At 37.2% G+C, this 71592-nt stretch overlaps 6 protein-coding genes across 7 annotated transcripts; 4 read left to right on the top strand and 2 right to left on the bottom strand.

Annotated features, from left to right (window-relative positions):
• The first annotated feature begins 12350 nt into the window (after positions 1–12350).
• LOC141643873 (uncharacterized) lies at positions 12351–13709 on the top strand. Its single transcript, XM_074453211.1, has one exon. It carries the CDS (start codon positions 12351–12353, stop codon positions 13707–13709), a length of 1359 nt encoding a protein of 452 aa, XP_074309312.1.
• A 747-nt stretch (positions 13710–14456) lies between these two features.
• Positions 14457–14825, top strand: LOC141643880 (protein RALF-like 33). Its single transcript, XM_074453224.1, has one exon. The coding sequence runs from the start codon at positions 14457–14459 to the stop codon at positions 14823–14825; it is 369 nt and encodes a 122-aa protein (XP_074309325.1).
• An 896-nt stretch (positions 14826–15721) lies between these two features.
• LOC141603031 (heat shock factor-binding protein-like) lies at positions 15722–20099 on the bottom strand. The gene is made up of 5 exons (XM_074422872.1): positions 19950–20099; positions 17450–17503; positions 16595–16618; positions 16447–16489; positions 15722–16177 (listed from the first exon to the last, which is right to left on the bottom strand). Exons 1-5 carry the CDS (start codon positions 20082–20084, stop codon positions 16026–16028), a joined length of 408 nt encoding a protein of 135 aa, XP_074278973.1. The 5' UTR covers positions 20085–20099; the 3' UTR covers positions 15722–16025.
• Positions 20100–20368: 269 nt separating this feature from the next.
• LOC141603015 (uncharacterized protein P8A3.02c) lies at positions 20369–23123 on the bottom strand. The gene is made up of 4 exons (XM_074422871.1): positions 22608–23123; positions 22432–22463; positions 21687–21884; positions 20369–21117 (listed from the first exon to the last, which is right to left on the bottom strand). Exons 1-4 carry the CDS (start codon positions 22828–22830, stop codon positions 20806–20808), a joined length of 765 nt encoding a protein of 254 aa, XP_074278972.1. The 5' UTR covers positions 22831–23123; the 3' UTR covers positions 20369–20805.
• A 2711-nt stretch (positions 23124–25834) lies between these two features.
• On the top strand, positions 25835–41243 carry LOC141603047 (uncharacterized). 2 transcript variants are annotated; one of them, XM_074422873.1, is made up of 28 exons: positions 25835–26190; positions 26288–26459; positions 26671–26798; positions 28787–28903; positions 29020–29163; positions 29513–30162; positions 30840–30961; positions 31096–31187; positions 31348–31561; positions 32215–32284; positions 34040–34096; positions 34193–34347; positions 34477–34547; positions 34626–34799; positions 34903–34971; positions 36163–36267; positions 36352–36441; positions 36897–36972; positions 37053–37149; positions 37266–37335; positions 37460–37639; positions 37725–37847; positions 37937–38020; positions 38136–38320; positions 39014–39152; positions 39235–39294; positions 40454–40555; positions 40807–41243. In XM_074422873.1, the coding sequence occupies exons 1-28, from the start codon at positions 26113–26115 to the stop codon at positions 40918–40920; spliced, it is 3738 nt and encodes a 1245-aa protein (XP_074278974.1). In that variant the 5' UTR covers positions 25835–26112; the 3' UTR covers positions 40921–41243. The 2 variants fall into 2 exon arrangements, with proteins under 2 accessions (XP_074278974.1, XP_074278975.1); XM_074422874.1 differs by having other exon boundaries at positions 26674–26798.
• Positions 41244–47543: 6300 nt separating this feature from the next.
• On the top strand, positions 47544–57317 carry LOC141603074 (DNA mismatch repair protein PMS1). The gene is made up of 11 exons (XM_074422875.1): positions 47544–47983; positions 48881–49204; positions 49643–50779; positions 51334–51587; positions 51679–51805; positions 52924–52992; positions 53149–53222; positions 54132–54197; positions 54824–54927; positions 55898–56079; positions 57029–57317. Exons 1-11 carry the CDS (start codon positions 47756–47758, stop codon positions 57152–57154), a joined length of 2691 nt encoding a protein of 896 aa, XP_074278976.1. The 5' UTR covers positions 47544–47755; the 3' UTR covers positions 57155–57317.
• Positions 57318–71592: the final 14275 nt, after the last annotated feature.

Below are 71592 nucleotides of genomic sequence, written 5' to 3' on the forward strand. Positions count from 1 at the left end.
CACCTTCTTGCTAAGAAGGAAGCTAAGCCATGGTTGTTGAGATGGATACTCCTCCTTCAGGAGTTTGATTTGCAGATAAAAGATAAGAAAGGTGCTGAGAACGTAGTAGCTGATCATCTGTCAAGACTGTCACAGCAAGAGGGGGAAGATTCTTTACCTATTGATGATTCTTTTCTTGATGATTCTTTGTTTGCTGTTTTGTCTTCTATTATTAACCAAGATCCTTGGTGTGCCGATTTAGCTAATTACGTTGTCAGTGGCACGCTGCCGCCTGACCTTTCTTATCAGCAGAGGAAGCGTTTTCTTTATAACACTAAGCAGTACTTCTGAGATGATCCTAATCTATTTAAGGAATGTGGAGACGGTCTCTATAGACGGTGTATTCCGCAGTGGGAGACCAAAGTGATCTTGGAAGGCTGTCACTCATCCTCTTATGGTGGTCACCACGGTCCATCGCGTACCGTGGCTAAGGTACTTCAATCTGGTTTCTACTGGCCTACTTTGTTTGCTAATGCTAAGGCTTTTGTTTCAGCTTGTGATGCTTGCCAACGCTCCGGGAATATTTCAAAGAGACATGAGAAGCCACAAAATGGTATCTTTGAGGTCGAGGTTTTCGATGTCTGGGGCATTGATTTCCAAGGACCCTTCCCATCTAGCAGAGGTAACAGGTATATCTTAGTAGTTGTAGATTATGTGTCTAAGTGGGTGGAGGCAATTGCTTCACCTAATTGTGATGCCAAGACCGTGATTAAGATGTTTAAAAAGATCATATTTCCCCGATTTGGTGTCCCTAGGGTCGTCATTAGTGATGGGGGAATGCATTTTAAGGAAAAGAAACTAACTTCTATTTTGTCTAAGGTTGGTGTTCAACACCGGCGTGGTTTGGCGTATCATCCCCAAACTAGTGGGTAAGTTGAGGTCTCTAATTGCGAGATTATAGAGATTTTAGCTAAGGTAGTTTCTAAATCACGGAAGGACTGGAGTCTTAAACTAGAAGACACATTATGGGCTTATAGGACTGCTTTTAAAACACCGATTGGTGCATCACCATATCGGCTGGTTTATGGGAAGTCCTGCCACTTACCTGTTGAGTTGGAATGTAAGGCTTGGTGGGCAATTCGTGAACTTAACTTTGATCCTAAGTTGTGTGGTCAGAATCGTTTACTGCAGCTAGATGAACTGGAGGAGTTTAGGCTCAATGCCTATGATAGCTCACGCATCTACAAGGAGAAGACGAAGAGATGGCACGACAAACGGATCTTACCTCGAGAATTTCATGTCGGGCAGAAGGTGTTGCTGTTTAATGCCCGACTACGATTATTTCCTGGCAAGCTGAAGTCCGGGTGGAGTGGCCCTTATACAGTGACAGTTGTCACTAAGTTTGGGTCTGTTGAGCTAGAAGGTTCTGAGGGAAATAGGTTCAAGGTAAATGAGCAATACGTGAAGCATTATCATGAGGCAAATGATGCAGACAACCGTGTTGAAGTCCTATACTTTGACAATCTTGATGAGCCAGCCAATTGAAGCCAGAAAGGTCGTGCGGGACCTCTTAAACCTGCGCTATCCGGGAGGCAACCCGGCTTGTTTTACTGTACTTTTGTTTGAACTTATTTTTCTTTTCATGTTGTGTGCTTGAAACTCTTTTTACGCTGAACTATCACGCATGTCGTAGCCTTGTATGTCCTTTTTATACGGTTTGCAGGTGTTTTAGGTCGATCGAGTGGTTTTTCCTACTCGATCGAACCTTTTTGCTGGAATTTTACTCGATCGAGCATTTGTTGCTCTCGATCGAAATGCTGCCAACCCACTTCTCTCGATCGAGTATCCCATCTTCTCGATCAAGCTCTTTTGGTACCAATTCCACTCGATCGACCCATCCTGATAAGTTCGATCGAGTCATTTCGCAAGCCAGCTCTTATCTTTCGCTCCAAGTGATGCTGCCTGGCTACCCATGACCTCCCATGTTCATGGTCGGTTTGGGGAGGTCCCTCCCTACGTTGTCTTGTAAGTTTTCAGACTCCCAATCTCCTTTTCTCTTTAGTTTGCGTTCTTTTCCTTATTCTTGGTACAATGAGGGCATTGTACGGTTTGGTTTGGGGAGGTATGCATCCATATCTGTGTCTGCATGTTTGCATTGCATTTATTTATTTCAAAAAAATCATAAAAATTTCACGTTTATTTTGAGTCGGAACGATTGAACTTTGACGCTACTTTGAGTCTTTACCCTTGCCTTGCATATTCTTGACATTTTGTTGGCATGGTAATGTGCATAATCTACGAGTTTTTTGTTTTTTTCTTTTCTGAACGAATAGACTTGACTCATTTATTGGCAAACTACATTACATTCTGAGGTTAGAGCTTAATAAACTGGTGACATTCATGACCAGTTTCATATAGGATGTGAGTAGTACTCTCTATAAGACATGTAACCTCAATTTGCATAAGCATGAATTTGGTCTTCTTGATACCTGTATGCATTCGGTCTGTAGATGGTGACACATGTTAGGAGAGGTAGTTCCCTTTATTTCATTTTACCCATGAGCCTCACATAGCCAAAATTGCCTAATTTGTCCTGTTTAGCTATAATCTATATTTATGCCTACCCTAGCCGAGCTAGTAATCAGTAGCTGTTTGGAATGTTTCATTGCGGTTTGGTTATATATCCGATTTGCGAAATTGGAGGAAATGTTGAAGGGAATGGAAAGAGGAAAAATACGAAAAGAAAAAATATGTGTGGAATTAGAAAAAGAATTGAAAAAGAAAGAAAAAGAGAAAGAGAAAATTATGAAAAAACCATGAGCTGAAGTTTAATATGTTGTGATTTACCTCCCATGTTCTATTTGTATCTATGGGGAGTTAAAAATTTTATGGTGGTTAGAGAGTTGTGTGTTGTAATGTAGCACCGATTTGTATTAATTTATTGAGTATGAAGTTGGGATGTGTTTCTAGTTTGGATCCATTGTTGCTAGCTTGGTTGCTAACTCCACATTTCCAGATTCATTATAGCCCCTTCTTACCCATTACCTCACTTACCCAAATGTAAGTCCTCGGCATGTGTCTTGGTCATTAGTTGGTTGGAATGCGTATGTACGGTTGTAGAGATTTTATTCATGTTAAACTGCATGCATGTTCTTGTAGGTCGAGTTAGGTGAGTGTCTTTACTTCTTTCTATCTTCTACATATATACTCGCCCTGTGTATAAATTGAGTGATGAGCGACCCGTGAGAGTCCGATATTTATGAGTCTTGCAAGGTCGACGGTTCAGTAGTTTGAAACATTGATTTAATTCGTTTAGACCTACCACTTGCCACTTTGTTAGTTGTTGCATTAAATTGGTTTGGGTGGGTGATTTGTAGATGATGAGTTGGTCCCGTTCTGCTAGTTGTCTTTAGTTGCATTCATAGTTTGCTTGGGGACAAGCAAAGGTTTGGTTTGGGGAGATTTGATGCATGTATTTTATATAAGGTTTTTACCTCATTTTTACACGCATTTCTATACTATTTATGTAGCATCTAGCTACAAATACCCCTGAATGGTCTACTTTAGTTTGTCTTGTGTAAATTGCAGATACGGACCAGAAAGGAGAAAAACCGAGCCTAAACTTGTCTCATTTGCATGCATTTGTGGAGAATAAGGAATCGGAGCTTGGAAACCATCACTTGAAGACGCTTGAGCTGACTTCAGAAGGCGCCAAGGAGTCTTATGTGCTAATATAGCTCGATCGACTAACTATTTAGTCGATCGAATGCTTTATCCATCGAAGATTCACTCGATCGAGCTGTTCTGATGCTCGATCGATAGGGCTGATACAAGAAGTTCTCGATCGAACCCCATTTCTGTTCGATCGAGAGGAATTGCTGGATATGTCCTCGATCAAGTGGTTTCATTCTACTCGATCGAGAGGTTTTACCTTGTATGCGTGTTTTTTACCTTATTTCGAGTTGGGCTTTATAATTAGGATTTAATTTAGGTTAAGTAGTACGTGATATGGCTTCTTCTTTATCTCGGGAGACCTCGACATTTCTCTCTCTCTCTCTCTCTCTCTCTCTCTCTCTCTCTCTCTCTCTCTCTCTCTCTCTCTCTCTCTCTACTCTCTCATACTTTTGCTCTAGAACTTTTGCTTGGATCTAAAACTTGTAATCGGTATCATCACTCTTTCTTTATTCTTAATTATTCATTGCTTTATATTTCTTTCACTCTTTACCTTCAATTGTTATTATCACTCTTTCATTGCTCTGTTATTATGTTGAATTCCTCTTGCTTATGTGTGGTTATTGCTATTTCAATGATTATGCATAGCTAATCTCCCTTGCTAAGACATAGGGGAGTCATGATTCTAAGCAAATGGTAAATTGAATTATTAGGTTTAGTGCTAGTTTAATCTATGTTGTTAATCGCTGCCATTAATTGTTCTTATCTAATTGAGTCGACGCAATTAGTTAATAAATCACAGTAAGCCTTGACCTAGATCGGAAGATTGGAAAGGGTGAGACTCGTAGCGAACATTAGGGCACATTAGTGAGGGCGGAAGTTAAGCTGATTGTGTTCTAGGGCGAATTGAGACAGGAAGGAGATATTCACTGCTCCATAGACTATACCTGCATTGATCTGAGACTTAGATTGCTTGATTAGAGAATCATGGTGAACCGACTGTCTTAGATATTTTTTCTCCAATTGTTTAATTTCTACTCCTTCACTTTCTTTCTCTTTCTCGATCTCATTAGATTAGAACAAACTATTCAAACCCCCAGAACTGGTTACCTAGACGGACTTAATTCAGGCTGACATTTTCCCATCTCCCTATGGAGATCGACCCTACTTACTACTAGCTTCTGTTAGTGTATCTAGGTTTTATTTTTGGTACATAACGACCGTATCAATGATTATCAACTACCTCCACTTCATCCTGTGTCACGGCCTTCCTGGCATCCTCTTCCTCTTCAACTGCCTGATATCGATCCTCGGCTCCCACTTCAGTCTCCTTTCCCATTTCCTCCCCTTGTCATGTCATCCTTGGCTTCCTTCTGTACATTAACACTTGTCCATATAACACGTACTGATTTTCCAAATCATATAACACACTTTATATAAGACATAAATATTATTACCTCTTTTTCCTCCTCCTCCTCCTCTTCCTCCTCTGCTTCCTTTATGACTTGTTGAACCATATCCAACTCCTTTTCTGATGGCTTTTCCCTAGTTTCCAACATTCTCACCATCAACCTGACTATTTTCTGTAGCTGTGTAGTAGAAATTAATGTCAGCATATATAATTGTAAATTAATTACGTTGGTTCAAATACAGTATTTATAGATTACCTTCTTGGAATCATCACCACGTCGAGTAGTTTTCCCAAAATACGTAGTGATACCAACATGCGTTCCTACCCCTCTCACACGACCTGAATGCTCTGCTTTGCCGATTGCCCTAACAAGAATTTCATCACGTCCTTCAGGGTTCCATTTTCCTTCATGTACCTCCTTCTCACAGATCCTCTACATACACATAAAACCATTAAGCAACTCACAATTATATAACTCCGACTACTAGTGGTAGGAGTGACATATTTATTCAAACTTACAATTTTCTCTTTGATGTCCTTATCATATTCAGTTTCCGTCTTTCCATTCTTAGGAGTGTGACCTTCCACCCAAGCGTCGTGACGACTGAATTTTCCAAGCTTTGCCTACAATTCATTCATCACATTGATATCCTCTCAAAATATGTATGATTACTATGAACATATATAACATTCATCACCTAATAGTCTAATACTATAAGAATTATGTACTTACAAGTTTCTTCTTAATCAATCTATAACCACCTCGGGAGCCGTAAAAGACGGTCTTTTTATTTGAAATGTTCGCCTTGTTCCTCTCACTCATAGCCTTCATCAAATAAATTGTATCAAGAAACGTAAGCATGACCAAACACTAAACTAAGTATACTTCTTATTATTATTAAGTTACCTTAAACTTGTCAGACTGCCTATAAGCTATATAGCTATCCCAATGGTCCTGACTGACATACGGATACTTCTTTGTTGGTGGGTTCTTGTTCATCTCCCCGGTTTCCTTGTTGAACAAGTGGTTCTCAGCAATCTTTAACTTCCAAGATCTGAGAGCTTCCCCTGTCTTTTTTTTAGGTACTTATCATACATTTCGGGGACAACGTAAGCTAACTGCATATATGATGAGCATAGTTGGTACAAGTGTTTCGGCTAATACACATATCAAGTAGTAACTTAATTTCAGCTAAAACATTTATTATTGTATATACATACCTTTATTCTGTTTATTAGCATGGTGTTCCGTATTTTACTCAATTCACTGATACGCGGCGTACCGAGAGGCACATACTGTCTTACACAACAACCAATTCAACTCGCAAAATACCCGGCATACTCACCATATGGCAGCCCTGTATCTTTATCCCATTGTAAAGGATTAGGTATCTTTGAATTTATTACTTCTAGGGAAACCATGTGGCGCATTCGACCCGCAGTGTGTTGCAAATTATTCTCATCGCCTGAGTCATCGCCTGACGCATTTCCATCGTTTCTTTTGCGCTTTTCGATCATATCTTAAGCAGAAATTAATAAACAAATAATAACAATGCATACTTATAATCCGGATTGATCTGGCAGCGGCAATGACGATGATGACGATGACTGTGACGGCGATGGGGTAGGCTGGTGGTTGAGGGGATGCTCAATGTTTGAGGGTATTATCTGGGGGCGGGAGGGAAGCTCAGAGTATATATGTGTGAATAATAAAACACTTGCAAAACCTTGTTTATTGGAAAGTAATAAACACGGTATAAGAAAAACCGTTATATTTTGTTTTCAAACAGACAACGGTTTTGTTTGAAATCGTAATTGATTAGTACTATCTACAACGGGTTAGAAATAACCGTTGTCTGTAATATTTTCATTTTGTTTGATTTTCCCGCTAAGAAATAAAGCAACATTTTTATATACATAACAACGGCCTGAACCGTTATAACTGTACACGTCTAGAACAACGGTTTAGGTATAACCGTTTTACTTTATATTTCATTTTGTTTGATTTTACCGCCAAGAAATAAAGCATCATTTTCATATAGATAACAACGGCCTGAACAGTTATAACTGTACACGTCCTGAACAACGGTTTAGGTATAACCGTTTTATTTAATAATTCATTTTATTTGATACCATTTTTCCCTAACCCGCCCGCTGCAACAGCAAAAAAAGTTTATAATAGCAGTTTGATATATAACAGCAAGACAATAATTACACATGACGTAAGATATCTTGATTGGATTGCTGATATTTTCACGGCTGCCGGGAACGTTTTTTGGATTTGCTAGTCTCTTCATTAACCCAAATACCTTCATCATGATCATCCCGTGTATATATGTTTGGAATGTTAACATTTTAAACATCATTACCAAATTGCGATATAGCACTGTGATCAAATCCTTCAAATTCGACGTCTTCATCATCTGGAATTCGGCGATAGCAAGATAGAACAACTGACCACTTCTTATCCATAGGATCGGTAACAAAAAAAACTTGTTTTGCTTGTGACGCTAATATAAAAGGATCGTCCTTGTTTCCAACCTTGTCAAAATTTACTAATGTGAATCCTAAATCATCCTTTCTAACACCATTGTTGTTGTCAACCTACTTGCACCGAAATAGAGGTATCTCAAAATCCATGTAGTCTAAACCCAATATCTCTTGAATAACTCCATAATATTGCATTGTACCCAAAATAGGATTTTTATCCTTTGAACTAGCAAAGTATATTGCCTCAGAATCTACGCAAACTCCACTTTTTTGCATTGTGCTCGCCTCATCTTGAATGCGGGTGTAGAAAGTGTACCCATTGATCGCATACCCGCTATAAAAAGTTGCACGAGCATCAGGACCGAAAGCGAGATATCGTAGGCTGGTTGAGCAATCATCAATTGGGTTGTCATCATCGTAAATAGTATCCTTAAACCAGTCACTAAATTGATTGTAATGCTCATTTGCATACCACCTTTCGTTCTTATGAGGGTGTTTTCCCTTAAGGTAACTCTAGTGTTCCATACTGTAAGGCTCGACATAATCATCGTTAAAAAGAACGTATGTATGAGCTCTATGTCGCATGTCAGATGACATATCCTTGGAAACACGACCCCTTACACCTTTTCCATTCATCCAGTCACTATGACGATTCGTAATAGCTCCAATTAACTCATCCAAGGAGAGGTATGCGTAACAATACGAAAGAGCTTCATCGATAATTGTTTGCTCAACAATACACCCCTCTGGACGATACCTATTAGATGTGTAATCCTTGTAAACTTTCATCAATCGTTCGAATGGGTACTGATATCTCAAATACACTGGCCCGAGATACAAAACCTCCCGGACTAGGTGGACAGTCAAATGAACCATGATAGTGAAAAATGAGGGAGGAAAATACATTTCAAACTGACAAAGACTGGTGACGAGGATCTCCTGCAAAGTTTCCGCTTCATCGGGATCAATGACTTTACTGTTGATTGATTTGAAGAATAGCAAAATCTAATTATAGCATGTCGAAGCTTTGGGGGTAGAATGGAACGAACGACCACAGCTAGTAGTTGTTGCGTCAATGTATGACAGTCATGTGACTTTAAACCAGTAAGTTTTAGGTCCTGCAACGAAACAAGGCTTCTAATATTAGATGAATAGCCCTCTGCCACCTTAATACCATGCAAGCATTCGCAAAAATCGTTTTTCTCCTTTTTTTGAAAGAGTATGAGTTGCAGGCGGCAAAAAAGTCCGATTTCCTTTTGTTTTAGCTGCCAGCTCGGGCCTAATACCCATCTCAACCATATCATCCCTAGCTGCCTTGTTGTCTTTTGTCCTACCCGGAACATTCAGCAGAGTATTGATTATATTATCACAAACGTTCTTTTCAATGTGCATAAAATCTAGGCAATGTTTAACCAGGAGGTCACGCCAGTACGGAAGTTTGGTAAAAAATATGGTTTTTTTTTTATAACCACGAGTAGACAACTTAGGTCCCTTCTTCCCATACGTTATCTCAATATCTTTTACTTTCTCATACACTTCATGACCATTCAAAATCAGAGGACTCCTACATTGATCAGGACACCCATTAAACGCCTTGTGAAGCTTACGATAATGATGATCAGGGCATAACCATCGACGATTTCCCCTGTACACATGCTTGCGAGAATGATTCAAATATTCTGATTTAACATCCCCCCCCCCCCCCCCCACACACACACACAATGGGCAAGCCTCTTTCCCATGTACAGTATGTCCAGAAAGATCGTCGTACGCCGAAAAGTCAGCTATTGTACACAATAACATAGCTCTCAGATTGAAACTTTCCTTCTTATAACCATCAAACACTGGTATCCCTCTTTCCCACAGAATCTTCAGATCATCTAGAAGTGGTTCCAAATACACATCTATGTCATTTCCAGGTTGTCGAGGGCCAGATATCAACAAAGACAACATCAGATACTTCCGTTTCATGCAAACCCATGGGGGTAAATTATAGATGGCCAACACAACTGGCCAAATACTGTGTTGGGTACTCATGTTTCCATGAGGGTTCATTCCATCTGTGGAGAGCGCTAGACGCAAGTTCCTTGCTTCTTTGGCGAAGTCAGGATATTTAGCGTCAAACTCTTTCCACTGTTGACCATCCGCTGGGTGTCTTAACTTTCCATCTTCAATCCTTCCACTATTATGCCAAGTCAACATTCTTGCATCTTCTTCATTCAAATAAATCCTTATGAATCTTGGTATTATTGGAAAATACCACAACACCTTAGATGGGATGCCTTCCTTAGTCTTATAACGCCATACAGATCAGCGCGGCCAATATGATAATTTCTCATAATCTTTACGGTACAATATGCAGTCATTGGGACAAGCATGTATTTTCTCATATTCCATGCCCAATTCTCTAATCATTTTTTAGCCTTATATGTCCGACTCGGAAGAACATTACCGTCAGGAAGCATGTCACATAGCAAAGCTAGAAGATCCGTAAAACTCTTATCACTCCACCCATTTGCCCCCTTCAAGTTATATAACTTTACCACCGCGGACAGTTTGGTATACTTCTTACAATCAGTAAATAAAGGCATTTCAGATTGACTCAACTTCTCAATTAAATCATCAGCATTTATTTCCCCATCACCGGTAGCTTCAAAATCATCGAATCCATCATCTTCAGCAAACTTCTCACCTAAAACAACTTCAGGTGTAGGTGAACGATTGTTTACACACACATCATATGCCCCATCCCCTATATCTAAACCAGCAGCTTAAGGTGTATGATTATTTACCTCTACATCAGATTCACCATCCTCATCCTCTAATTCTCCATGAAAAATCCAACGCCTATAATCTCTACTGAAACTATTCTTTTCTAAGTGTATTTTGACATCTGGGATAGGCAAAACCCTAATATTACCATATCTATTACAAGGGCGGGGGATTGATGAGTGGAGATGAAAATTTTCACTAACGAAATTGTAAAATTCAGCAATTTCATCATTATAAATTGGATCACCAATTTCACCATCAATCATCCAAGTATGACCCATATATAAGCCAGTAGCTATGAAAATGAGATTACCTTTTTTAAGCTATAAAGATTAATGACGGCGACGACGGCAAAGATGACTTGTTCACCATCAGTCATTCTATTATTAATACCTTTGAAATTTCATTTATTTTTAGAGTTGCATAATCTAAGACGGTTCTTATAAGTACCGTTGTAATTGTGCAAGCATGCATGAGGTGAATAATGGTCAAACAACCAATAAATAGGGCATGCATTGGTAAACTAAAGTCACAAACTTTTCAGTTTTCAAAGTAGATCTGTTTTTACAACGGTTTTAAGAAACACCGTTGTTAATTGGTGTAATATGACAACGGCTTTAAAATAACCGTTGTTGATATATGTAATATGATAACGGCTTAACAAAGAACCGTTCTCATTTTGTCTTATTATTATTATAACGGTTCCAATTCTTATTATCTTATTATGCCGTTTCCATTCTTTTTTATTATTATAAGTAGAAAGTTAGTCATTATAGTATTTTATTTGGTGGATTGCCTTTGAGTGTAAGGACTTAATTAAAACGTAGTAACAAATAACATAAACAATTAAACTTTAACTCAAATAACCACCATAATCAAAATACAACCCATAATGTCAGATAATGATTAAAGACTTAATTAGAATCTGATGAAGAATTAGGATAGTCTTCATGCCCAATTTCGGCATAGATCAAGTCGTAGATCGACTCTTCATCATCAGCGGGCAGCGCGGGTGGAATGGCCTCTTTCTCCCATGACATAGGCACGGTGGCAGGAATGTGATGCCTCATGTAATGTGTCAGCAGACGATGATCAACATGGGTCGCAACCCATAGATAAGGGCCCTTTTGTTTAGCATCCGAATAGAAGTCCTCTTTCCTCGCATCTTTCCCCGCAAATCTAGCCCCTAATGTTCTTGCCTGACGAAAACTATCATGGCAGTTGGCTTCGTCAAACTCGATAAAAGCGAAGCCTACAAAACCTTGCTTGTTTGTAGACACGGGGTACACTTTTTTAACCGTAGTGAAACCGGAGTCATGAAGCATTTGCGTCAACCACCCAAATTAGGGTTTAAACCCTTTCCATTCCCATTATAACGAACTGGGAGATTATGGAGAATGCAAGTAAAAGGTTGTGCGTAGCGATAACGTGATTGTAGCTCCGATACACCAGACATATTTTTTTTTAGAGAGAAATTAAAGAGTAGATGTTTGATAATTTAGATTTTGACCTAAAACATTATGAAGACATATTTATAGAATTATTTTGGTCAAATTGAATATTTATTAAAGTTCTGATAAAGTTTTGCATGCAGTGGTCAAACTGAGAAATCGGTCAAACTGAGAAATCTAATCAAATAGTGACAACGCTTGAATTGAAAAACCGTTCTTTCATAATTAAAAATGTTAACGGTTACAGGAAACCCGTATCTATAACATAACAACGGGTACCACAAACCGTTGATGGTGCTAATTTAGCAACGGTTTTCGAAATGTCGTTTTCTTAAACTGGTAACGGTTGTCTAACAACCGTTGATAAAAGCGATTTTATAACGAGCTTTTGGAAACCGTTAAAACGTTTTTTATAACGGTTTGTTAAGTAGCCGTTGTCACATTATAATAACAACGGTTTTCGTGGGAAACCGTTATTCTCATTATCGCGGTCTAGGTTTCCGCCAATATTTGAAAAACGGTAATCTAAGTGTCGTTATTAAATGCATTAAACCGTTGTGATACGCTCCTTATTGATGGCCAGATTTGGCGTAGTGTGTGGTCAGTTGAAGCTTTCCCATTTAATGTTTGCTGATGACTTATTGTTATTTAGTAAAGGAGATGTGGCCTCAATTATGGTCTTGATGAGATCCTTTGCTACTTTCTCTTATGCCTCTGGACTTCAGATGAACACTTCTAAGACTAATGCATACTTTAATGGAGTGTCAAGTGGGGTAAAATCTGACATCTTACAAATTTCTGGTTGCATTGAAGGAAAGCTCCCTTTTAGGTACCTGGGAATCCCAGTTACTTGTGGGAGGTTGACTAAAGCTGATTGTCAGATTCTTGTTGAAAATATGGTTAGCATAATTAGAAGTTTTGGCACCAAAAAATTGTCTTATGCTGGAAGATTAGTGTTAGTGAATTCTATTCTCACTGCACTTTATAGTTACTGGATTAACATTTTTCTCATTCCAAAAGGAGTTCTGAACAAGATTAATGTTATTTGTCGAAATTACCTTTGGGATGGGACTGTTGACTTTATCAGGGTGCCTAATGTGAGCTGGGAGAAAGTTTGTTCTCCAAAAACAGAAGGAGGATTGGGGATCAGGGATAGCCTGGCCTGGAATATTGCAGCAATTGGGAAGCTTGTATGGTGGATCTATACTTGTCCAGATCGTTTATGGGTTAAATGGGTCCATCAAGTCTATTTAAGAGGCACTGTATGGACTGATTACGACCCTAGTGGAGATGTAAGCTGGGGTTGGAAAGTCATTTGTAGGGTTAAAAATAAACTTGCTCACGGTTACAATAATGATCAGTGGACCTTGGATGCTAAAGGCTATTCTGTCAGCAGTGGCTACGCATTGATCAGGTTGAAATACCAGGAAGTGCAGTGGCATAAGCAACTCTGGAGCAGCTGGTGTCTTCCCAAACATCAGTTCATAGGATGGTTGATAGCTATAGAAGCCTTGAAACTGAAAGATAAATTGTATGCATTAGGCATAACTGATGATGCTACTTGTTTACTTTGTGGAATGGATGATGAAAGTCACTCTCATCTATTTCTGAGTTGTGTTTATAGTAAGAGGATTCTGAATGAGATTGCAGGGATATGTCAGGTGGTTCTGCCAGGATCAAATCTTATTTCATGGATTGGATCTTGGCAGGTTTCCTCTTTGCAACAGGAGGTTTTTATGAGTATGGTTTTGGCAGCTTTCTACCATATCTGGATGCAACGCAACAAAGTTCGAGTTGATACATGTTTGTTGAGGCCTGAAATCATTTGTGCTCAGATAAGGAAGGAGGTGAAGAACAGGATGTCTACTAAATGCACCCAGGGACTAAAGATTAGTGATCGCAACTGGTTGAATTTAGTTAGAATGTGTTTGTAAATCCACTCATGGATTAGTTAAGAAAATGTTTTGTACTTAAAATGGTATAGCTTGTAATAGCTCGTTTGCGCTTTAATGAAATTTTTACATTTCACCAAAAAAAAAAAAAAAAAACAAGTTGCATGGTGGGGCCCAAAAAATGTCACCTATTTAAGCATATGTGACCCGTCTTTCACTTTAGACGGATATATCCGTCTATAGTGAGACTAATTGTTGTTTTTTACCCAATTTTAAGAATAATAAAAAAATTAAAAACTGCATGTAACTTGATTCTTACAATCCGATATTTCTAATCGTCTCCCTTCCCGGATTATATTGCAAATATTAATCAGAACAACACAACTCCTTCAGATCTCTTTGCACCACTGGAATTTAAAATTTATATACTCGGGAAGACGGCAGGCTTGTCAGTCAGGCACACCGTACTGGCTCCGCCATTTGGCTAGTGATTTAAGGAAGCTTATGGTCTCGTTATTTTGCTACAAGGAGCACATGAGCTCACAATAAAACATGTAAAATTAGTAAATATTTCAGGACTCTGCACAGTTATCTATTCAAGTAAGATGCATTCCTATTTATTATTGTAAATCTCTATGCAAAATCCAGTATCGAGAAGAGAACTAAAAATCAAGTAGCCAAACTTAAGCATAAACTATACTCCAAGTCCTTACAACAGTTGTGTACAAAATCATTGTTATAAAGGGAATCCCACTGAAGTGTAAGGGAAGAAATAACCAAAGCACAAACATGGCAAAAACCCCATTTTCCTTGATTCCTATTCTACTTCTCGTCATCTCATTTCTTCCGTCAATGTTTATCTCACAGTCTATTGCTGTCAATGATGAAAACCCGATTAATCGGAACATCATAATGTCGAGCACTGATCAGTGCAGTGGGTCCATGATTGAATGCATGGAATCTGATGAGTTTGAGATGAGTTCAGAAATGAATCGACGAATACTGATTACAACTCAGTACATAAGCTATGGAGCCATGCAGGCTAACAGAGTACCCTGTTCGAAAAAAGGCAACTCCTACTATAATTGCATTCCTGGTGGTTCTGCCAACCCTTATGATCGTGGCTGTACCTCTATCGCTCGCTGTGGCCGATATTAATCATCGTTTTTCATTATCGGTCTCCAGTTAGCCGTCTTTTTATCAGTGTTCTATGTTTTTAGTATAGTGCTTGGCTATATGATTTTAGGTTTCTTTTTATTTTGCATCAATCGATTTAGTTTGAATTTGACGTTGGTATGACCACAAGGCTGGTATAATCCTCAAGTCTAGTTTGAACACACACTTGAATTTTTGGAATACATACTAAGCTTCTCTCTCCCTTAGCCAAGGCTGATAGATCAACCCTACCAGTCAATCTAAGTGCACAATGTGTATACATACTAAGCTTCTCTCTCCCTTAGCCAAGACCGTCTTATTAGAAGAATAGGAAGTATTTCACGACTCATAGTAAACTCTAAGGGTGTGTTTGGATTGAGCGATTTGGAGGGAAAGGAAAAAGGGAGAGTAGGAGACTTAAGGGTAAGATTTATTGGTAGTCTTGAGACAAGACTCACTCAAGACTACCAATAGTTTGTACACCGGTAAAGTGATGACAGAAGCTATCGTGCTCACAAAATGATTGGGCTATAACGGGACAACTCAGAAGTCAGGACCATTCTTAATACAGATACATCAATTGGGATTCTCTCCATTTATGCCTCTCTCCATTTCCTTCCATTTCTTATCAACGTTCAAGATTTCGTTTTGAAACGATCCAACTGTTGATTGTTTGATGAGTTGGAGGATGAATAATGATTTAATATTGTTGTATTAGAGGAAATGGAAGGAAATGGAGAGAAAAGGAAATGGAGAGGATCCATACACTACATCAATTGCTACCTAGACATGAAGCAAAACTCATCTAGACCACAAGAGTTTAAACTCTCGATAAGAAATTAGCACAAGTCCATAAACCAGACAGATAATCGCCAGAAAAGATGACAAAAATCAGGCAATCAGCAAGAAAGATCTAACGACTTATAAGAAAGTTAACTGAATCATTTATCATCACTTCGTTCAAAAATAAACCAAGCCAAACATATAACATCTAAAACAGTCAACTCATGGACGTATATCAATTACAAGCAAGAAACACAGTTCCCTCAAACCCCTTCACTCAATTGTCATTCATAATATAAAGACGACTAGACATAACTCAAACCTGGCTCTTCGTCTAAACAAAGCAAGACATTTTCAGCTCAGAATCCCAAACATAACTACGGGAATCCATTAGCTAATATGCACCTTGAGAAAATTCAATCATATATCTTCCGAGCCTTCTCCCGATTTGCTTTCAGCTGGTTTAGATTTTGATGGAGCCACTGGGGATGGCGAGGCATCAGCTCCCATCTCTGACTTTAGTTCATTGATGCTCTGCTCAAGCTCATCAATACGGTTACCCATCTCATCAAGTGCATAGAGGTTAAGGATGAACAGATAATTAGTGAGCGTTCAGTTCTGTTCTAAAAACTTTGAAGTCAGAAGTTACTGAGTTAACACATCCTCTCAAGCCATAATTTACTAACCAAAGCTAAGTTCAACGAGATATCAAATGATTATGATGTTAAGGTGTGGTTTAGCAGTTAAAGTCAAACGCATCTGTCATGTCCTAGTTATCGCAGAAAAAATAAAACAAAGATTGGCACATTTCTCTCCAGCAGATGAGAAATGAAAAGGATATTCTTAGTAACAATCGTCTCAGACATGGCTTGAAACCTGGATTGCTGCAAGAAAAAAAAATAGTATTTAGCAATACAAGTAGTATACAGTATAATTTATTATACGACATATCAAATACAAAGTACATGGGTATAAGAAGTAGTGCTTACCATCTGCTGAAGAAGGTTTTGCACCTAAAGAAGAAAGAATAAACGAATCAATAAACACAAAAGGGTGTAACCTACTTCTATATAACTGGTTATTAGTCAGAAATGGAATTATAAGTGATATGACATGTTATTGGCAGAGCCAAAAAAAAACATCTACATCAGAGAGATAAATACACTGACTCAGGTATTATGACTTTCAGATACGAAAATGTGTGCTTTGCCACGAAAAATGAAGCAAGCACGGTTATTTATTGCAAAGTGATTGGAATATTAGCATAGAAAACATGAATACTTGGGAACTTTTTTTTTGTAACAAGTAACAGTATAAGCCAAATGAAGATTTAAGTTTGGAAAAAAGAGAGAATTGATTTTGTCATAACATGAAAGAAAGGGCAAGAGTCATCAATCACATAAAATAATTTATGAAGTTGATTCTTGTGAGTAGAAGATATTGTTGATCTATTTTTTATATACTCATACAAGTACCACTTACAGAGTTACAACGTACTTATAATTTGTACAGAGTAACAGATTTCATTTTGCTTTTTCTAATCTTTTCTTCGTGTTTCTGTTATCAGAAATCACATACAGGACTAACAATCTTTCAAAACATGAGATTATCGTCATAAAATTATCTCACCGAATCAACTCCGTATTACTTTTAGTATATTGAATGATATAACCTAGTGTGAAACACATATACACGGAAAATCATGAAGTAACTCTAAATTAAGTCAATGGTCGTGATGGCTGTGACAACCATCAGGTACAACTCCACATCGCTACGACCAATACTGTGATTTTAAGACAAGCATACAAGAGTCATAAGAGGGGAATAAAGTTCAAGAGACTCACAAAAGCCGTCATATCACCAGAATTTTGCTTATGATCATCCGAATCATGACCATCCTAAAACAAAATAATCAAAAGATTAAATGGAGTCCAACTTAGGAATAATAAATGAAACAAGCATATATGATATCTTAGTAAATATAAACACCCACAATTTGAACTATCATGTCTGCAACAATTAAATGCTAAAAAACTGTCCTTGTATAAGAGAACTAGGAATAATACGTATTTTTTTTAACTGAGATCTACTTTTTATAATTTAGGCTAAGTTTCATTTTCTTTTTCTGGCCACCAATGGTGGCAATATCTAGCACCCTACCTTAAAAGCAAATAGAAGATGTGCCCACAAGGCCACAAAGGTCTGAGCCTTCATCCCAGTGGTAGAACTTACGAAAATAAGTTCACGGCCTTCACGCTATTTAAAAGGCACTCAGATTTCAAGGTGGTGAGACTTTCTAGTCATATTCATATATGGCCAGAGCAGAATAACAAATCACCGGTGCTCTACTACATGTTGTCTACACCATATGGAGAGAGTTATTTAATTTGTGACATTCGTGAAAGCTAGAGTAATGCCAAGATGACCTTTAGAGTTTTAGCATTGCGAACTAATAATCCTTACAAATGCGATGGACCGATGATCTCAAAACTCACTTAAAGAAAAGGTCCAACCATTTCCTCATCTCCTATGCACAGAGATTAAGGCCCAATGCCCATCAACTTCACGCTAAAAATAAAAATTACTCAGATAGTGAAAACGGGGTTTGTTTGTACGTGGGAAAGACACTACATTTTCAGATGTGCTAATAGAGGCAAAAACCTAACAGGAACAACGTTATCACTATGCTTTGAAGACTCTTGTCTATAGCTTAGTAAGGAGGGTCAGATCCAAGCACCCTTGACCCAGCGAAATGAAGTATAAAATTCCAAATATCCTGCTTTAAAAGTACCTCTATATCTTCCTATACAAATCACTTAAAAATTAAAGATAAGTTTATTGTAGCTTTCAAAACTATCTATGCACAACCATCAACCACATAAGAACGAATAGAGCAGGAACAAGGAAAAAAAATCCAGTGGAACAACAATACAGCATTCGACGGTACCTCCAACACTTCCGTGTGGGTTTGGATGTACGCGCTTTCACTGTGAAAACCAACAAAAAAGGACTATTTCGGATGAATTATTTTTCAAGTTAAGCTGAGAATTACTTGTAAAAAATGATATGTCACAGTATAATAAGCAGAAATAGTTATTTTACTATATTTCATATGATTCCAAAGCTAATAGGTGAGTCTTTGATAGAAGTTTTTAAAGACATTCAAGGAAAATTGTAACAGTGAAAATCAAGAGCAAATATAGTATCTTAGTAGTGAGTTAGAACCATAAGGTGACACTTCTTCCCCATAAATCAGATAAGGGGCTGTTTGGTTTGGTCAGAAAGGGAAAGGGTTCACCCTTTGTCAATGTTTGTTTGCCCTCTTTTTCCATTCCCTTTTCCGACGATGCTGAAGGAGTGGATGGGGTTGCTGGGTTGAAGGTGAGCTCACTGGAGGGAGAGTGCCGGCATGTGGGCCATGGTAGACATTGACAATGGTGGTGGTTCTAAAGTGATGGTGGTGGTTTAGGGTGGTTGTTGGGTATGGGTGAATTTATTTGCCTTCCCTTACCTATCCACATCCAAACACGAGTGATGAAAGGTAAACTCATTTCTTTCCCCTTGTAACCCTTTCTTGATTACATTTCCTTTCCCCCTTATCGACCATCCAAAGAATGCGTTCATGGAAAAATAAGAAAATTATAAATATAATTAGTTTTACCTGTGCGTGCCCCAACTCAACTTGAAATGTGCAATTCATCAAATGGATATTCTTGAAACAGAAAGATTACTCTATGAAGATGAATTGAATCTAAAGAAAATTAAACCCTCAAACTTAGTTTAAACTCTCTTGTCACACTCACAGGCTTAAAACTAGAATGAGTTGTAATCAAAAACTCTAAATTATGAATCTAAATAACGTACGATCATACAACAGGTGACTGCAGCCATCCAAAGCTTGAGGGCATGTGTAGTGCATACACAACACAAACAATGCAGTATGATTCGCTCAATTACAAGGAAATTCATCCATCACGCGACTATCTCCATCTAAAACTCATACTGAACCAGGTATACAAGACATATGAGCTCATACAAAGAGTCAACATTCGAAAAGCGAGCTGTAATATGTCACTATGAACCTTGAAAATAAGTAAAACTACGATTCGATTCGATTCGATTCGGTTATTGACAAATCACCGGTACTGACATAGCTCCACACGAAATCAACAATACAAAATTGAAAATTGAAAATTGAACAAAGCCTAATTGGTAAAGCAATAAAGCGAAAAGGGAAAACAATGTGCAATTATGATGATGAGTTTTATTAAATTGAATCGCAATGTGCAAAACCCTAAAAATAAAAGAGAAAGAGAGAAAAGGAAGGAAGGAAGGAAAAGTTACCATAGCTGTGAATCGTGTAAGTTTGAAATGTGATGATCGGCAAGAATATGTTGGTGTAGGAGGAGGGGCGTGGACAACAAATTCTATATCTACAATTCTACATCTACATACCCACGGAGTATTATATACTCCCATTTCCGGCTCCACTTTTGCTTTTTTTTTTTTTTTCTTTCAATAAATAATTAAAATCCGTTTTTTTAACGTGAGTCTAAGGTCCGGTCTTTTGGGATGAATGAAGCTGAATTAAACTCAATTGAGCTAAACTGAATTGAAGTTCACTGGGATAAATAGAGCTGAAATTAAGCCAAACTGACTCGTGTTAGATTTTCGCTAAGTGGTTGACTTACTTATCCATTGAGTAGTTCGAATGTTAGATGACATTGCATTAAAAAAAGCATATAATCCGATAAATATTCCCGTTTAACAAAAACATTAGATGCAATTATGCAAATATGCAATCCACATAAAAGATACTTGATCTTCAAGGGATTATTTGAAACCAAAAATATGCAGAAATGGAGGAAATATTCATCAATTACAAATAGATATATTGAACCTTGATTCGACCTGTAAACCGGGTCCATTTTTTCTAGGGTTAAGACTCGTAAATGTTAACCTGTGACACAATTTACCCATTTTTTTAGGGTCGAAACCTGACTTGGCCCAATGGATCAAAGATAATATTTTTAGGCGCTTCAAGTCATTTTCAAGTAAGTGGTGAAGTGGTGTCGAACAGGTCCATTTTGAGTAGTGACTGCAGATGTTTTTGATTCCAATTACTCAAATCATTTCAGCTTTGGGTCAATTTGGACTCTGTTCTTCGGGTTTCGATCTACATCGACTTGCTCTTCACATGTCAAGTCAGTTCTACCGGCTCCTCACAGAGCTTCCTGAGAGTTACAGACGTCCTCTTCCTCTGTTCTATTTCCAGCCCTTGCCAAACCTGAAACCCTGGTTTTCGATTTATCTCATGCTTCCATTTGTAGCGAGCATCTCCCCACATGATGACAAGAGATCCTGGAGTCAGGTGAACAGGAACTTTCATTGCCAATGAAACTTCCTTCTCATCACATTCCACTGGTGTAAAGTGCATGACACACGCAGACTCCAAAGAGACTATTGCAATCCCGTCCTCAAATCGCATCAAATCAACATGTGCACAAATACCCTGCATAAAATATCCACCGATTTCTCAATTTTTCCAATGACACCAAAAGGAAGCATCCTAAATCAACAAGAGGGGAAAAACTTCACATCAATATCCCATGGTAAAATGATTTTGCACCAATCGGTCATATTGAACACACTACAAGTCTACCACCATACTCATAAGGAAAATTATATTAATACATGCGAGTGTCATATTATATTTACCCTTACATAGTTACATGTGTGGCGAATATGCTGACACTTAAGATGACCAAGTGACACCCTATCAATTTTCTCTTGCATGCACTTTGAGCAAATTCTTGACCCTATAGGCTGTTCTAAAGGATGCCGGATGCATTATATATGAAACTCAACCTATTATCCTTTCTCACCGAGAAAGAAAACTACACAAGGATTCCAAAAAGTGCTAGATCAATGTAACTTGACAAAAAGTTCGTGGTCGGCTATGGTACAAAGATGAGGCAATCTCAAAACTTGGACTTTAAAAACACTGCATGAAAGACTCAACCTAAAGGGAAAAAAAAAAAAACTTTTCATTAAATTCAAAATGAAAAAGCAAACTCGCACCTCACCTGGCTGGTATACATTTATGATAAGTTGATCGAATAATGGATTTCTCTGCAGCAAGCGTAACGGCAGTATACAAACATCATTATCAGAACTTAATTCTCGCATATCCATTTCCTTGCTACCGAAACAGACAGCCTTATATATGTGATCAGAAAGCTTCACCGCCCAAGATGGAAGATCTCCAAACCTCATAGCCTGCTCCCAGAAGGCACATATATCATAAAACTTGATAAAGTATACAAGGAAGAGAAAAAATAGGGTTTTTCTCATGAGTACCACTCCGTTATTGCATTTTCTTGCATGTACTTTTTTCAAAAATCCTACTAATATCCTTGTATTCCGTTAATTGGTCACAAACTCGCAACCATGATCATTAAAATTTAAAACGTCAATTACTTCCATTAATTGCTGAGGTGGCTCATTTAATCGAATTCTTAAGCTGATGACTGTACATGTATCAATTAAAACCGTTCTCCCCATATAACAATCAAATCCCCTCCTCTCCCTGCCCTCTCCACTTCCTCTGGTTTTCTCCATTCCTCTGTTATTCGCCCTTTTCATCACCATCATCAACGTCATCATCAACTACTATATGCTCTTTCAGTGTAAGTTCTTACTAATGAAACATAACTAGAAACAACACCATAATTGACACTAGAAAAGTCCGTCACCAGATATATTTATAATAACTAGAAACACCAATCAAGGGAGGAAATTCGGTAACTAAAGCAAAACAACAAACCTGATTATGTGACTCTTCTGTGAACCATCCTTCTGCAACAACAACAACAACAACAACAATATTACCCAAGTGTCTCAAGCAAATTGCGGGGTAAAGGGGGTCGGATGTAAACGCAAAATGGTGTAACAAAGAATCAGATATTGCATTAATAAGGAGGGTTTGAGAGAGGTATGTACCAGCGTAAATGGCGGAAAGTAGAGAAGCTTGGTCGGTAGAAGAGAGAAAATCAGTGCACAACAATAAGCCATTGATTGATTCAATGCGTACCCAGTTAGGGTTAGGGTTCAATGATGAAGATGAAGATGAAACCGAATTAAATTCTGGGTATGTATCGGAATCCGACGAAGAAGATTCACCAAACACATCTTGAAGCAGCTTCTTTTGATTTTCCGTCTCCATTCTACTCGATGAACCCTAATCGATGGTTAATCAATCAAATGGTTTTTGGTTTCAGTATCAATTTCAAGCTACATACAAATCGCAACACAGATACAACAAATACAGGCTTCACGACGCAAAGAAATTAGCTACAGCTTTGCCTGACATGTGTTTACCGGTCTAAATGTCCAAATCAATCACCCCGAAAAATAATCCCATTTATACCCGACTCAATATTCAATTTCATGATTAGTAACTTGAATTGACCCGGCACAATTCAAGAGGATGATCAGCCACATTGGAACTGAGCACTCATTTTTTTTATTTGCTTTTCATTCATGGTTGTGACCTTATCTTTGGTAAAATTAACTGAAAATGTATCTGAAACACGAAAAGCTAACTGAAACCTGAAAATGTAGCTGATAATATTGTTGAAAATTATGAACTGATAAGGCAACTGATTATATTAAAAAAAATTTTGCCAAACTAACTGAAAATATACTGATTTTGGTGAAATGACATAAAAAGATATGATAATTATTTAATATTCCCTCCATTCAACTTTTATCACCCCACTTTAATATAATACTCCTTACATATATTAAAGAAATAGGGTGATAAAAGTTGAATAGAGGGAGTAGTATAGTTTTTAGAGGTAAAAAGGAAAATCACATCAAATCAGGTACCTGAAATATCAAATATTACCCTATGTAGCATTTCATTTCAGGTAACTTATTGGGTTAAATAACCTACTTGCCAAACGCTTAAAAACATTAAGGTACCTGAAATTTTGGCCAAATAAGCTACTTTGATCAAATAAGGTACTTGAAATGCATTACCAAACACAGCCTATAAGTTGAGACGGTCTAAATGTTTATTGTTACATATTAACCATTATCATAACATAACTCAATTATAATTATAATAGGTCCAAAAAGTATTTGAACCCAACATGAACCAACATCTGACCAAATTTGACCTAAATTATTGCAAACTTAAAACGACTCCAACTAATCCAACCTGCACCTTGTCTGATTGACCCACTTGCCAATCTACTCTAGTCCTCACAAGCGTGTCGATTACTTTAAATTTAGGTTATTTGAGTTATAAGAGTTGGAGATGGATTGGGACATTAGATGATGTGTTTTGAACTAAATAAGAATGAGCATTTGGAATTACTCCTCACTACAAAATTCCTATGAGCTATAAAAATTGAGTTATTTGGTTTACAATTCAAACTATAAAATATATGGGGAAAGTGACAATCCTCGTTAAATACACTTCATACTAGGGTTGTCAAACACCAGGGTCGACCTAGCCAACTCGGACTCGCTCCCTTATTCCGAGCTGATTTCGGGTAAAAAAAGTTAAAACCCGGCACATCCTCAACCCTAACCCGCCCAAGGCCCCCAATACCCGCCCATTTACCCTACATGGGTCGGCTTCGGTTCCAACTCCATCAGGGCCGATCCGACCCGCCATATAACCAACACCCCCCCCCCCCCTCGGGTGAAGGGTTGACCAGATATGCCTCATGCCAAGATCCCCTTCACATTTCGTGGGTCGAGGTTGCTAAATTTTCACATTGTCTGCCTACAAACTTCGGTAAATTTCCATTACATGGACAAGAGAATTTATATCTATGAATTAATAAAAAAAAATACAATATTGGGTACGTGAAAGAACATATTGTGTTTCCTTGATGTCAAGAATGTATAATAATAATAATAATAATAATAATAATAATAATAATAATAATAATAATAATAATAAATAGAATAAACAAAAATAATTGGCTAAATTCAAAATGAACTCAAAAAATTATTATCCTTAGTGTCGAGAATTTAATCAGGTAAATTAAAAATCAAGTTGAGATCCATAACATAAAATCATTATCTTTAATATTGAGAATATATCAATACTATATATTAAATCCAGAAACCAAGGCACTTTAATGTAATTAAAGAAAGTTATACAAATTAATTATACTATATAGTTTTAAATCAATAGCACCGTGTGATGGTCCCAATTGAGGGATCTCAATGCAAATATTATATAATTTGGGTTAAAATTAAATTATATATAAGCTTTATAATTTTCCTAAACATGGAAATTTCCTTAAAATAAAATAATTAATTAAGATGGTCAATTTTCTTAAAATAGATTTAATTTAATACATATATGTAATACATTTATATAAATATATAATCCACTTAAAATTGCATGCCTAAGTAGTAAAAGTAATTTCGTAAGTAAAGAAAAGAATTGTAGTAACATTGGATATAATTATATGATAGTAATCACTCATTTGAATAGTAAAAGTAACAATATTATCAGTGAGATTAGTGAAAGTGGTAAAAACAACAACGGGAGTAGTGAAATAATCAATATTAATGCGGCAATAGTGAAAGTAACAATAATTACGGCGGGAGTAGTGAAATTATCAATATTAATGCGGCGTGATGAGTTACGATGAACGATAATTACTACGGGAGTAGGGAAAGAAAAATGATTACGGGCAAGTAGTGAAATGTTATTACTATTGTTTTATTAATAAGAGTAAAATATTAATAGCGAGAGTAGTGAATTTGTCTCAAAATTTATTTCATCGTAATTTTAGGATATGTCATAGAAAAATATATTAATGATAAATTTATGGGTTATGCAACTTTAAATAATTTTATTTAATAAAAAAAAAAAATAATAAAGTAGAATTTGCAATGTGAAAACCTAAGACTAATACTAGTGTGATTATAATAACAAATACAAAGTAAATACTTAGATTTCTTCATCATCTTATTTGGTAAAGAAATCTAAGTAAATTCAAATAAATAAAAACATTATTTTAATACCACACAAAATATAATATATAATAATAAACAAAAATAGAATAAACAAAAATAATCGGCTACATTCAAAATGAACCCAAAATCCATAACGGTGAAATCATTATCCTTTCATTTTCCTACTTTTTGCCCCATGCATAATGCATTATATATTGCGTATATATTCTCACCATTTTTTCATAATAATTGTAAAAAAGTTACCTAACCTTTATTATACGTACAATTAAAACCATGATCAAAAACATACTCTGAAGCTTTTAAAAAAAACAAGTATAGAAGCAGCAGCTGTTTCTTTGTCTTGTCTTCTCTTCTCTTTCTTCAACTCATCTTCCGGAACGAACCACTTCTTCTTTTCTCTCTTCAACAATCAATTCAATTTCCCAATTCAGATTTCAAATCAAATTGAATCAAATCATACAAATTAAGATTTGATTTAACAATAAAAAAAAATATAATTATGGTGGAAACTCGTAGAAGTTCTTCATCATCTAAACGTTCTCTTGAATCACCTCTTCCTCCTTCTAAACGTTCCAAGGTTGAATCTTTTTACCGTTAATGATTCTGAATTATGGATATTTGAATTGGGTTCTTGTGTTTTTTGATGATTGTTTTGTTTTCTTGATTGAATTTAGGAAATTGAATCGTCTTCGTCGAATGATGACAAGGTTAAGAAACCAGTTGATCCGTCTCCGCCGCCTCCGCCTGATACTCCAGCCGTCAAGATTGAGGTTGAGGTTGGATCACCGGATCCAACCTCAATTGCTCCGACTAAACCCTCAGATTTGGACAAAACGCCTGTTCATGGTATAACTCGTTAACTATTCTAAGGCGGTTTTACACTAATATTGCGAATAACCAATCTTTTTTGTAAGAGAATTGGAACCCATCAGTTTAAAAAGAAAATTTATTTATGCCAACTTTTGTGCAAGGTGGCATTATTCAAGAATTTGCGATTTTCATCTGCATGTCATCTTTTCTTGTCAATTTTAATTTGAATTATTTGTTGTGATGGTAGTAGAGGATTTGACAGTGGTGGTGGCAAGGGAGAAGGAAGGGAAGGTGGCAGGGAAGCAACCGCGAGCTAAACGGAGCATTAGAGCTCTACCTGCTGCTTGGGGGAGGCTCATTTCAGAGAGTGCTGAGGTGGGTTTGTTTAATTTTTTTTTTTCTTTTTTTTGTTGGGTTAGTTTTTGTATCTTGTGGTGTCTTGGTTAGTCTTGTAAAGTTTTGATTTTTGAGGGTTTCTTGTATGCTAGAAGTAATCTTTTATGTTAGTGAAAGTGTGAATTATTAGAAAGACATTGTAGTTTTGTGATTATGCTTTGTTCTTGCGACGGATGTGATGTATGATAAAGTTATAGCTATTTTGATCTCTTGCAAAATGTAGCAAAGGCTGGAACTGGTTGAGTTCAATATGTGTAGTACTAAGGTTGGTGTTTTAAAGATTTTAGGTTAGGGGCAGTTAGATTTTGGCAATGTGTTATGTCTAAAGCGTTTGATGGTCCCGACAAAAGGGAGGATTATTGGAACTATTTTATACATATGCCTTTATGAATTATGAAATCCTGGTGATTCTGAATTGTAGTTGGTTCTGTTACCATTGAACATTATCAAAAGCTGATAATTGCTTTGGTGTTGATCCTTAAATTAAATAATTTGTCTTTGAGGGGTGTCATGGGTGAAGAGGCAGCCGTGTAGTATTATGTGAGACTTTGGACTTTGATTTATGTTAGATGGAATTATTGATGACCCTTGCATAAGTGATTGGCTATTGATGTAGCTAGTTGTAAGTGATTGACTCAGATATTTCTGCCTTAGCCAAGGTATGGTTGAAGTACGTATAAAACAGGGGAAATGCTGGAACCTACCTTTCTAATTGGCTATTGATGTTTATTAGTATTATGCCCGTGGGAAGCTCGTGTGTTTACCTCTTTGTCCATAGCTTTTTATTCTGTTTACATGTTAGCCCTCTTTAATATGACAAAGGTATTGTCTTGCACAATTATTATTTTGAAAAAATAAATTTGTTGACAAAAGGAATGCGCCTTGTGTTTAAGGTGCCGTCCTTTGCCTCATGCCTTGTCACCATGACCTTCATACCTGCACCACGCAGTATGCCTCGTGCCTTCCAAAACCAAGTTTTGAGTATATTGGATAGGCTCGTCGTCAACAACATTTGATCATTGAACTAACACTAGGGTACCTGGGCTCAATCATGTCATTATGTCCAGTCAATCAGCAGATTTAACATCTATTATACCGCGGGGTTGTCTAAAAAACTTCTCGTGAATGTTTGCAGTTGTCAACTGTAAACTTGCTATGCTTGCCAGTTTCTTGTAAGGTGTCTCTTGGGTTTCTCGATGTTTGTTTGATCAATTCAATAATCTTGGACGGACGCTTATGTGCTACTACTTGTTTTTGAGTTACCAAGAAAGGGTACCCTTTTGTAAAAAGGAGATCCTTTTTCATTGATGCTGTTCTGGTTATAAAATGAACATGGTCACAAGGTTGCAGGGGTCAAAACCTAATAAAGTTTCAAAGAAGACTGAACATTTGTCTGATATCTTGAATGGATTTCCAAGATCTTAAGTCTTCGCTAAGATTTATGTTTTGTTGCAATATTCTGAACAATGCATATTTATATGGTTCTTTGGCTATAAGCTTAGCTGCCTTGCATTCTTGCCTTTGTTTTTTTTGCCCCTTGAGTATATATGTAATCTTTATTCTCGATTTTAATTCTAAGTTTTTATAAAAGAAATCCAGACTTCGATTTTAAAACCTATAAGTTTACCTTGACTTTTGTATTATGTTTCACTACCCTTTTGTTTTTCACTTTTCCTTTTCTATATTTTCGCATTTTGAGGTGTGCGATCACCCATGGACGGTTCTAAAGGATGATTCATGTCAGCCGACCCCAAATCATTTTGGGATTAAGGCTCTGTTGTTGTTGTTGTTGTTGTTGTGAGTTTATATGTAACTACAATTCTATGTATTACTCCTAGTGTGAATTATATTGGTCTGGGCCATTTTGAAGGTTTATTTTATTTTATTTTATTTTATTTTACAGTGGCTTGTCCTTTCAGTATTATTTAACATATTTTAATGACTATATAATCCTCTGTTTTTTGCAGAATCCTACTCTGTCCATTTATGGCTCTGAGTTCACAATAGGTTATGGCCGTCAGTGTGATCTGAGCTTACGAGAATCACCAGTTAGTAAAAACATATGCAAGCTTAATCGAGTAGAGGTAGGCACTCTAGTAATCTGTATGTAATTTATCCATCGATGTATGAAGCAGCATTTGGTTTATGCTTGACATGTTTTTATCGATCTTGACTCACTATTTCCATTTCTTGTAATTAGCAAGGAGGCGCATCAATCATTAAGCTAGAAATTACAGTGGCGAAAGTAACAGTTACTGTAAACAATATGGCCTATCAGAAAAGCTCCTCTCCTATAACAGTAATTGGTGGCGATGAATTGATCTTTGACGGGAGACATGCTTATGTATCCTTTGTATTCATTTTATTGAATTGCTGCATTCAATTGATATAATAACAAGTTCAGTTCACGGGGTGTTATTTTCCTTCTGTTTGAGAGTGTTCTGCATGCTTCAAGGTGCTCTTTCTTACATAATTCTCTCTGCTGTCTACTTAAGTTGTAAGGCTTACTGTTCATACTCATAGGTATGTGACACGGGTGTCTGTCCAAGTGTCGCTCTTTTATGGGAAATTCTCATGTTTTGGTTTAAGATGAAGTATCCAAGTATCATTGTCAATTGTCATACTCATGTCAAGTGTGTTAGGCTGCATCCTCGAGTTCATTTGAGCAGTCAATTTCCTTGACAAGTCAACAGATTTTTCAGCAACTCTCTGAGGATACTGTGGCAGCTTCCGGCTTACCACCTTCAGTGGCCATATTGGAAGGCCAGCGTGCACCAGCTACAAGCAGAGATGCATCTACTGTAGCTGGAGCAATGGCCTCAATATCCAACATTAGTAAACGTTTTTCACGTCTTCCTTTGTCTCGAGGGAATGACGACGATTCTGGTCCAAGTTCGGGATCCGGTGCTTCAGATATTGGTACCTGTAATGTTGACATGAATGATCTCGAAGACTACACTAGTCCTGCCCTGGCTCACAAAGATGCCGTTCCTTTATCTGACGAGAATATGAATGTTGATGATCTAGAAAGGGATACTGGCTTGGATACTGACGATGGTGCAATCGCTGGCGTCAACAATGAACTGAGTCCATTGCTGCAGCTGCTTTCAGGGACTCCTCCAGTTGATGGTGATATAAGTAGAACTCTTGAGAAGTTTTTGGGAGATACCAGTGTTACTAATTTGCTGGAAGAGCAAAGGCGACTGAGGGAACTACTCAAGAATCTTGAACGTCCTAATTTTGAGTCAGCTCGGCGGCAAGAATTTAAGGATACTTTACGCAAGTCGATACTACCCTTTAGTGAAATTGACGTATCATTTGAGACTTTCCCCTATTTTTTAAGGTATAGCTTGTTTTACTTCGACTGCGTTTTTGTGTGCTGCTAGCATTTGTTGTAATTTGAACACTTTTTTTCATTGAAATTTTTGCAGACCTTTTTTCTCATGACTTGCTACTAACCTTCCTTCCACCGTGTTCTTCCAAATTTTCAATGTACGTGAGAGGAATTTTGAAAAATGGGAAGAACATGAAGCAATATAAGGAGAGTGTAATTTACTTGGTTACCAACATATATCTTGGAAATTTGTGTATTTTCTGCCCTAGTTTCCTACATATGTAATGTAATGTATGGACTTGAAAAAGTGTAGTCCACACATTTACCTCTTTGATATAGCGGATTATAATATGACTATGAGAGTCTGTGTTGGTTTAAGCTAATAAATTGGTCAGTTGAACGATTTTGTTGTGTTGTTGATTGAAGAATGTAGGTGGTTTCTGGTAAATTGCTAAGTGTTGTTGATCAAAGAATTGTAAGCTGACAGGCTTTGGTTTAGAAAATTTGGATACTTGTAATGCGAAGACTTCATGTTCTCCTATTCTGTAGAACTTTTCATGTCTATGTCCAATTCCTCCATTTCAGTTTTCATTTTTTTTTTTTCATTTTTTTTTGAAATTGTTTTCTTCAATTCAGATGACTCAGTTTTTTCTCATTATCTAAAAGTTGTTCTTCACCATAAACAGTGAAACCACCAAGAGTATCCTGATTGCTGCTGCATACTTTCCTCTGAAAAGCACCAAATTATCGAAGTATGCATCTGACCTTCCCACTGTCTGCCCTAGAATACTCTTATCAGGACCAGCAGGTAGCATTCATATCCGTGCTTTATGTTTCATTTGCGCATCCTGTATCTAATTTGATATCAACTATTTTCTTGCGGCGCGCACTCGTACTTGATTCATAGTTCATACTTGATTCACATCGAGATTTATATTTCAGGGTCAGAGATTTACCAAGAAACTTTATCAAAGGCATTGGCTAAGCATTTTAATGCTAAAATTTTGATAGTGGAGGGTCTTCTGTTGCCTGGGGTGAGCTCCTAAAATATATGGTGCTATCAACGTTTGACTACCTTCATTTTTCTAGTCAATTAAATAGCTTATAATGCGTTAAGAGGTTGTCGGTTTCGGTAGATGCTTTTGATGATATATTTGCTTGTTGGGAAAAATGGTGATGGATGAATTATTTCAGGGACCTACTGTGAAGGAAGCTGATATTTCAAAAGAAAGCTCCAAACCTGAAAAGCCTAGCATACACGCAAAACATGCAGTATCTGCGGCATTAAGACTGAAGAAACCAGCCTCAAGTGTTGAGGCAGACATCACTATTGGACCTGCTAGGACAGCTCAACTACCCAAAAATGAAGCATCGACTGCATCTTCAAGGCAGTACAGTTTTAAAGAGGGTGAGTATATTTTGCTCACAAAGACTCATGGGAGACTGTCTCACTCAATTGTGTTTCGTTTGGTCTTGTCTCCCCGTTCCTTATTTTTTTTCTGTTTCTTGATACACTGTGCCTCCAGTGTTGCAATTACGCCGTACGATTTTCTCACCTCTTTGATGTTTATATTTCGCAAAACCCAGTACTCTTTACGGCTTGAGCAGATGAGCTAACGTGGCTACCTTGACTTTCTCTGTCAATCTGTCACCGCTTAGCAAGTCCTTCTCCATTTACGGTAGAAGAGTTGGGAATGTGGGCTTGAGGAGGGCCAGCAGGGTATATGGCTAAGCTATTGGCCCTTATTTGGTCGTGGCTAGGGTGGTTATTTCGACAGCATAATACCCCATAAGCCCTTTTGTATGTCTTGTTCCACTGTGGTGGCATAAGGGGACCTTGTCAATTGTCATACTTGATTGGCATGAGGTATTTTTAAGGCCTCAGGTGGATGGGTTATCTTATCAATCCAAATATTTATTTGCCACATTCCTGTGTGAAGCTAAGATGAACCGTCCTAAATTTTGACATTCCTTGTTTCTTGTTTATTTTTGCTCGTTTGGCGTATTATTTGTGGGACACAATTTTATAATTCACTGATATATATAATTTTTATTTCGCAGGTGATAGAGTGAAGTTTGTAGGTCCAAGTTCAACGCCACCACCTGTGGCTTCAATAGTGCCACAACTGAGGTATTTTGCCTTTTATCGTCATCTCTTGTTGGTGCTGCCGACCATTTTTTCTGTTGCTTGTTTTAACATCTCCTTTCGAAGTGTGATATATTGCGCAATGAGCTTCTTAGTGTATGATTCAAGGTGTTGACTAATTGTATTTGTTGTCACAAAACAATGTATGAAACCTGATCTAGATTGTGATCATCTTTTGAAACATTTTCTTCTGCATGAGGAGTGACCTTAAATAAAGCTTATTGATTGCAAAGGCAAACCATGACCTAGACTTAGATAGTATGTTGCGTCAATCTCAATACTTTTGCATCTCCCCTTTCGGCTGTAGAATCATTCTCTGTCACTTTCTAATGAATATATTATTAGGTTGCCAGGGTATGTATCTTAGACAAGCTTTATGCATAAATCAAAGGTTGTGTTAGTGGGAGGCATTGCTTCAAGGCCACGTAGGTCGAGCACTTTAGTGGCTTAATTTTATTGTCTAGTGCTTATGTTTTCCATTGAAAATCTGCGGCTGTTTGGTCCTCATATTAAGTGGCTGATTTTGTTCTTTAGTTTTCTCCATAAACTAAAACAAACATTGAACTGAAACTTTAACATAACCTGAATTATAATCAATTGTCCCAAGCTGTGAATATCATAACCTGAACAATAAAGCACTAATTTACAATATTAAAGAATTCAACAGTTCAGATCTAATATCGTGTGAAACAGATCTTGTATGCTCGGCTAATATGACGAAGCTATTGGACCAGAATACAAGTTTAAATAGTCTAATGTGAATTTCTTTCGCAACATTTCACCAGAGGTTTTTCTTGATATTTACTTGACAATCCAAAACGTAAACTCAGTCTACTGTCTCTAATTTTATATATTTTTGGCGAAACATTTAACCTTCAATCTCTTTACCTTCTACGAATATAGGCTATACCAAACTAGTAACCTAATTGACAAAACGGAATAATTACTTGGAAAAATCCTAATTTGAAAAAAAAAACGCAATTAGTTCAATCAAAAACAAAAAATCATGCAACTTAATTATCAAAACGGAATAGTTACTTTGTTTGAGTTGTGAATTGAAAACTACAGTCGAAGAATTTGGAGGAATTTCATTAGGTTTTGAGAGGAAGGAAAAAGAGAGAATTTAGTTTTCTTTTTTTGAGGGGAAGGGTAGTGTATGCAAGTTTTATGAAAAAGTGTATGATTTTGTAAAAGGTGTATATGAAAGAGGAATTGCGTAAAATTGATATAATGTGTGGTTGTTACATGGTAATAGGTTGAACGATTGAGTAAGTCAGTTTTACCCTCATGGCCTCATATTGAAGGATCTCCCCTGTTTTTATTTGTCTCATGTTATTATAACTTTCGATTACCGGCAATTTGATTTAGAAATTCAAATATTTCAGGAAAATTTTATGCTTAAGTATCAATTCAAGTAGTTAATAAACACTATTCCACGCGCTGCGTGGGTCCAATACTTTTGTTGTTTATAAGTTAGAAAATGATGGTGAATGGTGCTTAGCATCATAGTCTGTAACTTGGTACGTGAATACTTTTTACTCCATATATAATTTCGTTGACGAGGGAACTCTCAGATTCTTTAGCTTCTTTTTCAATGGAAATTCTGTGGATAATATCCTTGATTGGTACTCCGTAGAATGAATCTCACTATTTTCTAATTTTGCTTAGTCAAACTAGTTTTTTCCCCTTTTAAACATGCTTCAAATGTGATTTTCACTAACATGCCCACCGCCATGATAGGAATTTTTCAAGATCTTCCACCTTCAAAGCAACTATGAGAAAGTATAATTCACGAACGTAAGGACGATTCTTCTAATTGAAAGAAGGTATATTTAGTGCTACTGTTATAGTTGATTACTGAAATTTCTTCTTGCGGTTGTTTCTTGTTCGCAGTCCCAAAGGGCCTACATATGGCAATCGAGGTAAAGTTGTCCTTGTTTTTAAGGGAAATAAGGCATCAAAGATCGGTGTGAGATTCGATGAGCCAGTTCCTGGTGGCTGCAATCTTGGAGGTAGTTGTGAAAATGGACATGGTTACTTTTGCACAGGTGATTTCTAGCCTCTTACATTTTTGTGTTTCTTGTGTTTAGTGATGCTTCTGTGTATGCATTGTGATTGTTATTATTCTCATTATCTACATTTGTTGGTGGTGAATGACGACTTGTATCTATTTGCAGCCGAAGGGTTATGCTTGGAGAATTCTGCCAGTGATGAGTCTCACAAGCTGGTCATAAATGAAATTTTCGAGGTGAATATTTTTTCATAAGACATATCTTAGTGTTCCTCACTTTTTCCTTATGTTTTGCTCCATGGTCTTCGTGATTAGGTTGCAAAAGATGAATGTAAAAGTTGTCCTTTAATATTGCTTTTAAAAGATATGGAGAAGTCCATAGCGGCCAATCCAGATGTTTTTCCAGAGCTTAAAAGTAAGCTTGAAAATCTGCCTGACAATCTGGTGGTCATTGCCTCCCACACACAAGCTGACAGCAGGAAAGAAAAGGTATATGATTGAGCTTTTATGTGCTTAGTCTTCATTGAGCAACTTTGCCAATGTCTTGAAAATATGTTCTCACAAGCGTGGGGAATTTTCGAATTTTTTTCAGTCACACCCAGGAGGTCTTTTGTTTACCAAGTTTGGCAGCAGCGCAGCTTTCCTTGACCTTGGTCTCCCGGTATACACTATGCTCTAGACTTGTTTGCTACACCTTCATGATCCATTTTTTTGTTTGAGTGAGGGGACACCTTCAAGTGCAAAGTGCACAGCGTACAAAAGGAATAATGATCTATTTCGAGTAAATAGTAATGACAGTGGATAATGGACTATGTTTTATGATATAGACGTTATTAGCTCAGATTTCAAATATGTATTGGTAAAACACATTTAGATCATTTAGTATAATCGATAAATGCAATATAAACCCATCATTTAACATGTAAAAAATGGATATAAAAAGTATATTTGTTTTTATCTCAGATTGGGGCTACATATCTTCATCACCGTATTTGATGAGATATAGGCTTTAAAAAAAATACGCAATTGGGATGAAACTGAACAACAACATTACACCAATGCCTCAATGGCTCCCGCAAACTACGGATGTACACAGCCTTACCCCTGTGTTACCAACACAAAAAGGCGGTTTCTGAATGATCCCTGTGTCAGGCGTTCCATCTGCTGTCGGTAGATCAGTAAGCTTAACCACAATAGAAATAAGCGTGTACAATTTAGTGAGCCATTTGGCTTATTCCATCATAATCCATAACCATAGAGCAATGAGTCTTTGACTCCAATTGGGGTGATACTAAGCAGAGAAAAATATTACCATTTTCTATTTTTTGCAAAAACCAAGAAAATCCTCTCATGATGGCATTTTGTTTTTAAGAGATGCGTAATCTTTCTTCAAATTTTTAATTATAGAACTTCGAACCCCGGCTAATTTTTGTATTTTTCCAGAACTAATGTGTTCAGAAACTGTCACGTTTAGATCAAACTCTTCAAGTTTGTGAACCTCAAAAGGCGAGTTTGCCTATTTTATTATATTTTTTTTTTAATTTCCTTCGTTTGCATATACACTGGCATACACTGGCAATAGTATTGCAGACTTGCAGTGTACAATGTTATGGTGCATTAATGTGAAATATAGGCAAATAAATTCTAGAGTCTAAGTTGATGGGAAATGCTGGAATATAAGACATTCTATATTTTACATGGTAGAGTTTATAAGGTGAAGTTTGAGTAAGAGATTGACATGCCATCAGCTACTATATTTTTATATAGATGGATTACGAGTCATCAAAACATGATTTAAGTGATGCGTCATGCATAGTCGGTAGTGCTAAACTAAGTGGTTACATTGTTACAGGATAGTATTGGTAGGTTGAGTGATAGGAATAACAAAGATGGCCCAAAGACAATGAAGCAGCTGACTCGCCTTTTTACAAACAAAATTACCATACAGATGCCTCAGGTGATGAATGGTCTTCTCTGTTGCCAGATTTTTTTTTTGGGTAGTGCTTTTTTATTACAATAATTTTCCCCCTTAAAATAACAGGATGACGATCTGCTATCGGACTGGAAGCAGAAGCTGGAACGTGATATGGAAACCTTGAAGGCTCAGTCAAATATCATCAGCATTCGCTCTGTAAGCCTGCTGCAGTACTTATTGGGGTTTAATTGTGTGGTCCTGGCTATCTAGACTTGTATAGTAATGTGGTTAATTGAATGATCCAATCTTATACTTCCTATAGGGCTATAGGCCGTGAAACTACAATGCTGTTAGTGAAGATACACAAGTCTATTGTTTTAACTAATAGACTGCTGATTATTAACCAATAAGGCCTTTTGATTATTCGGCTTGGAATAACCGAAGGAGAATCTAGTGGTTCTGAGCTTGAGTTCATCTACTTGATGTATTGAGTTTTCTGGCTTTCTATATACATATGCTAAACAATAAGCTGCATTAACATGGCAACATCTCATGTAAAAGGTCAAAGAGTTGTCAGAATCACGAGTTATATTCTTGGTTGCATATGATGAAATTTAGCAACCCTGTAGGAAGTTGCACTTTTCGTATGACTTACATGTTGCTTTTTGAAGGTTTTGAGCCGTATAGGGATCGAATGTTCTGATATCGAGATGCTGAGCATCAAGGATAAAGCACTTACAACTGAAAGTTAGTCCCGTTGTCCCTTTCTAATTACACATGCGCACAGTTACATGCAATATTTGGGCTAATGCGCTTTAATGTTGTAGGTGTGGAAAAAATAATTGGCTGGGCATTAACTCATCACTTTATGCATTGTACTGAAGCTCCAGTAAATGATTCTAAAGTGGTGATGTCTAGTGAAAGGTCATTTTCACGTTTGAATTCCTTTTTGTTATCATTTATGTTGATTGGGCTCTATAATGCATGGGCTAGTATAATGCACATGTTGTTTTGACATGAGTATTGACTTTCTTTTGCAGTATTAGGCATGGACTTCATATTTTGCAGGGCACCGAAGATGAAAATAAGAGCGCAAAGAAGTCGTTGAAGGTATCTATCTTACTGAAACTCATTACAACAGTAACATTCATCTATTCTTGGTATCTAAAGGGAGCTTGATACTTTGTATTTCTCCTAGTTTAGCAGGTGCTAACCTAGAATCTTTCTTTATCAGGATGTCGTCACTGAGAATGATTTCGAAAAGAAGCTTCTTGTGGATGTTATCCCATCTAATGAAATTGGAGTTACTTTTGATGACATTGGTGCACTGGAAACTGTTAAAGACACACTAAAGGAATTGGTAATGCTACCACTTCAAAGGCCTGAATTATTCACAAAAGGACAATTGACGAAGGTTTTCACTTTCTACAATCTATATGCTTTTATGATTCCTTCTCTCTCTTTTCCCTTTTTGTTGCTAAAACCCATCTCTTCCGTAGCCTTGCAAAGGAATACTACTTTTTGGCCCCCCTGGTACCGGGAAAACCATGCTTGCAAAGGCTGTTGCTACCGAGGCTGGGGCGAACTTCATTAACATATCAATGTCGAGCATCGCGTCAAAGGTGTTTCTTTTTCTCGATTTCATATTCATTCTATTTTTTTTCCCTTCTGATCTTGACTTATTTTCTTGTTGATCTTATTTTGTTTATAGTGGTTTGGCGAAGGAGAAAAATATGTGAAAGCAGTTTTTTCTTTAGCCAGTAAGATTGCTCCGAGTGTCATTTTTGTTGATGAGGTAGGTTCCATTTGCTCATGGTCTTGTCTTTTCATAGCTGAGATTATGAATGGAATACTTTATCTACTCTATTTCCCTTCAGTTCTTAATTCTATGTTTCTCCATTGGAGAATAGGTTGATAGCATGTTAGGAAGACGTGAAAATCCAGGAGAACATGAAGCTATGAGAAAGATGAAGAATGAGTTTATGGTTAACTGGGATGGTTTGCGTACTAAGGATCGAGAACGTGTCCTCGTGCTTGCTGCAACTAATAGGCCTTTTGATTTGGATGAAGCTGTTATTAGGAGGCTACCGCGAAGGTCAAGCTCTTCTCTCATAATCTAGTACTCGCTTCTTTTCACAAGTTACCTGTCTCAGTAGTGGTTTGTCTTAGTCTTAAAAAATCTATTTTGTCATGGGATAGTTTGTTATTCTACATATTTTATGGTTTAATTTTGACATTTTGTTGTCTACCCCTTTCCATGAATGAACTTCTTTGTTATTCCACATAGTTGGATATTTTCTTTTCGTTTATTAGCTGTGGTCATTATGGTTTGTGACTCTACATATTCAATCAACTTGCATATCTTATACTGTACTTAATTCTTGTGCAAAAGGACTCGCCTCTCGTTGTTTGATTTGCACAAAGCTAAGGGAGTACAGTAAGATGTGAATGGAAATAGAAGTTGATGAAAGATGTGGGGTCACAAACCATAATGACCATAAACACTTACAAAAAGTAAAGATGCTAGTGGGAAGCTTGTTCATGTATACGTAAAAGTGGAGACCAGAATGTTTATTACAGGACGATGAGTATTTATATGTTAAGTCACTTAACATCATAGGTTTATAGTAAAACTAAACACAGCTACATCTTTCCAGATTGAATACACTTAACTATATATATAAACCATTGCGTATGCTGTGGGAAAGCAAGATATTATTTGTTATGGAGACGGCATATCATTTATGGTCCAGCTAGCCCTTTAAAAAGTATTGTTAAAATGTTACAGATTGATGGTTGGCCTGCCAGATGCACCTAACAGGGAAAAAATTTTGCGAGTAATTTTGGCAAAAGAGGAGTTGGCACTTGATGTTGATCTTGCTCAAGTTGCCAATATGACTGATGGATACTCTGGAAGTGACCTGAAGGTTCTTATTCCTTTCTTTTGACCTCTTCCAACTTAAAGCTGAATCATCTTTTGATAATTGTGTTTAATGTGGTGTGGTGCAGAATCTTTGCGTAACTGCTGCCTATTGTCCTATCCGCGAAATATTAGAGAAGGAGAAGAAGGTAATGCCATTATTTGTTCACGGATCTTCTTGTTTATGGCAGTCGTCTAACTTATAGCAGCATCATAAAAATGTGAAAACAGTAAAAAGAACGACCCTTTGACATTGTTATTAATTTCAATGCAATAGTGAAAGCTATTTTATGCTATGTTATAAGAACTGGGGGAAGGGTGTTGCGGCATGGTTTTATTATCGGCCATGGCATTGAGCCGCTTCTGAGTTATCAAGGTTTTGGAGGTTACTTTGACCGCATTTAACCGTGATTCGAGGCGATATTGGCTGCATTTAGTGACATTAGTTGGTGACAACGGAGATTTAATACTATTGGGTGTCAGACACGGGTACATATACTAGTTTTGGACTCAACTTGATTCTATTGTTAACAGGCCCTCGTCCTGAGATGAGGGTATTGGGCGAGGACATGTTCTCAACCCAAAAATGCTAGTTATAAATGTAGATTAAAAGGGATTTAGAAAGATGTTTGAGAAATAAGGCATAAAATCATTAACTGTCCCAAATGTTTTCCTCTACTTTTGTCATGTTGAGACGGTGAATCTCCCTTTTCTAGTTCTTATGAGAGAAGTGCCAGATTGGAGTCTTGACGTCATGTAGACACGAGTACGGTTCCGATGGTAAAAACTCTATGTAACATGGATTTATGTCTTTTCCCGAGTACATTAGAAATTAGAATTTCTATATCCTGCTCATAACCCACTATATTATTGCACGAGTTGGCAATTGGGTCTTACTCTGTGGGACGGCCTAGGATTAGTAGTTGAGTTGATTCTTGAAGATTCCTGGCTGAAGCAAAAAAACTATATGGCTTCTTTTGCTTGCTTGCTTGTATATCGTTACTTTTGCGCAACAGTGTAACAGAGAGCCACCTTTTGTACTGAGACTCAAACCATAATCTGAAGTGATGGTATTTATTAGAGGGGGTAGGAACTGGGAATGATATCCTTAAAGGTATGTTAGTCTGACTTGGACACGGCTATTTAGCGAATAAGTTTTCAGATCTCTGGCTTGAGTGAAGAGTCGAAGTGTCGTGTCGGAATGTTTAAGCTTCGGGTATCATTCGTTGTTTGTCCCCATTGGAAACAGTGGTCTGTTTGTATGCAAAATTTGTCTCACGAAAGTTTATCAAATGGGGTGTACTGCAGGAGAAAGCCTTGGCGTCAACTGAAAGTAGATCACCTATACTATGCGGTGGTGATGATGTGCGTTCTTTAAACATGAGTGACTTCAAATATGCCCAAGAGCAGGTTTGTGCTTACCTACTCTGAATGTCAATTTCTAAATCGTGTGTTTGGAGACTGTAAAATTTTCTGTTAAAGTCGGGTCCATTCAGGTTGCGTGTCAAATTTTTATTTGTGTCTATGTTGAGTCTTGACCCACCATAGGTACATGAAATACGGAGCAGCAACGTTTTTTTGCCCTCCAAGGGCTACTGTGGTGGTCTTTGCATTCATCGTTCGAAGATATATAACTTAGGTCATGGATGTTTTATATGCAGGTATGCGCAAGCTTCTCGTCAGAGTCAACCAATATGAACGAACTCATACGGTGGAATGATCTTTACGGAGAAGGTGGGTCGAGGAAGAAGAGCTCCCTTAGCTATTTCATGTAGAGATCTGTATATTCATCATCTTTACCGTAGTCTTCTGAAGAGCCCTCTCATTTAACGATTAGCTCCGATCTGAAATCATTAGCTCAATTGTATAGCTTATAGAATCCTAATTTTCGATCTCTGAGGATACTTAGAATAAGAAATTCCTGGATTTGGTTGTATCGACTCGTAATGTAAATGTGAGCTTTAGGAATTGATGCATTTATTTAATGAGTGTTCAAATGATACACAAGTAGTGAGCTAGATTAAACTGTATACAACTAACTGGACCAACAATTGTAAGTATCTGACTTATTGCATTGTTACTCTTTGGGTCTTCTTAATAGGGTTTTAGCGGATCCTCTTGAATATCGTTTTGTCTATTTACTCGCCCAAGGATTATTTTTATATTGTATTATCCTATTTTTAGCCAGTAACCTTTTTATTTCTAGTGAACATACAACCAGTTAACCACACGGCCGAGAGTTAAATTTGGACCATTGGAAAACTGATGGATCTCCATCTCTTTTTAAGAACAAAGCGTCTTACTTGTGGCGGACATTATCTATCACAAGCTTGCGCCTTGCTTATGACAGACATTATCCGTCACAAGCTTGTGACAGATAGTGCTCCTCTCACAATAAGGCAAGTAGGAGGGCAGGTGGAGGAAATGGAGCACCCCATAGATAGTGTCACTTGTATATTGTGAAAGAGGTACTATCCGTCTTCAGCTTGTGACGGATAGTGTCCGTCTTCAATGAGAATTTGTGTAAGAAATGACGAGGATGCTTACTTGTTTTAAAGGGGTAACTTTTTTTTTTTTTTTTTTTTTTACACTAACAAAAATAGATAAAAAAACTTAAAAAAAGAGATTATGAAAAGACATGATCACTATCCTATTCACCCCCCCCCCCCCCCCCCCTTAAGACAGAAACTAAGAGAGACACAATGAAAATGGGACGCAATAGACTTTAAATCATCGATAATGCACTTAGCAGATGCAATCGCCTTCTCCGCTTCAGCAACCTGCATAACCAAGATAAGACAATCCGTAACAAGTCTAAACATGAAGGCATCCTTCGTCCAAGGCCCATTTGAGTGTCATGATAGCTGCATGTCCTTCGGCATGCAGGGCAGAAGATGCAAGCGAACAAGCGTGAGTAGTATTCCTTAAGGTCCCATTGCCATCCAACAAGCACCACCCTATGTCAGAACTTCTATCGGCCCTCCAGGCAGCATCACACTTGATAGTGCAAACATTTCCGCACCCAGGTCCACCAACAATCCAATAGGGGAAGGAGTTTCTAATTCTCTTAGCTAACCCAAAAACCGGAGAGGAGTCCAACAAAGGTGCTCTAACGAGGCTAGCATCCTTACTACACACAATTTTATTCATACATTGGATGTCACCCAGAATAGAATTGAGAGCACTCAAAGGCCAAGGGCGACGATTTTTGAAGACCATCTCATTCCTACAACACCAAATTCTCCAGAGGGTAGCAATAAGGGGAAAGAGGATGGAGTTAGGATCTGGGCCAATTAAGAAATAAGTAAACCAGTTTATAACCCACGCCCTAGCATCAATGTCCACCCCTCCTGTAATTCTAAGTCCTAAAGGACAACCAAACCATAAAGCAATTGCAAAGCTACAATCTATGAAGAGGTGAGAAATAGATTCCATACAAGGAGATGATTCATCACAAAGAGAACAGAAGGAGCGCCAATTCATTTTTCGTTTGAGGAATTCAGAGCCCACTGGAAGCGCATTAGCCATAAGTTTCCATAGAAACACCTTAAGTTTGTTAGAAATAGGCAACTTCCAGAGCTTTGATTTGCAGAAGGCACAATTGGTGTAGACATTCTAGAGCGATCAACATTCGAGGTAGGTCCATTAGATAAGGCCATAGCGGCAACATAGTATCCCGACTTAACTATGAAAACACCATGTTTAGAGAATTTTCAGTAGACGGAGTCATCCGAGGTTGACACGGGATATAAGTTGCGAGGATTTTCTTTGTAATTTCCTCCCCCGGATCGAAGCTAAGAGAAGAGAGATCTCATCTCCTATGATTATCGTGAAGCTAAGCTCACCAACCAGTAGCGTGGAATCAGTAGGAGCATCAATAGAATCCCCACACAGATCATGAAGACTATAGCCCTCAATCCATTTACTCTTCCAAACATTAAGGCGAGAAGAGGATCCAATGGTCCAAGCAATATTGTTATAGATAAGATCGGAGCCCCAGACAGGGCTTTTTAGAGCCCATGATGACGCATGGGGAGCCTTCCAACGGTTTTGAAATAAAATATCATCTTGAACACCAAGTTTTGGACCAATAACTTTGCTAATAAGGCTTCCCGGAACACGTAAGATTCGCCAAGCAGACTTAGCTAGAAGAGCTTGGTTAAAACATCCAATATTGTGAAGTCCAAGGACCCCCTTCTCCCACAGGCCTACTAAGAAATTCTTTACTATACCAATGAATAGACTTATTAGTTCTAGTTCCACTCCACCAAAAATGCACCATCAAGGACTGAAGCTTTGATGTTACACTTATCGGTATGCGAAATACCGATAGAGAGAAAAGAGATAGTGAAGAGAGAACGGAACGAATGAGAGTCAATTTACCAGCCGAAGAGAGAAAAATGTTATTCCAGGAGGATAGCCTTCGCTTAGTCTTGTCAACAAGAAATTTAAATAAATCCCTCTTAGAAGACCCAATACTCGTAGGTAAGCCAAGATAGTTGCCAAGATCATGCTTGGGAGCAAATTTAAACTCAGACAAGCACTTCTTGACCGTCATAAGTGAGCAATTTGGACTGAAAAGTAAAGAGGACTTATCTTTATTAAGGTATTGCCCAGAGGCACCACAGTATTCGTCGATAATGTTCATAAAAAAGTTCAAATCCTCATAGTCACCTCTAATAAAGAAGAGGGAATCATCTGTAAACAATAAATGGGAGATTTCCGGCCCGCTCTTGCAAATTTTGATACCCTCAATGGATTGTTATCCTGAGCGTAGAGAATCATTTGAGATAGGACTTCCGTGCAGAGCGCGAATATATAAGGGGATAAAGGATCACCTTGCCTAATCCCACAACAAGGTTCAACTTTTTCCATAGGAGCACCATTCAACAGAATTTCATAAGAAACAGATTCAGTAGTACTCATAATAAGCTCAACCATAGAGCCCGACAAATTTAAGAAAGAGAGCACCTCTCTTATAAAATTCCAGTTCAACCTATCATAGGCTTTACTCATATCTGCCTTTAAAGCCATCATACCCTTTTTGCCATAACTCCTATGATTTATGGTATGAAGTATTTCTTGGGCAATGACAATATTATCTGCAATACTTCTATTAGGGACAAAAGCACTTTGAAATGGACTAACAAGATCATCCATAACCCCTTTTAATCTATTAGAAATACACTTAGTGACAACTTTCATAATAACATTGCAGAGGCTAATCGGCCGAAAATCCCCAGTTCTCTCCGGGCAATCAAATTTTCGGTATAAGAACAATAAAGGTTTTATTGAAATCCGCACAGTACCCGAATTTAGCATATTGAGAGCTTCTTTAATAACATCATTCTTAACAATAGACCAATACCTTTGGTAAAAAGCCGTCGGAATACCATCAGGACCCGGTGATTTTAGAGGTCCCAATTGGAAAACAGCCGCACGTACTTCTTTTCTCGAATAAGCACGACCCAATCTGGCTCTCTCCTCCATGCTCACTTTACGCTTAAGATTATCAAATAAGTAACCGAACTTATTTAAGTAATCTTCAAAACACTCAGGCTCAGAATAAGACTTAAAGATAGTGGAGAAGTGTTTATGGAACAAACCACCAATCTCCTTCATATCAAAAGTTCATTCATTAGATTCCTTCTTAATCCCCAAGATAAGATTAACACCAGATCGTCCTTTAACCCAATTGAAAAAATACATTGTGCACGTGTCACCCTCACAATTCCATTTCAATTTGGTACGTTGACGCCAATAAGTACCAGCAGCCAGAGAAAATTCCATAAGCTTTTTGTGACGTGATTCGTAATTAACAGTATCACCACCATTCTCAATATCCAAAAGATAGGACTCGAGATCCTGATCAAAAGCACTCCACTTAAGTCCCCATTCGTCCTTTTTGTTACAAGCCCAAACTCTGAAAGCGTTATTTATACGACGTAATTTTGCCAAAAGGACATAAGAATCATCACCCTTATCTTTTCTTTCCCAGCTTTATTTAACCAGACTACTACAATCGGCATGATCAAAACACCAAGCCTCTAGCCTATAGACCTTCTTCTTGGTATTGAGAGCCATATTTGTATCAAGGATAATAGGCGCGTAATCCGATATTTGAATAGGTAGATGTTTGATAAAAGTATTAGGGAATAGAGAAAGCCAATCATTGGAAGCAAAACCCTTATCAAGTCTTTCGTATATTCGATGTGGACTCTCCCTATTATTGCACCAAGTGAATCTATCTAGGTCCCTTAAAGGGGATATCCATCAGACAATGCATATTTTTCCAGTATGAGAATAAGTTAGCTCCTCTAATTAATTTATCACTTCCACCTAACGTATCAGAAGAGAATTCAACTTGGTTGAAATCACCTATGAGCAAGAAGGGTTTGTCAAGGGAATTAAGATGATAGGTGAAATTTTCCCAAACAGCACCCCTCTTTGAATGATCAGGTTCACCATAAACACATCACAAATACAACATGCTACCCTTATACTGATTAACCAAGAGGATAATAAGATTGCAACTGATATAGACACATTCTAATTTACAACTACTTTTCCAGCCAACCCAGAGTCCCCCCCTTTAAGCCGTTAGCATCACACCCAACAGAATGAAGGAAACCCATAGGTCGCAAAAGAACATCAACTGATCGTACCTCACATTTAGTTTCAGAAAGGAAGACAAAATCTAAATTATAATGAAAAGACCTACATAATGCTCTAATTTTAGGAATAACAGAGGCAAGTGGATCCTTAAGACCCCTGCACTTCCAAGCCAAACCTTTCATGGAGAACAATGAGGTTGAGACCACCGCATCCTGGCCGCCCAACAACATTGTCAGACCCCGACTCCACCCTACCAAACACATCTCATACAAGAACCCAACACCCGTAAACTGACTCCAGCACAAGCACCATCTCCAAACCATCCAACCCTAACGAAGAACCTTGAAAAAGACCACACGAGCACAGAAAAGGCACAACACCCAAACTCACCCTTTCGAAAAGATAGAAAAAGGACCTGACGACCATAAAAACAACCAGCATAGAAGCCAAAACCCATCGGCAGCCATAAACATCAAACATCAAAACTACAAACCCATCGGCAGCCATCAGAGCTTTAATATAAAGCTTCTGAGCTCGTTCACTCAAACACATAAAATTTCTGAGCTCGTTCACTCAAACAATACAATGACTCAAAAACTATACGTATAATTCCGTTAATTTTGAGTTTTGACGTCAAAATATTAAAATTCAACTTATTATAAATTTTAAAAGCTCATAAAAAATACATGTTAATTGTAACGGGTTTTCTATCCTATGCCCAGTGAGCATAGGTTAAGAAAGCAAAAATAGAAAGATTTAAATGTTTTCCTTAGGAAAAAAAGTAAAAGTAATTGTATATTATAATTTCCCATAAAGACATCATTAAATTCTTTTTTTTTTTTGGCTTTCTTAACCTATGCCCAGTGAGCATAGGTTAGAAAAACCCTAGTTGTAATAATCAAATGCGTGTTCCTTTTTTTTTGGGTATTGCTCTTTCACATACACATTTCACTCTTTCACATACGCATTTTACTTTGTTACCCCTCTCATTTTCACAATCAATTTTCCATCCTCCTCTTTTGCTTACAATACATGAACAAAAACACCTATCACCAATAACCCACCACGCACGACTTACCACATCTCACACCCACCCCCACCAGCAAACCCTACCAAACCACCTCTACCCAGCCACCCTCAACTCCGGTTATCATTGCCAGTTACCGGTCTGTCTATCGCCCCCTTTCGTGCACGCACAATCCTTGTCACATGCGCACAACATGTAAACTCCACCACCTCCGTCTCGCTGGTGAATACCCTGTTTCCGTCAAAGAGCGTGTATGCTATCACCTTTAATGGTACATTAACGAATACCACCGCCTAGTCTCTTACCATAATAAACTTAATAATCTTAAATTATTAAACAAAACAGCAGTATAAAGAAAGAGATAATTTATTCATATTATTAATGATGATTACAAATACTTATTCTATTATCTAATTGTAATTCACAAATGTTCAATTTTAGTGCTTTTAGGGTTTTAATGATGGAGAGTTAGTACGTATTTTTTGTTTTACTAAGGGTTTGCAAACCAATTTTTTTTGGGGGAAAAAAATATTCTATGGGTGGGTAATAACTAATAACTGATAGGATATGTATGATAAATTGATAATGGTGATCTATAATTGCAAATTCAAGGAGTAATTTGATCGGATTTTGAGGAAGGAAAAGAGACCCAATTTGGGTGTGTTTTGGCGTAGAATTTGAGAGGGGCAAGATATGGAAAATTTATGAGAAAAAGTATGTGAAAGAGTAAAATGCGTATGTGAAAGAGCAACACCGTTTTTTTTTTCGTACCGACGAATTTGTTGATACCGTGCTTGCCGTTATATACACTTCCTATTGTTGTTTTTTGGCGGCAAACCAGAAATTTAGTTGGTGGAAGTCTCCAGTCCCGACTCCTGAATTCCTCCTTCAAACCCTAACTCTTCTCTCTCCAAATCCCCAATTTTGTTCCCTCAATCACCAATTAACACAGTCTACGTCGCCGGAAAATGTCGGACACAACCGGTACGCCGACAATTAAGCCGATAAACAAGGGCGTGGTCCACAGAATCTGCGCCGGACAAGTCATACTCGACCTTTCTTCTGCCGTTAAGGAGCTCGTCGAGAACAGCTTGGATGCCGGTGCTACCACCATTGAAATTGCACTTAAGGATTACGGCGAAGATTGGTTTCAAGTCATTGACAATGGTTCCGGCATTGCTCCTTCCAATTTCAAGGTCTGCTTTATTGTCTTGCATTTCGCATTTTATGTTTTCACTTGATTTAAAATGAAATTGTAGATGAATTTTTGCGGCGAAATAGGTTTTTTTCTTGCAACAGTATTAAGTGAATTTTATGTTTCTCTTGTTATCTTGCGGTTGCGGTTTTAGTAATTGTGTAATCTGTATTTCTGCAATTTGGGGATTTGTAGCTCGGTTCATGCTATCTGAGGAAGTATATTTAGCCTGGTTGTGTTGCTAGCTGAAGGTAAAACTGTCTCCATACAATCTCCTTTACCTTGCAATTAACACGGAACCCTTGAGGCACTAGGCTAATGTTGCCGTCCTCTTTATTCATCACGGCAAAGTGGGATGTATTGTCATCGAAATGGGAGAGGGGGTTCATCTGTTTTGGCTCACGGGAGTCACTTGATTGATAATCATTGGCAACGTCTTTTGATATTGATTGATAAAAAGATGTTTCTCAAAGGTGTAATACACATTAGAGAGCCCCTCAATTGTATCAATTCTGGTAAGATGATCTTAGAGGCCCAACTATATTATTATGAGACTTAATGGAGAACTTAACGAGTTGTCTGATATCATGGATAATGATGCCTTAAGTTCTAGTTTGATGTGATTGTTACTCGCCCATACCATGTAGACTATAAGAGATCTTGAAGCCCACAACTCTTCAAAATCACTCGTATGGTCATATAACTCCCTCTACATTTTAACTCTTCTCTGTAACTTTTTTTTATTGGTTTTTTGTTGACATATGCATGAATTAAGTGGCGCATGCTTGTTGAATTAGAGGATTTTCTGTTCACCTAGTTGTTTTAATGTTTGGGCTACATTTTGGTCTTGATTTAAATCCTTGGTGCAAGTGCTGATTTTTTCTTTGCATTGTTGTAGGTTCTTGCCCTTAAACATCATACTTCTAAACTGGCAGAATTTCTTGACCTCCAGTCTCTAGTGACATTTGGCTTCAGAGGAGAGGCACTGAGTTCACTTTGTGCGTTAGGTGATTTGACTGTTGAAACTAGGACAAGAGACGAGGCAGTTGCGACACACTTGACTTTTGACCACTCAGGGGTGCTGGTAGCTGAAAAAAAGACAGCTCGGAAAGTCGGTACTACTGTAACTGTTAAGAAGTTATTCTCAAACCTGCCTGTACGAAACAAAGAGTTCAGACGTAATATTAGGAAGGAATATGGAAAACTTATTTCTTTGTTGAATGTGAGTAATTTTTTCTCTCATAATATAGTCTTGCTTTCCAATTGGTCTAATTTTCACCTGATAATTGGATTTTTATTACTTCATAAATATTTTGAAATGCAAGTATTAGTGTATGTTTCCCACTTTCCCTTATCATGGAAATCTATTTAGGGAGTTTTTTTCTAATGGGTTTCCATGTTCTACGGCAGCTTTCTTTGTAGTGAGAATTGGCAGTCAATGACAATAACAAAACACTGCCCTAGTGCTTTCAATGCTTGCGCCTATAGCCGGGTAATAGGGTTGATTGTAAATAACCTTATCCTTGCGTTGAACACAAAGAGTCAGGCAAACGGTAGTTATTCTACCACTTTTATGAATTGACATACGACGCGAATATGGTATATTATCATTATTATATTTTTTAAAATATGATTGATTCCGGCTTATTGTATTTGCCAGGCCTATGCACTAATTGCAAAAGGAGTTCGTCTAGTGTGTACTAATATGTCTGGGAAAAATGCAAGATCTATAGTTCTCAAAACCCAAGGAAGTGGATCATTCAAGGATAACATCATCACATTGTTCGGCATGAGTACTTTTACTTGTTTGGAGCCTCTTAGTATGTCTATATCAGAGAACTGCAGAGTAGAGGGTTTCGTTTCCAAATCTGGTAATGGCAGTGGGAGAAATATGGGTGACAGGCAATTCTTTTATGTGAATGGTCGACCTGTTGATATGCCAAAGGTCAGTAAACTCGTGAATGAATTATATAGAAGTGCAAATTCACGACAGTATCCCATTGTGATTCTGAACTTCATTGTTCCTTCGATGGCATATGATGTCAATGTAACACCTGATAAGAGGAAGATATTTTTCTCAGATGAAGTGTCTATTTTGCATTCTTTAAGAGAAGCATTAGGAACGATATACTCAGCCACCTCTGTCAATTACACTGTTCAGAACTTAGAGGTGTCTGAGATACGAGATGATAGCTCGCCTGCGGTACTAGTGAGGCTGGATCAGGTCCAGAAGCCATCATCTTCAAAAAGATCTCAACCTACAATAGTATCTGGTGAGAAGCAAGCTGCAGAAGATACCATGACTGTAGATGGTATCGAAAAGGACGATCATCTTTCATCATCTGTCAAGTCTATTCATAAAGACACAAAAAAGTCATTGGGCAAGGACTTTAGTCTGAGGGCTCATAGCATTAAGAAGGATTACAGCTATCCAACGGACATAGATGGCAAATTAGAAAGTAGTACTAATAATAATCCACCGCATCAAAAGGAGGCTGAAACGAATGTTGTTGCAACAGATAGTAACTTCACTTATAAGTCAGGTTCTGTTCAATCATTACTTGCCAAGTTCACAGATTTACGAAAGCGGAAGATTGAAAGTTTACAAGCTCCATTATCTGAAGCCCCAATCTTGAGAAATGTATCAAGACATTGTGATTCAGAAAGAAATATTCCGGACTTGTGCTCTTCTGGTGTTGGTGAGATTAAATCTTTTAAGCATTTCAAAATTGATAAAGATACGAGTCCAGCAGATGGACTTCTGAGTGATGCTGGAGTTGTAGATTTGGAAACAGAGGTATGTGCATATCTAGAACATTTGTCGGGAAATTGATTATTTATGAGAGCATAGAAAGAATCTCTGAACCATGTGAGAGGATATTTGTTTCTTCTTTCCCAATAGCCACTACACGCAGGAAAAGAAGTTAATTAAATATTTAAAGAATCTTACAATAAACACATTTCCCAGAAGAAAAGCAATGATACTATGTACAAGTAAAATGCTAAAAGAGGAGGATATATGGATATGCTAAGATTTCTTATGCTTAGTAGATCTGAATGCTTCTGCTTTCATAGATACCCTAAGAAATTTGTTTTTCCTTCTTTCTTTCTTATATCCCTTCTGTGAGGAAGTTCCATTACCAATGGGTTGAATAGCTATATCACTATATGTTACGATCACCAACTCACCATAACGACAGGGATCAAGATTTGTCTACTTTTCCTGCCTTAAATAAATGCCTCCCCAAATTCATTGGAATGATTTTTTTGGAACTTTAATTTGGTGATGCAATATGACAACGAACACTTATAATTTGTTCTTATTTTCTGTCTTGCCTGCATCATTTGCAGAACATGGAAACCCTAGAGCAAAGAATATCTCGACCAGAAGAAGACTTGTCAAGTTATTCATGTACAGTCAATTTACAAAATAAACCAGAAGTTCAACCATCTGAAGGATGTCCAGTACAAGATACTCCTAGTTCAGCTTCCAAGGTGTTGTCCACTTTGCAGTTTCATATTAAAGACCTCATGGGAAAAAGGAAGCAGAAATTATCGATATTGCATTCAACTTCTAATGCTTCTACATGGTCAACAACTAAAAGGTCAGAAGAGTAGACGGGGATAAAAGTTACATTTCTTTTTTTCATTATTTCAATTCTTTGATTAGCATAGTCATTAACTCATTATATACAGGCGCTATGCTGCTGCAACACTGGCCCTTTCACAGGTAGAGAATGAGGAATGGAAAGCGAGATCCTTAGCTGCTGCAACCACTGAGCTGGAAAGGCTTTTCAGAAAAAGAGACTTCAGCAGAATGAAGGTTAGCAATCGATACTATCTGTAGGAATGAATAATGAAAAAGTTACAGATCTTATAATCTGGATGTCAAAGGTTATAGGGTGACTCTGGGTAGGCAGAAAGGTTTCGTGTCCTCCGTGAAGGTGCATTATTGCAAGCTGAAAGGTTTGGTGACTTTAAGATTAGATGTCATATCATGAAAACCTTGCTTAGAGTTTTTGCTGATGTCTTTTTGATCATGACTCCTGGGTTTTGTCATTCTATGGTTCTGTGAGACAAGACTCTAGGGTTGGGTTTATCATCCTCTTCATGGAATCTCAAGGGGCAACGTAGTGATTTGTGGCACGGGAGTAGCTTTATTGTTGAGTTTCTGTTTATTTTATTGTGGTTTCTGCTTCATTCGGTTTGGGGTTGATGTGTCTGAGTTGTTTAATGCAGTATATGTCTCTGCAGGCCTCATTCCTGAAATTTACTGATGATATTTTTTGGGGCTAATGTCACGGTACACCCCTGATGGCCTGTTGGAATTGGCTGTATTACATTTAGGTTTGGATATGATGAATTGGGGATTATTGAATACCAGTAGCAATAAGCCAATAAGCACACATTTATAAGTAAATGTGGTTTAGTTCGTCCGTCTCTCAAGTATGCTCAATTTTTGGTCATGGGTGTTTAAGAAGCACAATCTACTAACAATTTCTGAAGAACCTTTGGCTATAGGAGCATTTTTTTCCCCCCCCCCCGCCACTTACACCTTTCCACTCTTATTATTCTCCAATTTCACCTTTCACATTATGCTTCCTTTCAATTGAGTTTTGGTTGAAGAGCTTTGAAATAAACGACAACGACAACAGTACCCCACTGCCTCAATGGCTCCCACAAATTGCGGGGTAAGAGGGGTTGGATGTATGCAGCCTTACTCTTGTGTTAGCAACACAAAGAGGCTGTTTCCGAATGACCAAAGGTGAAAATTGCGTTGATCGCTGCTTCGAAGGACCGCTCCTTCACAAGAGAAAGAAGCGCAACCACTTTAGTGAGTCATTTTGATTTATTCCGTCATAATCTAGAACCGAAGTGCTCCTTTGGAAATATGGAAACATGCTTTAAAATAAATATTTAACAAAATATTTTTTGTAGCAGGTTATAGGGCAATTTAATCTTGGTTTTATTATTGGGAAGCTGGAGGAAGATCTATTTATTGTGGATCAGGTAACTCTGTGTGAACTATGAAATAGGAATTGTATTGGAACTAAATCAGCCTTTCTCAAAGCGTAGTTTATAACAGCCTAACTTATCGTTTTCATTGGTTTCTTGCGCACATTTGTACGACATAGTATTCACTAATTGGCATTTCCCTTTTACCAGCATGCAGCTGATGAAAAATATAATTTTGAGCGCCTCTCCCAATCAACTGTCATGAACCAGCAGCCTTTACTCCGGTGAGATTCACTAAACTCCTTTGACACGGGGACAGATAATGGGTTATACTGTGAAATGTGATTGTGCTTACTCTAGCATGAAACCAAACTGCTGTATTCAACAAGTTTGTTTTTTTCTCCACCATTTTGGCATTTTCCCTTCTCTTCAGTAGAGGCGTGGTCAGTGCCGTCTAGTATATCCTGAATATCTGTAATTTTGAAAAACTTCTTCACTCCCTGAGGAACCTCTTTATTGAGTTTGATAAGGTACATGTGCCCTCCTTCCTGACGGTGGGGTTCTTCCATTGTGAAGAAAGTCACTTTGTTACATATCCAGCTTCCGCTAATTTTGTACTCCTAGTCCTAGGATAAGGATCTGAATAAATACTAATTACAATGTTCATGTATATACTGGTTCATACCAGTTTGGTTCGAGAACATAACAGGTTGATATGGGTGAGTACCTGTTCTGTTTGGTGGTTTCCATAGTCCATGCCTTGCCGTGTAAACTCATGCTCTTCATGAAAACAGTTCTTGACTCTAAGAGTATCTACATATCCTTCTTATGAGCTAGTTGCCTAGTAGTCATTTTCCACCTTTCTGAATATGACCAGCTATTTTCAAGTTCCCGAGTTCTAGACAAATGATCATATTTAAATTTGTAATTTCCGTATATGTTTTCTTTGTGCTTCAATCATTTTCAGACATGTGCCTAATTTAGTGCTGTTTTGGGGTTCCATTTCTACCCCGTATTTGTAGTGTGCCATTTAAGTATCATCTGAGAAACTTTTAATATGTACTCATTTATTTGGATCAGTTTTACATGTAATGATGGCGAAATTACGTACGCCTGGCTGTGAAATTTTCCAGTTCAATGTATGCATGACATTTTAATGTTATGTTACTGGTTCCTTTTTTGGGTGCTGGCAGATCAGTGAGGTTGGAACTATCGCCAGAGGAAGAGATTGTTGCCTCTATGCATATGGATATAATAAGGTATTCTAAAGTCAATTCTGTCCGTTAGTTTTTACTCTCTATACGTGCCTTTGTGGAGTAGCTTTATGTGTTTCCTTATTTCCTTTTACCAAATTTTCGAGATTCATTTAAGTCCCATACAATTTGCGATAGATCCACGTGTTTCAGTCATTTGCGTGCACAAAACACTTTTAGTTGGAAATTTAGGTATATATACCAGACTCAATGTATCAAAATCACCCCTTTTATAACACAATGTCAAAACACTGATAATTTGGCAGAGACAACTGATACTTGAAAATATTGCCAGTGTTTCGACGATACCACCGAAACTTATCTATACTATTAGTTTCTTAAAATAAATGCTAAACAGTTGAGTTGAGTCTGCAAATGGTCCATGTAATTGTGAAGATAGAAGTCATCAGAAATTGTGGTATTTTAACATAATAAATCTCTCTTAAATCGCAGTAGCATCAGCCGCAATGTGTTGCATAACATTCGTGTTATTATTTTGTTTTGCGAGTCACTTCAACCGCAATGGTACTGTATTGCTGTACCATGACCTGACTAGACAGTTCGTTGCGTATTCTTGCTGTGCTTGGCCTTTGTGTATTTCTATTCATTTAACTGTTGAAAAATGTTTATAGAAAAAATGGTTTTTCTTTGGAAGAGGATCTGCACGCTGCTCCAGGCAACCGTTTGAAGTTAAAAGCTGTACCTTTTAGTAAAAACATAACATTTGGAGTTGAAGGTAAGTTTCAGGTTCGAACTTTCACTAGCTAAATAATAAATTGCATGTCATAATTGAGTTTGATTTTAAAGATATTGTAATAATTTCACCATTTGGTTGGGCACGGTAAAACTTAAATTTTATTTTTATTTTCTGGTGGATTATGATGAGAGTGAATTATGTATCATTTTGAATTATTCTCTGGTAAGCTATATGTAATGGGAGTATGTGCCTCATTGCCTGAATGGACATCATGCAAGGAAAAAATCCAGTCCAAACATTCTGACGAATAATTACAAGGGTTGAAGACTTAATGCCTATGAAACTATATGAAAGTTGTGTAATGCTGTCACCTGAATGAATTAATCTTTGACTTTAATTTATTAAAATGCCGCTAATGTTGAATTAGGTAATCTTGATTCTAGAACCTGAGCTTAGATCAGTTATGTCCTTATGCAAGTCCTCTGCTGATAGTATCCCAATGAAGTCACAAGGTGAAGTAGGATCATCAATTGTAGGCGATGTAGGGTGTAGAAGGTCTTATAAATGACCTCAAGATTGGAGTGTCAACACATGCAATAAATTCCTAGGATAAGCAAACTAGCAAAGTCTAATCTCCTTGGTTTCGCTGACAGTTTCGAGTTTTGCACATTATTTTGACACGTACTGCGGACCTCAGTAAAGATTTGGTGCGGGTAACTGGGCGTGTTATTAATTACATCTAATAGTATGGCAACTCCTTGCATGACTTGTGTGGAACTCGGGTTGCTGGCGGCGATGTTTAATCACTTCACTGAATGATCTAAATTTAACTGTACTTGTTTCAGTTGATCATGATGCAATATCTTCTGTCGAGGAAACATAAGTTATTTCTTTCTTATTGACCGGTTATGAGATTGTATTCTTGACATGTATCTCTCTACCTCCAACTTGTTTTTAGTACGTCTTTCTGTCAGTTGGGCTGCTTACTTTGTGCAGTATATTCCGACAGATGTGAAAGAGCTTATATCTACTCTTTCGGATAGTCAAGGAGAATGCTCAATGATGACTACATACAAGATGGATACTGCTGATTCGGTTTGTCCTTCTAGAGTCCGTGCAATGCTAGCATCACGTGCCTGCAGATCCTCTATTATGATAGGTGATGCACTTGGAAGGAATGAGATGTCTAAGGTAATAATTATCAGTTTTGTTGTGCTTATTTTACTCTCTTTTCCCTTCGCCTGAAGCATACCAGAGTAATTCTTCAGTTTGTTAGAAATTTAGAATGAGTTTAGGATGGTAACCACCGCTCTACCAAAATTTAAATTTTGAAAAGTGTAGACTTGGATTTGCATAATGTGATGCTGAATTTGGTACGAAGTTGCATTGGATCTTACAGAGCAAGAGAAATCTTGTATTCTGTATTAGTAGACTTGAGTTTTAGGTACTAACCCTATGTCCATGAATAAAAGTTCCTGGTTTCGATGTTGGGTTTTGTAGCTAGCTAGGCTTTGACATCAGGAATTTTACCCTTTGCTTCATGTTATAACGATTCTACTAACTACCCTGTTGAGCGTTCATGTTGCTGAACCTACTTTTGATAATTATGCTCGACGAATTAGTTCTTGAAGAGTTCCAAATTCCAAAAGTATACATATGAGAAGTGGAACGATTAAATCTTCTATGAAGTTCTCTCTCACTTACATTGATAGATCTCTTTCTTTAATTAGTGATCTCAGTTTTAGTTTCCACCTAGTTTCTCTATGAAGAGAAAGCGTCATCCTTTTCCTGCAGTTGGGCTTGGGCATGCATAACAGACATCTATTATGAAGTCCATCTATGGTTCTAGAATTTAGGTACCAATATAGTTGAACTGAGAGGGTATGTATGTATGATATGGTATATAACCAGTGAGAAAAGAATCTGGCACCCAGCAATCATTTCCGGAAATATCAAGGACGTATCGGCACCTGAGTGTCTTTTGAAGTCAGAAATTACATTTATAGGTGGTTCTTTTAAATCCGGCAATAACCTGTTGAATATTTCGTTATCCTTATGGTCCCAACCCTACTTATTTCTCCCTATCTGTTAGAAAATGACATTACACAGGGTTTCATCATACTTTTGTGCATTATTATAGATACTTGAGCACCTGTCTGAACTGAAGTCTCCATGGAATTGCCCACATGGAAGACCAACCATGCGGCACTTGGTCAACTTAGCTGTCGCTCGCGACAGAGCAAATCTCGAGAGGGACAGTTTGTGAATGGTGGTGGTTATAAACTTCTACCTAATGTAGATATGTAATTTATTTGGATGCATTTAAGTATTTTGAAGATCACTGTACCCTCTAATTGAACTTTGTCAGACAGAAAGTTCTATGTATGTCCACATTTTGATTAAACAAGATTTGGTGGAAAATTTTATAATTATTCGTTTTGACGAATAGCCAATTACGTAAGGATTTTGAGTCGGAAGTATTACAAATGGCACTATATTTGGCATTAATTTAGAAATTAAAGAGTAAATTACACATAAATCAATGCAATTAAGGCATATATTAACTATTTATTTTCTCTTTTAGTTGCTTAAATACAACCCACTGAGTTGTATTTATCATAATCCTTTTTAAAAAGTGAGGAGTTTTTGAAAAGTGAAAAACAGGTATTAATTTTTCCTATTTTCGGACAAGCTTTGTTGTAAGTCGTCCCTTTGTTAGCATTTGGGTATCCTTGCAGAAACAACCGTTCATAGACTATACATCCGAGGTAGTATCTCTTATTGTTTATTTTCTGAGTTTTATTTTAAAGTTTTTGAGTTCTGCTTTAGTATAAAGTTTTTGAGCACATTTACTAAAAACATTACATTAAAAAAATATAATATTGCTCAAAAACTATACTTATAAATGGTAATATGCTCAGAAAAAATGTGTATATGCTCAAAAATTACAATCTTTTTTCTCAGAAACAAAAGGATTGATGTAAACTTTGAAACATTTTCTTATCGGGAAATATAGCAAATCACCCCCATAAGTTTGATATTAGGTGCGCAACTAAGCCCCCTAACTTATAAATATAGCAAATCATGCCCATAAGTTTCTCTCAATGGGTAGTTAACCACAAATATTATTTTTAAGAATAAAATTTACTAAATTAATTAATCTACTATTATTGAAAGTCCAAATATTAAATCAAATATAAATTCCAAAATTCCTAATTATCAAAAAACATGTTCAAATATATTTTTATAATATTTATTTATTTATTTTGGTGAAAAAATGTTCACAATATGGGAATTTAAGTGAAGTTACAAAATTAAATGACCAAATTTTTGTTTAAATTAAATTTAGTTTGCATTTTTTGCTATGTAGAAATATATTGTATTTAATTTTTAATAGATATATTTAAAATCATTTTTTTAATAGAAAATATTAATATTAGTTAAAAAAATGGTGGAAAATTTGATTTATGCTTAATTTCACATTTTTGGAAACTTATGAGGCTGATTTGCTACAAGTAAAACTTAAGGGTTTGATTTGCACATAGTATAAAAGTAGGGGGGTAATTTGCTACATCCCGATATTCTGATCTTATTATTACATTAAGGTCTCGGGAGTTTTAGTACCCTCTTAAAGCTTGGAGCCATTTGGGCTAAACTAATGTGTAGTTCTCGTATGTAGAGTTGGGTAAGTTTGCCCTGCCCCGCCCATTGGGTCAATTGACGACCCAACCCGACCGAGCCCCTAACTAGAGCTGGTTAAGGATTGGTATTACCCAACGCTGCCCGGTCATGACCTACCTCTAAAGGTGGCAATAGGTCGTGTTGTGCTGTCAATCATGCCGTGTCTCGTGCCTAGTTTGACTTGCAAAAAGCAAATGTGGTTGGAATGAAATGAAGAGAGTATTATTGTAGGTAGAAGATAGAACTAGCTAAACCAATAAAGCAAAGGTAGTTTTTCTAAGGAAAAATTGACAAGAATGATCCGACCTTTTAGCTCTCTTCCGAAAACAGTCCCACCTTTCGTTAATCCCATAATAATCTCACCATTATATACTATCTTCTCTAAATAAGCCTTGTGACTGGTTACTTACTTACTTGGTTAATTAGTTAATTTTTATATTTTTTACTTTTTTTTCCCTAATTCAACCATCCTCCATCACTTTCATCCTCATACTCCTGTAACATTCACGCCATCATTTTTTTTCCTTGTTCTGATTTCAACTCCCCCATCACCATTACCACTATCCCTTTGTAGTCCCTCCACCGTCACCAATTCACCACCGTTATTTATCCTTCTTTTACCTCTTATTCTCTCTCCTTCTCATCTCTATTTCATGAAAAAATTAAAAAAGAAATTATTTTTCACAATTTTTAATTGAAAAAGAGGATATTTACAATTAGAAGAAAACATTACTAAATTGAAGAGGGAGTAAGGAAGAAGGGCTATTATCAATTCATTTTCAAAGTAGAGATTATCAATTGGCTTCTTTGAAGGAGAAATTATTTGGAGAAAAATGATTGTTAATAATTTGATGATTTAACAAGCGACGATTTACATTGGGACTGAATCGATATTATAGTCAAGAACAACTTACAATGTTTCCTGCTTCTAATTAAGGTTTATGGTATTAGAAAAACTAAAAAGGAGATTAATTGAGCTATGCACTTATGTTATGTTGTTGGTGATTGTATTGATGCTACTACAATGATTGCTATGCTGTTGGTGAATGGTGATAGTATTAGTACAATACTAGAGAAACTAAATTGGAGATTAGGATTTTGGTCTTCCGGAGCTCGATTCTACGCCAGCTTTTAATTTGACCGGATGTGGGCATAAAGATTTGATAATGGTGATGAATTGATGATGGAAGAGTGAAAATGATTAGTTGAGGTGGATGATGATTAAAGAGGGTAAAGGGAGTGACTAATATGCACTTGACTTGATATTGCAAGTAACATTTTTATATGGCTTGTTTTAAGAAGACATGATATAAAGGTGGTATTATTTTGAGATTAATAATAGGTGAGATTATTATGGGAAGATGAGTGAAAGGTGGGATTATTCCCGTAAATTCTTCCTTTTTCTAATTGAAATGCAAAAGATCATCCAGCCTGAGGACCAAAAACGGAGCCTTGTTTTTGCCTAATGATGTTTCTGTACGTTGAGACTAATTGGCTCAAAAGCTCGAAAGGAAGCCCTTGATCCTAGTGAAAGCATAATCGACTTGACCATATCTCTCGCCTATCCCAATGTAGTTGAAGGGTTCTAGGGTGTGTTTTTACCCGATAAAACTCAAAATTGTGTGAACCAAAACCGAGTTGCCCCGATCCGAGGTAAATTAATAATCGATAGGTGATAGCAACTTTATTTGTCTAAACTCGGACTTGACCTGAACTAACCCGTAAGCTGATATTGACTCAATATAATCCGATAACAAATTAGTTTAATAAGACCAAATTGACATTCATCTTAAACTAACATAAAATCGTTGTAAATTGTTGTAGTTTTAAAATGATTTAAAATTAAAGGCATAAGATAAGTTATATTCCCTCCGTATACTCCAGTTCTATGTGTCTGATTAGAGTACAACCTACAAATTTGAATAAATGTATGAAATAACAATATACGGATTGGATAATATTGAAAATTTGTGAGACGAAACAAATCTCTTGCTCGAAATTGTCAAATGAGTAGTTAAAATAACCAAAGAAATAGAAGGAAAGTTGGGGAAATTGACAAGAACTGAACATACATTGATATTGCATTGATATAGGCCTAATAATTTGAGGAGGGCTTGCACAAATTAAATTGGTTAGCTTGCAACAAAAAAAGTTGCTTGGAAGAGCTAGACTTGTAGACTTGTCTACTATCAATAACGGTGGACTAGTACAACATGTAGCTGTCCGCATGAAGACATCACTTCTGTAAGTAGTATACTTCCTCCATTCAACTCCACTCTACCACTTTCCTTATTCACGTTTATCAACGCGTGTTTTACGGGCTAAATATCGTTAACTGCGTATTTGCAAAAATTATAAAAGTTAGATATTTTTAATATACTCGTAAAGACGAATCAAACAAAATCCACATCAATATATTTCCACTTACGTATCAAGAGAAAATCAAAATTTAATACTGTGAATAGTGTATAAAAGTGAAATAGGTATAATGCACATGGAGTAGAAGGAATCAAACGCTAGATTCCAAATTAAGGCTATCATCGTCAAACAAGGCTTCACTTTCTTGACTAAGATTAATCATATTTCCAATCACGTGTTCACTTACATGATCTCATTCATGACGCTTTTTTATCGCTCTATATTTACATTGAGTTGCTAACCTATATGTGGTCTACTTTTGGCTGTGTCTTACTCAACGGCCCCCCGGCCCCCTATATGTTTGCTTCCACTTACTCTCTTTCAGTGACGGATTTAGAAGGTTAGCAGGGACGTTCGCTTTCATTAAAAATTAAAAATTTTAAATTTCTTAATTAAAATTTTCGAAAATTTTCGAGGTTTACTTTATGACATTACCAGTTTGCCCTTGTTCAGATTTTTCACCCCCTTAACGGGAAGTTTTGCCTCCGTCACTGCTCGTTCCGATAATTTATTTACTTTTATTTTTAACGTAAAAAAAATATAAAAATTTATTTTTATTTTTATTGGATGATAAGTGGATCAAAGTAACTATAAAAATTAAATTATTCATCAAATGCATTCAATAGAAAGATTAAACAGATGCTCAACTCAAATTCCCAAAAAATATATATAAACAAATAACCGAAACATTGGAAATAAATAGCCAAGAAGATGCGATAATACAAACTCAGAATTGCTTAATCAGCAAATGTTACGTGTAAGTTGTAACGTGTCATGAAGGTTAAAAAGGAAAGAATTCGCATACTCCATTTACCCCGTTCTTTTGTTTACTTTCTTTTGTTCAATGGAACCTATTGGATTACCTTAATTTGATGAATAATTTTTGATTGAAATCGTGTCACACAAGTGTTATCTAAATAACCCACAAAAATAATTTCCATCAACCCCACTTTTCCATGATAAGAACATCGAGGTCTTTGACTCTCTGTAATAGTATAACTTTACAATGTTTTATTGTCCCCGATTTACACCAAAAAAAAACGATGTTTTATTGTAAAATTGTTTTATAAGAGACTTGCTCGAATTTGATATGATACCTAGTTGGACTGATTGGAACCTATGTTGATCTCCTTAAAATTATTAGCAAATAAGATTGGGTGGAAATAGATTAAGATGTAAGAAAAGTCGCATGTAATATTCAAACTTTCGAAATCTTTTTCTAGTAAATATGCTACATCTACTTGAAGTCATTGAATGGTTTTTTGCTAATTACTTGGCCTCCACTCCACCAAGTAATAGACTCATTCTCTTCACCATACTCCCTCCATTTCATACTTTGACTACGTTTTTTGTGCAGGTATAATTAATATTATTTTTGTTGTTAGAAATTTTAATTTTGTTAATAACTATCAAATGTTAAACTATAAATCAACTCCTTCGTAAAATCATACACCTTCACTCTTTTCGTTCCGGTCAATTATAAACAACTCTTAGTATAATAATTCATTATAACTAAATAGGAAATTTTAATGAAAAAAGTCTTATCAATTGAGAAAAAATCAAAAAAAGAAAAAGGATTAAAGGTAGTATTCGTATGATGTAAATGAAAGACGACCAAGACTCTGAACCTGAGTGCCACTTTGTAGACGTCAATCTCAATTTTCAGGTAGAGAAAATTGTTGATTACAGCCTTTTATAAACCTCATTTTGAAAATTACAGCCTTATATAATTTTTTTTGAAAATTACATCCAAAATATTACTTTTCTTCTAAAATTGCACCAACTTGAGGTTTTTGGTGATTTTTGATGATGTTTTTATGATGTCTTTTTATTATTTGAGAGCCTACTTACCCAAATTTCTTACCTCTCCTTAACACAAACCAATTAATCACCCCAAACATCATAAAAACATCATAAAAATTCACCGGAAAACTCAAGTTGGTGCAATTTTAGAAGAAAAGTAATATTTTGGATGTAATTTTCAAAAAAAATTATATAAGGCAGTAATTTTCAAAATGAGATTTATAAAAGGCTGTAATCAACAATTTTCTCTTTCAGGTACAATTTGATTGACAAGAGCATCAGCAAAGGTGGGGAGGTGTCTTCCCATATGTCCTCTCTCTCTCCTCATATGGGGCTCCTCATTGTTGCACAAAGCTCCCCAACTTTTGGGGTTCCACTGTTTTTAGAGGAGCTCCCCCAAAAAAAAAGTAAGACAATTTGTGTTACTTTTGGGGAGGTTCCTAAATTTTTGTGTGTGAATTGGGGAACTCCATTGTTGCATAGATGTAATTATGAAATGAGAAGGGTAAATGAAAAAGTTAGTGGAAAATGAGGTGGACGAATAAGAAAAGGAAAGAGAAAATATGAGGAGCCTCACCTTTGCGGATGCTCTAAGCTCACAATTTCAAGTACTACCCATATTGATAGTACTTAACCCGTCGTAAATTTACGACAAATATACCCGTCACAAATGAGAGAAATCAACACATCCACTCTATAGCAATTGAAAGACGAAGTAGAAATGACTACTGTTTTTTCACCTAGTGGTTACAAATCTTGTTGTGAGTATCTAATAGGATGAGAAGATTGTTGAATGACGTGAATCGATTGATATAAAAAAGTGAACCAGCTAGATAGCATTTCTCCTTCAATCCGTTTTATTCTAGATGGACACTTGCAGAACAGGGGTGTCTAAGGTCACGGACAATTACGGGTGTGGGAACTAGGCCTGCACTTTTGGTTACCGTCTTATAAGCTTTTATTAATGAAATTTAATACAAATCTCGAAGTATAATATACATGTGCATTTATTTTGGGGCCTCATTTTTCCGTGTCGCACTCGGCTTCCATTTGTTTTAAGACGCCCCTGGACACTTGTACTATTCACTTTTATTTTGTGAGAGTGATATTATCCGTCTACAGTTTTAAACGGATAATGTCCGTTTAAAGTGAGAATTTGCGTTTCTCCTTTAAGATGGAAGTAGTTGTCTTTCATATTAAAACGAGTTAACTAAACTAAACTTAATAGAGCTGGACTGAACTGAATTGAACTGAAGTAAAAGTTAATTTGTGAATAAATGAACTGAATTGAACGAATCATGCTGAAATGAGCTGAAATTAAGTTAAAAAAAACATGGCCTAAGAAAGATACACCTGTCTTAAACAAGATTAAGGATCTGTTTGTGCTCATGTTATATTCTACTCCGTATTTAATCGAGAGACTACCGCTTTTAAACGAATAAGAGTTGTTTATAGTTATCTTGTTTTGATAATGGGGTGGTTAACTTGCAGTACGTAACCTATAAAGCTATTACGTCCATAATATGCGAAACTAAGGTAGATACATTCCTACGATTTAGATTGTGGTTCTCGTCTTTTGCATGAATGATTGTGTTGGAGACTTTGGAGAGTTGGAGGGCGTCTATTGGCCGGAAATCAAGACCACAACGAACAATCAACTTCAAGGGTAACATCTTTATATATTTTACATATAAAAAATTTGTTGGAAGTGATGCCTATGAAAAGGCATAATTCTCATGTTTGAGAATTGTGTTTGTCCCACATCGGTGGGAAACACCATCTCCTTCATCTTTATATGGGCTCTTATCCATTGTATGGATAAGAGATTGGTCCAAGGTGGGTTTTGTGTGTGTTTGTTGGGCCAGTGGGTTTGGGTCCAATACACACGCGCGGTGGCCCGGCTCGGGCTCAGGTAGAGCCCCTGTGGGGCGGGCCAAAGGCCCGATTTTACCTTTTTGGGCCATTTGCGTTTTGAGAGTTTTTGGGCCGAGTTTGTTTGTGCTGTTGAATAAGTCAGTCAACACTGTTAGTGAGTGAGAAGTTTACTCCCCACTTTTAGTTTTTAGGGGTCGGTTTTATGGCTCTCTTCTGCTATAAATACCGAGGTCTTCCTGTCAGTTCAACACACAACATAAACTCTCTTCTCTCTTCTGTTCTCAAACATCTTCCTCTCGACTATATTTTTTCTGGGTTCAGCTTTAAGTCCGTTCCAGGTCTTACAAACTCGAGTGGGCGAGTTTGTGAGGCAGCAGTAGTGTAATCCTTGGGGATTACCGGTCGTTGCTGATCGCCACCACGGTCGCACCGGAGAAATAGTTTTTAAGGCAGCGGTTCCGTACCGTGTCACTACCTTTCCTCTGTCGGTATTTCTGATCTTTGGCATTTATTTCGGCACTGCATTTTTATTCCTTTCGTAATTCTTTGCTGCTACAGAATTTACGAACAACAATTTAAAAACTATTTAATTAGTGCAGTAGCCATGTCTGTTATTTCGAAAATTGTACCTGATATTTCGAAAATTGAGCAATTAGATGGTCAGAATTATAAGCGTTGGTCCCAGAAACTGTTGATGTTTTTTGAGCAGCTGGAAATTGATTATGTTTTATTTAATGACCCGCCAAAACCTATTGTTCCGTCTGATGCTGAGACTACCCCTCCTGCGGCTAAGGCAGTTAAGTCAAATGAAGATGAAATTGCTAAATTTGTTAAGGACAACAAAACTGCTAGGTGTCACATACTTAATAACATGATTAACCCGCTGTTCGATTTATTTGCTGATAATAAATCAGCTAAAGTCATTTGGGAGTCCTTACTTGAAAAAATATGGGGGTGATTCTGGGGAAAAAGAAATATGTTGTGGGTAAGTGGCTGCAATTTAAGATAGTGGATGGGAAGTCTATTATGGAACAGGTTCATGTCTATGAAAACTTGTGTGCTGATATTGTTAGTGAGGGCATGAAATTAGACGACCTTTTTGTTGCTAATGTGTTGTTGGAAAAATTCTCTCCCTTCTGTTCTGAGTATAGAAATCAGCTAAAACACATAAGAAAGACATGTCCCTTATGGAACTTATCAGTCATATGAGGACCGAAGAGGCAAATCGCCTCAAAGACAACCCTGCTGTTTACCAGTCTGTGAATGCATCTGTTGCTGCTGTCAAAACTAATTTGGTTGAGTCCGGTGGTCCGTCAAATCTTTCTTTGAAAAGTTCAAGGGTAAGGGTAAGGCCAAGGTTGGTCGGGGTAAGGGTAAAGGAAAGAAGATCGATCCAGGGAAGTACACCAAGCCGGTTGCAAAGATTCGAAAGCCTAAGGGTCATTTGGTTTGCTATGTTTGTGGGAAACCGGGTCACAAAGCCTACCATTAATCGATAAGAAGATCGCTCAAGTCAAGCCAATCTTTGTGATGATGATGTCATTCTTTCTTGTGGTTGTTGAAGCTAATCTGTGGGTAATCTTCTTTGAATGGATCTTGAATCTGGCGCTTCCAGACACCTCTGTCTTTGATAAGGGGTTATTTGCTTTGAGTTCGAGGAGATAGGCGATGGGAAATGCGTCTACATGGGTAATTCTTCACCGCAAAGATCACGAGCAAAGGCAAGATCTTTCTCAAACTCACCTCGGGGAAAACACTTGCTCTCAATAATGTTTTATTTGTACCCATATTGCGTCGAAACCTCGTGTCTGGTGCCTTATTGAACAAAGCTGGTTTGAAACTTGTTTTTGAGGCTGACAAGGTTGTAATGTCGCGCAATGGGGAATTTGTGGGCAAGGGTTATCTGTCTGGGGGTCTTTTTGTACTCTTTTTATACTGTACACTGATTCTGTTTTTAATAATATTGCATCTACTTCTGCTTATATCGCTGAGTCTATTGATGTTTGGCATGGTAGATTAGGTCATGTGAATGTTGACTACATTAAAAAACTTAGAACCATGAGTTTAATTCCAAGTTTGCCGAGTCAAGAATTCTCTAAATGTGGTAGCTGTGTTGAGGCTAAATTCACAAAGAAACCTAGTAAACCTGTGACAACTAGGACCACGAGTCTTCTTGAGTTAATTCACACCGACCTAGCTGACTTCAAAAATGTTGCAAGTAGAGGTGGCAAGAATTATTATGTGACTTTTATAGACGACTGTTTGAGGTACACCCGAGTTTATTTGCTTAAGACTAAAGATGAAGCAGAACAATCGTTTATAAACTTTAAAAATGAGGTCGAAAATCAACTCGACAGGAAGATTAAAAGGGTAAGGTCTGATAGAGGTGGTGAGTATAAATCCGAGTTATTTAGCGGACTTTTGTCTTTAAACGGTTTAATACATGAGACTAGTCCACCTTACTTACCCCAATCCAATGGTGTAGCTGAACGTAAAAATAGAACTTTAAAAGAGATGATGAATGCTATGCTTTTAAGTTCTGGCCTATCTGACGATATGTGGGGGGAAGCAATTCTTTCTGCTTGTCACATTCTTAACCGTGTACCTCATAAGAAAATTGACAAGACACCCTACGAGATTTGGAAGGGCTATCCTCCTAACCTAAGTTACCTTAGAGTGTGGGGGTGTTTGACTAAAGTGGGTTTACCTGACTTTAGGAGACCTACCGTTGGACCTAAGACCTATGATTGTGTTTTTATAGGTTATGCTCAAAATAGCTCTGCCTATAGATTTATGTCTTTGAGTGACCGTTCTATATCTGAGGCTAGAGATGCCGAATTTTTTGAGCATGTTTTCCCTTTTCAGAAAAATGTTGTTTCATCTACTTTATTACCTATTGCATCTATTAATATGTCTTCACATGCTAGTTGTAGTAGCACTCCTATTGATCATGCTGTTGAACCTAGGAGGAGTAAAAGACCTAGATGTCCAAAGGATGTTAGTGATTATGTTACAACACATTTATCTGAATATGGATACTCTGTTTGTGCAAGTGATGAGTTTGTTTCAGCTTTTTTAATAGAGGATGACCCAAAAACCTATAGTGAGGCAATGAAATCCATTGATGCTAATTTTTGGAAAGATGCTATTAAAAGTAAACTTGATTCTATTGTTTCTAATCAGACTTGGGAGTTGACTGATTTACCTAAAGGTAGTAAACTCATTACGAGTAAATGGATCTTTAAAAAGAAAATGAGACCTGGCGGTACAATAGAAAGGTTCAAAGCTAGACTTGTAGTTAGAGGCTTTACACAAAAGAAGGGCATTGATTACTTTGATACCTATTCTCCTGTGACCAAAATTTCGACTATAAGAACTCTTGTCGCTTTAGCTGCTATTCATAACCTTATTATACATCAGATGGATGTTAAAATTGCTTTCTTGAATGGTGAGCTAAAGGAAGAGATCTATATGTCGCAACCTGAAGGGTTTGTGGTTAAGGGTCAAGAGAATAAAGTGTGTAAACTGAACAAGTCACTTTATGGTCTGAAACAAGCACCTAAACAGTGGTATGAGAAATTCAACACTACTTTGATGAGTAATGGCTTTATGATTAACAATTCTGATTCATGTGTTTATTCCAAAGTGATAGAATCTGATTGTGTTATTATATGCCTATATGTGGATGACATGCTTATTTTTGGTAATAATTTAGATGTGATAATTAAAACCAAAGAATTTCTGTCATCACACTTTGAGATGAAGGACTTAGGAGAAGCTGATGTTATCCTAGGAGTTAAGGTTATCCGAAACTCCAATGGAATTTCTTTGAGTCAATCTCATTATGTTGAAAAAGTGTTGAAAAAGTTTAACTGTTTTGATGTTGTGCCTGCTAGAACACCCTAAGACTCTAGTATACATTTGAGTAAAAACTTGGGTAACAGTGTTTCCCAAGAAGAGTATGTTAAAATTCTAGGGAGTGTGATGTTTCTTATGAACTGTACTCGACCAGATATTGCATATGCAGTTAGTAGACTGAGTCGTTATACTCATAACCCTGGTAATGAACATTGGAATGCTCTTCGTCGTTTGCTAAAATACCTAAGAGGAACAGTTGATCTGTGTTTGCATTATGGTAAATTTCCTGTTGTGTTAGAAGGATATTGTGATGCAAACTGGGTTGCAGGTAACGATGAGATTTGTTCTACTAGTGGTTATGTCTTCACCATGGGTGGAGGTGCTATATCATGGAAGTCTTCCAAACAGACTTGTATTGCACGCTCTACCATGGAGTCGGAGTTCATAGCTCTTGAATTGGCAGGACAAGAAGCTGATTGGTTGAAAAACCTATTGGCCGATGTACCAGTATGGGGAGGACGGCTGACACCGGTCTCCATGCTGTGTGACTCGAAAGCTGCTATTGGCGTTGCAAAGAATAGTGTCTACAATTCGAAAAAGAGACACATGCGAATAAGGCACGCTGCAGTTAAACAACTCCTTGGGAATGGAGTGATTACTGTGGACTATGTGAAGTCCGAAAGTAATCTTGCTGATCCCTTTACTAAGGGGTTGACTAAGAGATTAGTCGTTAATACGTCGAGGGGAATGGGGCTTAGGTCCTTGAGTCAAGGTTGAGATTGACTAGGTCCAAAGTTTCATTCCTATGGCGTAGTATGATTCATAGCCTTTATGGTGGTGCGTTTGAGACGCACTTGATGAATTATACACCAGGTTGGACTTATGTCCTTAATGGCTCGTGTGAGAAGTGCTACTGAGAAGCACTTGAGCCACCTACATAGGTGTGATGATCCTAAGATTATGAGAAGTCTTGAGGTCACCCTATTAGTACCAAGGTAACGCATGAAGCTCTAAAAGAGCGCGTTGCACTCTGAAATCGCGGGACGGTCTTAATTAGAAGGTATGATATGTGTTGTGGGGGGTATCGACCGAAGCTCAGCTAGGAATTCAAATCGCAAGATATTCTCTAGCTGTAAGTAAGTTGTTTCCTCATTTCACTAAAGTATCAATTCAAATCGAAAGATATTGATACCTAAGTATCCAACCCTTCCTTTACCCAGAAATCTTTTAGTTCTTTTCTTCGCCATCTGTGGGGGATTGTTGGAAGTGATGCCTATGAAAAGGCATAATTCTCATGTTTGAGAATTGTGTTTGTCCCACATCGGTGGGAAACACCATCTCCTTCATCTTTATATGGGCTCTTATCCATTGTATGGATAAGAGATTGGTCCAAGGTGGGTTTTGTGTGTGTTTGTTGGGCCAGTGGGTTTGGGTCCAACACGCGCGCGCGCCGGCCCGGCCCGGCCCGGGCCCGGGCTCGGGTTCGGGTAGAACCCCTGCAGGGCGGGCCAAAGGCCCGATTTTACCTTTTTGGGCCATTTGCGTTTTGAGAGTTTTTGGGCCGAGTTTGTTTGTGCTGTTGAATAAGTCAGTCAACACTGTTAGTGGGTGAGAAGTTTACTCCCCACTTTCAGTCATTGATTGCTGCGTTTTAGGGGTCGGTTTTATGGCTCTCTTCTGCTATAAATACCGAGGTCTTCCTGTCAGTTCAACACACAACATAAACTCTCTTCTCTCTTCTGTTCTCAAACATCTTCCTCTCGACTATATTTTTTCTGGGTTCAGCTTTAAGTCCGTTCCAGGTCTTACAAACTCGAGTGGGCGAGTTTGTGAGGCAGCAGTAGTGTAATCCTTGGGGACTACCGGTCGTCGCTGATCGCCACCACGGTCGCACCGGAGAAATAGTTTTTAAGGCAGCGGTTCCGTACCGTGTCACTACCTTTCCTCTGTCGGTATTTCTGATCTTTGGCATTTATTTCGGCACTGCATTTTTATTCCTTTCGTAATTCTTTGCTGCTACAGAATTTACGAACAACAAAATTTATATCACAAATTCGCATTTATAATAGACAATTTTCAGTTTTCATCACAAGCTAAGAATGTGCCATGCAAGTTGAATAGCAAGTGAGAGAACAAATGGAACTATGGAAAAGGGTTGTTAGAAAAATGTATTATAAAGGACAAACAATTTGTGATTTATAGTTATATGGCCATATGCCCATATACTATATAGAGTGACATTTATCGCTGTTTTTTTGGATCAAACTTATCTCGATCTGAATCAATCAATTTATAGGATCTCGAACTCAATCAATCAACTTATAGGATCTCGAATCGAATCGAACTTATAGGATCTCGAATCAACTTATAGGATCTCGAATCAACTAAATCGAACTTATAGGATCTCGAAGTGAACTTAAATTAAGTGAGGTATATGATCTCGAATCAATTTATAGGATCTCGAATCGAATCAATCAATCGAACTTATATGATCTCAATCAACTTATAAGATCTCGAATCGAATCAACTTATAGGATCTCGAATCGAATCGAATCAACTTATAGGATCTGAAGTGAACTTATATTAAGTGACTTTAAGTTCAAAAGAACAGGGCCTTAACCCGTTTAAACTTAAGACGAACAATATCGTTTTGAACAAAACTAACAATACTATGATAACACAAATACAAGGTGGGAGCACCCCCATGTGCTTCCCTCTCTCCTCTAATTGGGTCATTTGTGAGGGAAAATGATATCCGTCACTCCAAAGTGACGGATACGTGCCGTCACAAATGAAATTTTGTGTATGAGGATATGGTCTGGCCTTGTCGTGGTGTTTTGGTAGCCATTTATTGAACTTATTAGGTATACTCTTTAATGTTTATGTCCTTTTTCGTTTCTTTTTTAGGTATTACTATTATGTTTTGTCTTCTTAATTATAGTTTATTTGACCCTTTCTCCTCAACTTTTCCTTTTTGCATGTTTTAATTTCTTCTATATATTCAAAAAATGAGGTTGTCTCTTTTATAAAAGGTGTAAATAAATTTTGTTGTTTTTTCGGAGATTCATC

This window comes from Silene latifolia, chromosome 1 (assembly GCF_048544455.1).
Source record: "Silene latifolia isolate original U9 population chromosome 1, ASM4854445v1, whole genome shotgun sequence".
NCBI lineage: Eukaryota > Viridiplantae > Streptophyta > Magnoliopsida > Caryophyllales > Caryophyllaceae > Silene > Silene latifolia.

Bases quoted from the DNA above. Each gene is read 5' to 3' on its own strand.
- LOC141643873 (XM_074453211.1), top strand. From the start codon at position 12,351: ATGGCCAGATTTGGCGTAGTGTGTGGTCAGTTGAAGCTTTCCCATTTA.
- LOC141643880 (XM_074453224.1), top strand. From the start codon at position 14,457: ATGGCAAAAACCCCATTTTCCTTGATTCCTATTCTACTTCTCGTCATC.
- LOC141603031 (XM_074422872.1), bottom strand. From the start codon at position 20,084: ATGGGAGTATATAATACTCCGTGGGTATGTAGATGTAGAATTGTAGAT. The intron at 16,619-17,449 runs GTGAGTCTCTTG...TTTCTTCTTTAG, and splicing joins CTGGTGATATGACGGCTTTT to GTGCAAAACCTTCTTCAGCA. The intron at 16,490-16,594 runs GTAAGCACTACT...TTTTTCTTGCAG, and splicing joins AAAACCTTCTTCAGCAGATG to CAATCCAGGTTTCAAGCCAT.
- LOC141603015 (XM_074422871.1), bottom strand. From the start codon at position 22,830: ATGGAGACGGAAAATCAAAAGAAGCTGCTTCAAGATGTGTTTGGTGAA. The intron at 22,464-22,607 runs GTACATACCTCT...TTGTTGTTGCAG, and splicing joins ACTTTCCGCCATTTACGCTG to AAGGATGGTTCACAGAAGAG. The intron at 21,885-22,431 runs GTTTGTTGTTTT...TTCTGGGAGCAG, and splicing joins CAGAAGAGTCACATAATCAG to GCTATGAGGTTTGGAGATCT.
- LOC141603047 (XM_074422873.1), top strand. From the start codon at position 26,113: ATGGTGGAAACTCGTAGAAGTTCTTCATCATCTAAACGTTCTCTTGAA. The intron at 31,562-32,214 runs GTGAGTATATTT...TTTATTTCGCAG, and splicing joins GCAGTACAGTTTTAAAGAGG to GTGATAGAGTGAAGTTTGTA. The intron at 38,321-39,013 runs GTCAAGCTCTTC...AAAATGTTACAG, and splicing joins ATTAGGAGGCTACCGCGAAG to ATTGATGGTTGGCCTGCCAG.
- LOC141603074 (XM_074422875.1), top strand. From the start codon at position 47,756: ATGTCGGACACAACCGGTACGCCGACAATTAAGCCGATAAACAAGGGC. The intron at 52,993-53,148 runs GTAACTCTGTGT...CCCTTTTACCAG, and splicing joins ATCTATTTATTGTGGATCAG to CATGCAGCTGATGAAAAATA. The intron at 54,198-54,823 runs GTATTCTAAAGT...AAATGTTTATAG, and splicing joins ATGCATATGGATATAATAAG to AAAAAATGGTTTTTCTTTGG.